Here is a 72,089-nt window from a genome sequence, read left to right on the forward strand (position 1 = left end):
GTTTGATACATTTAAGGTGAAATTTTCACAAGAGATCTAGCTATAAATTTAATTCACCTCTTATCTATTTTTTATTAAAAAATTATTATTTGCTAATGAAAAAAAATGTCTATTTTAAATCTAATTCACCTCTTATGCAAGGTTCACAATAGTCATTACTAAGAATGAGAACAAAATCTTTAGTTTGATCATATTATTCAAAACCATGCTCATGTGTTACAAAAAAATGCTTATCTAACCATGTTATTCATATCATACACTTATATGTTACTTCAACATTTGTGTTATTACAATATTAAAGTTGAGTAAAATATACATCCTAACTTATCCAAAATGCTACATGAGAAGTTGGAAATGACATAAACACATGACAATGAACAACTATAGTACAAAAACTATAACTAAAGCATCATAATGCTTTCACCATGACAACAAATCAAATCCATTGCAAAAGCACAAAATCAAGAAAGTAATATTTGAATGATAAAATACTACAATAAGTTCTAAAAAATCCCTCATAGTAAAGCTTTTTGCCTTGACTTAGATTAAATCCTCTTTTGATTGGAACCAATTTTATCAGTTCAATCAATTTACCAAAAAAAAAAACATTTATCATTATACTTCATAGATATCATCAAGACCTGCAAATGCATTGAGTTAATAATAAGAATAATTTTCAAACTAAAGATACACAATTGATTGAAATTCATTTCATATTTTCCTTACCATCTCCACTTTGCATTGTGTTCATTTATGTTATTGTTTGATTAAGATCAATCAAAGATGCTTCCACATGTTTTTTTAATGGTTTGTTGACCAGCTAGATCTGCAAAAGAAATAACATTTAACATTCTTAGCTGTGTTTTCTGGGTAGATTGTGTTACAATTTTTGCATCAACGTTTCGGATCACACTCTGTGATCCATCATCAGGATGAGAGAGCTGAAGGAAAAAAGTAGAAAGATTGCAGACCCAATAAGGATAAAAAGGTTGGGACAGGAAGGGGGGGGTAGGTGCACCACAATCAAGACAAGTTTGAGGTTCAACAATAGGGACAAGGAGGGAAGGGGACCCCAAAAAAAAAGACATCCAACCACAAGAGAGAAAACAACCACCAGAAATAATGACAGATCTACTATTAAAAACCAAAGTGAGAGAAAAAATAAAACAAAAGAGGGTGACCCAAAGGGTGAATATGAAGGCTGGCAACAAAATAAAAACGCAACGATAGATGAAAATGTACAAATATGCATGATATTTATTAATACATAAAACAATTATAAATATGAACAACCTAAAGAAATGCCAACGAAATTCTAAATGAATAATGACCAAGTAATATAACAGAAATTATTATTATATAATAATGGTCATTATTATATAATAATAATCACTATTATATACTCGTAATCATTACTATGTTATAATAAAGGAAATAATGGTAATAGACCAGAACGACTCTCGAAAGGGGACTATGATACAAAAATGGCAAGGATACAACACCAGAACGCTTGAGAGTGCTTTTATGTGCGTGTGTTTGACACGGACACATGCGAAAACACCAAGGAACAAAATTGACCCACACACACACACGAAAATAAAAAGAAATAAAAAGAAACGATAATGAAAATAATTAATAAATGAAAAAATAACTAAAGAAAGTTTATACAATAATAATAATAAATAAATTATAACAATAATAATAATAATAACCAAATAGTAAAATAAATAAATAGATAATATCAATTAAGATATATATATATTGAATAAAATTAAGATGCATTAGTAAATTAAATACTAAAAAGTATATTCATTTCATAATTTCATTACCATATCACACTTCCATTGCATCATTTTTTGTTGGTGTCTAATTGGATTCAATGGAAAAAGGTGACATGTGTTCTTGATTTTTTTGTTGATCATCTAATCCTGCAATAACATGAATACTTAATATGTCAATTTTGATAAAATAAATTTACAAAGTAAAGACTATTAATTGATTTATTTATGATTTTATAATATCATTACCATATTTAGGTTATATTACATCTATTGTTGTTAATGGTTGGTTAAGATCAATAGAAAAGGGCAACACAAGTTGTTGAGCTGCTTGCTGATCATCCAAAGCTGCAACAAAATTCATATTTAACATGTTATCTTAGATAAAGTGTTCAAGTGTAAAATTAATTTATGTAATTAATCTAAAAACTATTAAAATTACCAGCTACATGCAATAGTTTGTTGAAAGGTATAGGTGGGGATAATACCAAGCATTGATTTTTGATCTCTACCAATTATATTTGATTTGATTTGTTTAAAAATATACAAAAGTGGTTAGAAATAAGAATAAAGGTTTTTTTTATAAAAGTAATAAAGGTATTTAACAGTTTAAAACTTACCATTTTAAAACTGTACTTCATCTATTATTGTATGGTTTAGATCAATGGAGGAAGGTAACTAACGTCGTACAGTGCTTTCTTGATCAACCAAACCTATAATAACATATATTTAATCAATGAAATAATAGTAAGGCATAATTTTATGTAACTTACTAAAACAATTTTTTAAAAATGCACTCAACTTGTTGCCTAATAATATATCTTTCTTTTTCGATAGCTACACCTGAGCGATTTGTGACCTTTTTTTGCTTTTTCTTTTTGTGTCCTATTGAGGGGAACTGGAAATTTCCACACTCCTCAACTCTACTATTTAAGTTTCTAGATAGGGATTTGCGCTTTTGGTGAGTGGAATGTTTTTTTTTTCATTTTGCTTGGACTAAACCATGGTGGAACTCGTTTCATAGACATGTTATCTGAGCCAAGGATTGGTTCGAATTTGGATGATGAAGCAAGAGATGCATGAATATCTCTAAATCTATCAACAGATTGACTAAAAATGTCTTTGTCATGATCACTGGTTGGTAAATTTTGGAGCAATGACTCTATATAATCAACTAATTTTTGAAACTTATCATTGATAATGCTAGATGAATTTTGACCATCTGTAATATTAATAACAATGTAAAAGTCAATAATATTGGGAAAAATCAAAATTTTGTTAAGAATAATGGTTTTGAAATTTAGTAGTTGTCTCACCTTCACCAACATTAACAACCTCAAGAACATCTTGATTGTCTAAAAGTATACAACCATCTACAATTGAAATATCAAGTAATTAATGTTGAGAATCATAAAATCATTTAATATTTAATTAAACAAACATATCATCATTACCAATGACATTAATTTCGAGATTGGAACTTCCTCTCACTTTCTCATCATCTACAACCAATGGATTACAAACTTTTATCATTTAAGATGACTAATATAGTTAATTACAAAAGACATTATTAAAATATAGATAAGTTAATCTTAAATCTTAAAAGATACTTACCAACAACTTCATTATGTGTGTCCCTCTTTAGAATATATAAGACCTTCAACACATGTTTGCACGTGTTTCCTCTTTTTGCCCACTCACAATCACACACATGCAAATTTGGTCCAAAATTCCTAACATAATACCATTTTGTTGGAATAGTTTGACTTCCAACTTTATATGTGTTTGGTAGATGACCATCTAGATAGCAATCTGCATCTGGTATTATTTTTGATCTCTCTAAAGCAGTTCTATAATATCTTTCCTTTTTGAAGTTGTTTAAAAATCCAGATAGCTGCAAATATCTTTTATTTTTATAGAATGGCTCTACCTTATGGAGAAGTGTATAAATGAGCCAATCCATTCTTCTTGTGCATTTCCTAGAATGATCACTTAAATGTTGACTCTTGATGTGAGAGTGATATGATTCAATTGAGGCATTATTTTCTTGATTTGCATGAGGGAAGCTTCGTAAGTTTTTTGCCCACATTTCTATACAAATAAACATTATATCTTAGCATATGGAATGAGCAATTTAAATTCTAAAAATACATAAAAACTATAAAAAATAAATTTGTAACCTTACCAATACGACTTTGATCATGACACCAATACTTTTGAAAGTAATTAATGAATTCCTTCTCTTCTTTGAATTCCTCCATGAACTTTATTATCAAATGAGTAATAACATCTTCATTCTCACTCATTAAATACATTATCTCACCCAATCTATCAAATATTCTTGTTCCAACATCTTTATTTTTAACAAACCTAAATTATATCACACAATATGGAGTTATTATGTGATGTATGTGATTTTTCATATATTCTAATGACATATTAACTTACTTGTACACATTTTTCAACCACGCCCTACGTACATGCCAAATGCATAACAACACTCGACAATTAAAGGATAATCTACAAGAAAATACATTATCAAAGTTCATAATTAAAATTCTACTAAAATGATTCTTAAATTAAAACTAGTTAATTCCAAAATTGGGGAAAAATATATTTGCAAACTAAAAATAAATAAATTACACTCTTATTACTATAGAGCAAATTTGATAAAAACCTGATTGCTTCAATTTCAGCACTAGCATCATCCGTCATGAATGCATTGACACTCCAATCTTCTCTACATTGTTTCCCTCTTTTGTAAATTTCAGTTAGCCATTCATTTATATCCTCAACTTTGTTTCTAGAGGCTATAGCCCATGCAACGGGTACACCAGCTTCTTGCTCATCAAATACAAGCAAGGTATATAGTTCATACTGCGTTTAACAAATTATTAATAAATTAGTTTTTTATTCAAATAATGTTGATGATTAAATTAAAATTCACAAATAAAATTAGCATTGTTCTACTTACACAATATTTATTTGTTGAAAATGTGGAGTCCATTGCAATAAGCGACTCATGTGAATACTTCACCATGATCTCTCGCATCCATGGTGTTTGGATGCCTATAATAAATGAAATATTTTTCACATTTTTTGGTGTTTTATAGAAGAAGTTATCTTTCTCCTCTAAATGCCACAAGCATACACTTTTTGCATCATCTTCATGTTTTTGAGAACATAGGGAACATACTCGTTTCCATGCATTTAACACATCCTTTCTTAACAAGCATGTGTCCCTCCTATTCATCAAATTTTTGAGACCAGGATCTAAGTATTGTTTTTCACATATTGTGTCAATCCCGACACCCATCAATAGTAAGGATTCAATGTATGATTTGCATTCTCTTGACAACCTTGGTGCAAAACTACTCCTTGGATCACTAGAAGGGTCATCCTTTCCATGACAATATTCACCATTAACATCCTGATGGCTAAATTCATTATATGTAATTATTGAAATATCTGGTCTACCATACATAACCCTAACATGAAAGTGTGTTTGACAACTCCTTTTTTGAATAAAATTGTGTTTTCTTTCCTTGCTTGTTGGTGAATTTCTTTTATCTAGCGGTCCAAAAGCACAATGATAACTGTTTATACACATTAAAAATTTATTAATTAATATAATAAACAAAATAGTTAAATAAGTGACATGCTTAATCAATTTATTAAATCTAGACAAACCTTGAATACATCTGTGTGGCGTGTTTAGTAGGCTTTACCAAATTAGTCTCTAAAATTTTTTTACGTATAAATGTTGTTTTAGTACTTTCCAATAAACCTTCTCCTTTGACAAAGTGAGGGAGTCTCTCAAGAGGGATAGTAGCACACCAGTCTATTTGTTGTTTACTGTCATCTCCAATAGGTGTCCATTCAAGTTCATAACTTGAGAAATGACTTCCACCATTTGGGATGTCTTGCATGTCTAACTTAATAAGTGATTCCCATTTATTCTTTCTACCCATCCTGAAAAATATGAATATTCTTAATGACCCTTTATATTACTTAAATAAAGTTTCTATAAAAGAATAATTTTCTTACTATAAGTATGGACTAAAAAGAGAGACAAAAATAAAAAATCTTGAAGCCCCTATTTGGCTTCAAGTAAGGTAGTTGCAATCTAACATGACAAACCAAAAAAACAACTCTATAATTATTCAAGTGGTAGTAACTCCTAGTATGGCTCTACCAGACAAGCTACTACATTTTTTAGGTATACTAAAATAAATAACTAATTATCATATTGTTCACAAAACTTTAAACTTCTTTTAAGTTAAAACATGAAATTTTTGAAATATGAAGTAAATGTAGTTGAAGATTCAAGAATAGAATACTAACACTTCATGCAAATATTGGTGCTCAAATACAATTTTTTTGCTACTTTATGGATGTAAAATATTATGAAAGTAGAATAAATTTAAAAATTACATATTACCATGTGTCAAAACCTAGATAATTGAAATAAAAAATTTAATTGCACTTTGTATATTTTTCATTTCATATTTTTTATTATTAAGCTCTAATTATTTAAACAACTATAAAATAGATTTTAAAAACTTATATAATGAAAAAATGATCTTATAATAAATAATTAAAAATTAATATAAATACAAGTGTATTTGATTGATTTCTCTACATTATTTGGAGTAGTTTGATTTTATATATGTGGATAACATTAATCAAAAAATTTAATTAGATATTTTTTCAAACATTAGTCAATTCAAGCTTAGTGGTCCTAGAATATAGTATAAGAGATGTAAAAAATGATGCAATTTTAGAAAAATTTTAAATATTACGAACATGCATAAATTTATCAAAGTGAAAAAAAATAAGGGGATGATTAGAAAGAAATTTCAAATTAAATTAAATGTATATTTTTCAATGAACATTTTAGATCATATTCTAATTATTTAAAATAAATAAAAGTTAATTTAATTAAGTTATATACTACATATAAAGTCTTCCATAATAGAAAATAGAAATCAAAACAAATAGAAGTGTTTGACAAGTTTTGTTTATAATTTAGAATAGTTTAATTTTGTATGTATGTTGGTAACATAATGACATTGCTTATGTTATGTAGTTTTTTAATTTTGTCAAGTCTAATTTGAAGAAAATAATGAGAATCTCTATTTCAATTAGAAGATAGATATCATTTAACTTATAACCTGTTGTAGAGAATTCATTGAAGAACGTGAGATGTAAAATTACAAATTATATATTTAATAATTTTGTTTATTTTTTAAATTATTTTGATTTTGAATTGGTACACATTTTTCCATTCATATAGAAACTAAATTTTAAAAGATAATTTGAAACATGATTACTAATATTTTAATAATATTTATTTGCAAAATATAAATATTATTATTAGTTTTAACAATATTTACCAAATTGAGTATTACTTTGATTTTTTTCTCTAATTTATAAAATATAATATTAAAGCGAACAAAAATATAACCATCTATTTGTTTTTTGTATGAGAATTTGTTAATATATAATTAAATATTGATTGCAAAATGTCAAATCTAACATCCAACTCATTCTATAACAATAATTTTAAAAATTTATCTCAAATAAAATACTATAATATTAAATAATAGAATTCAAACTTTAATAAACATAAAAAGAAATACAAGAGTTATAGCAATATGTAGGGTATGATACACACGAACAACAATATGTAGGGTTGATACACAATGATATTTATTAAAACAATTTAAAGATAATATTAAAATTCACTAAAATGAAAAAACTATTAATATTAAAAATCTACACTTTAAGAAAATATAGAAATTTAACTAAAATGGAAAAAAACTATTAATATTAAAAATCTACTATTTAAAAATATATAAGAATGTGAAATAAATCAAAATACTAATTTAAATAGCTTAAATTAATTATAATAAATTTACCTGTGAGATGGGATATTTGTGAGCTACCAAAATGTCGTTTATTATTTCAAAAGTCTGTGTTAAATTTGGAGAAGTGTCTTGCCCGCTTGCAAGTCGTCCAACGCAATGAAATTGTCACAGCCTGTGCAATATATGTTGCCAGCCAATGTAACAGCAACCCAACAAACAGACAGACAAAATGAAACAAATATATTACATTTCAGACTTGCTCAGAATTAAAACTCCTCTTAAACTATAAAATTAAAAAATAACTATTTTAAAACTCTAGATTCTAACTTCGCCATTCTAATCTCTTTGCTGTCATGGCGATGATATCAACACAAGACATAATGAGCACACACACTCCACAGCTTTCTTCACCTCAACAATGGCATCAAAGGCGTTCTGAGCTATGTTGTTCTTAGGAAGGTGTCGTTCTACTTTCATACTTCTCGTAAACATTTCTTGAGTGAAATTCTCGATTTATAGAATGGGCTGAAAGAAAATTGGCGCCATTGACATTAATGATGGTAGGTAGAGGATAAGGCGAGAGAATATGGTGGGAGAATATGGCGTCGTTCCTTGCATTCCTTCTGGACAGACCTGACATGTCGTGCCTCACGTAATGCAAATTTTCAATTAACTGAAGCGGTACATTGGCAGCGTTGGGGCAGTGACAGAGTTGGGCAGCCGGACAGTGCAAATAAGTTGCACTGTAGCCGGTGCCATTTTTGCAGGCCCCTTGCATAACAAACGTACAAAAGCACATTCAACATGAAATGGAAGGGCTCGTCGTGGCTAGATGTCGTCAATGCCTTCTATTTCCCATGCCATCATGCATCGTATTTTGTACCGGTGATAGTGACAAGGTAGTGTAAGAAATAAATTACTGTGGAGAGCTTTGAACATTGGTGGAGATTTCATTATCGTGCCCTCGTGATCATTGCATTTTGTTGGCATGCCCTTATAATCTCTACATTTTGTTGCCATGCCCTTGGTGGAGATCAGTGGAGATCTAGAATTTCATTGTCATGCCCTTGTGATCACTACATTTCATTGTCATTCTCTTGTCTGCAAATTTCTTCAAGGGGAGAAGAGGTACCTATGTAAATGTTCTTTTATTTTCCTTCTAAAAGTGTATCTCTTTATATTTCCCTGAGTAGGTGATTAGAGAAGCTTCGCTTTATGTATATGTATGTGTATTTGTGCGTGTGCGTGTGTGTGTGTGTGTGTGTGTGTGTGTATAGAGATCTCTCTATTTATATACATACATACATACATAGGCACACACATATGTGTGTATGTATGTGTATATACATATATATACATATACATATGTATATACATACATACATACATACATACATACATACATACATATACAGATATCACAAGGGCATGAGAATGAGATGCATAGATCACAAGGGCATGGCAACGAAATCCTAGATCTCCACTAATCTCCACATTCCATTTCAGAGCTCTCTGTATATATACATACATACATAGGCACACACACATATGTGTGTATGTATGTATACACACACACATATGCATACATACATACATCTGCATATGCAATTTTATCACCTTGGAAAACTATATTTGATCTCACTAGCTAGGAACAATTGATTGTTCATTTTATTTTACCTAATATAATGATAGTTCTATAAGAATTTGTAATCAACCCAGCTAATCAGCAACTACACCCATTTAACTGGGTTATGACTTGTTCCTTTCTAAAAATATCTACTATTATATGTTTTGTAAAATTTCTTTCTAACTCTGAACATTTTTCTTGGTTTGCATTATTTGTGTGTAGGATTTTGAGGTAAGTCACTTAGCTTGGGTTGAGTGATTTTTATTGTTTTATTACTTGGATTATGGAATATGTATGCAACTGGATCAATTTTTATGTTGTGCTAAGATGTAGTGAGCACCTTAAAAAAGATCTCTTTGCATATATACATAAATACATACATAGACACACACACACACACACACACACACACACACACACACACACACACACACACATGTGTGTGTGTGTGTGTGTGTGTGTGTGTGTATACACAAACATATACATAAAGAGAAGCTTCTCTATATATACATACATACATACATAGACACACACATATGTGTTTGTATGTATGTATATACACACATACATATACATAAAGAGAAGCTTCTCTATTCACCTATTGAGGGAAATATAAAGAGATGTTCAAGGTGATTAGCTTTCTTAAAGATTTGACTATGAATTTCTTTTCAATTTTCATAACATAATTATTATTAATCTCTGCTCTTTATATTTGAAGTTACTGAACACCAAAGGGAAAGGCATTTATTGATTTTGATACCTCTCTTGGTTGTTCGATTGGGTATAAGTATTGTTTCAAAAGACACAAAGCCAAAAAACATGTCACAAGAGGACATGTCTCATGCCCACTCATGACATGACTGCTGATATAAACAATTATTAACCTTATACTAATTAGTTTAGTTAATGCTTAACCAAACATGATCTGTATTAAGTAGTTGATCTATATAAACATAAATGGATCATCTGCTCGATCCTAATATGACTTAATGCGAATGCATCTGGTCCTTATTTGGATGATATTATGCATGAGATCTTTACTCAATCACCAAGAGATAATATAATCTGTAAGTACAGATTTCTGCATACTTAGTTTGGTATGAATAGTTTTGATCGAATGCAAGGATAATTGCTTATGTGAATTCAAGACATGAATGATTAATTTAATTTAGCACAAGTACTATGCAAGTGTGTATCTATGCATGTAAAGTAGTTCACATAGTGAACTAATATACATACATACATGCACATATATATGCATACAATCATCATAATCATATATCCTTGAATCTGATCAAAGCTATTATACATCAACAAGAGATACATGTTTCAAAGGGAAAAAAAGAGCATTTACATAGGTACCTCTTCTCCCCTTGAAAAAAATTGCAGGCCAAGGGCACGACCCGACAATGATATGCAATGATCACAAGGGAATGGCTAAAAAATCCTATATCTCCACTAACCTCCACCAATGTTCAAAGATCTCTACCCTTGTTCTGAGCTCTCACCTTCTTTTGCATGCAACTCTCCACAATCGATCAAAACAAATGGGCAATTATTAATGTTTTGTTTTGTTTTTTTGTTTATAATCCATAATCCACAATCCACAAGATCTCTCTATATATATACATACATACATACATAGACACATAGATACGTGTGTGTGTGTGTGTGTGTGTATATATATACATATATATACATATACATATGTATATATGTATGTACATACATACATACATACATATACACATACATATATACGTACATGCATACATATATATAAATACATACATATATACATACATACATGAAAACAACAATGCACTTTCTAAGAGTTTACAATTGTTCAACAAAATGCACCGGAAGATTTGTTAGCTCAGAAGTAAGAACATGGTGTTGAAACAATACAAAAAGTGCTTGACATGAGAGGCCCACAAGTGAGGGTGTTGATCAATCTTGAAAACTTGAATGCTGAAATGAAAGCTATCAATGATCAAACATCTATGCCAGAGTTACAACATAATGTGAAGTTGATTTTAGATATGGTAGAGGTAGATATTCAAAAGTTTGATAATCAAAATTAAAGGAACGAGAGAGAAAGAGAAGGAGTGGCTTTAGAAAGAGAAGGAGAAGGAGCAACTTTAGAAAGAGATTGCACAACAGAAACAACAACTAGACAGCACAGAGGATATTATGGGAGCCACTGGATAGAACCCAGGAAAGTGTTGTGGTAGGTACTATGACATTGGAATCACTTGCAAGTGTATTTAAGTTAATTTATAGTCCAAATATCAGGAGGACTACAAGTTGTGCAATTTTTCATGTATTGCATCTACATTTTCTTATAAGAGTGTTTCAAGTATTGGCACAGTCTTCCTGCAATGATCCCAAGTATCAATTTCTTATAAGAGTGTTCCAAGGTTGGGAACCACTTCAACATCCTTTGCATGGTTTAGAGGTAATGTCATTGTGGCAAAGGCTTCTGCAAGGGAATGAGCCTAATGATTATGGCATTTACACAGAAGAAAAACTTACTTCTTCAACTCCTTAAACTCAACTCTTCACTTAAATTATTCTTCCAATAGTGAGAATAGCTGCTACAAATTCCTAGGAGCCAAGGGATCTTGAACCTATGCTACATTTTCTAGAGACGTGGGATAAGTTACTACCGACTTTAGTACTTCATAACATTATGGATCATAGTGATGCCCAAATTAACAATAGCAGTAGATACTTGGGATCCTCACATGGAGAGTGTGCCAATTCATGCATGGTTACATCCTTGGCTTCCATTGTTGGGCCAGTGTATGGAGCCTTTATATCCAACCATTCATTATAAATTAGGGAATGTGCTTCATGCCCAGCATGCAATTGATGCATCTGCACATGCAATTTTATCACCTTGGAAAACTTCATTTGATCTTGCTAGCTGGGAACAACTAATTGTTCATTTTATTATACCTAATATGATGACAGTTCTATAGGACTTTGTAATCAACCCAAATAATCAGCAACTAGACCCATTTAAATAGGTTTTGGCTAGTTTCTTTCTAAAAACATCTACTATGATATGTGTTTGTAAAATTTCTTGTGAACTTTGCCCATTTTTCTTGGTCTGCATTAATGTTGTATAGGATCTTGAGGTAAGCCACTTAGCATAGGTTGAGTGATTTTTATTGTTTTATTATTTGGATTATGGAATATGTGAGCAACTAGATCAATTTTTATGTTGTGCTAAGGTTTAATAAGCACCTTATAAAATATCTCTTAGATATACATGTTTAGAAGGAAATATAAAGACATACATGTTTAGAAGGAAAAGAAAAGAGCATTTACATATACCTTGAAGAAAATCATAGAGCAAGGGCATGAAGATCACAAGGGCATGACATGATAATGAAATCATAGAGTAAGGGCATGGAAACAAAATCATAGAGCAAGGGCACAACAATGAAATGCATAGATCACAAGGGCACAACAACAAAATATAGAAATCACAAAGGCATGACAATGAAATGTAGAGCAAGGGCATGACAACGTTCAGAGCTCTCCACCCTCATTTAGAGCTCTCCACCCTCTTTTGCACATAGCTCTCCACAATCAAAATAAATGGGGAATGATTTATGTCGTGTTTTTTTATTAAGAAAACTCACACGAATGTCGCAATTACAACGCAAACATCGATATTGCAACGATATTGGAGACAATTGTATTAAAAAAATGAAAATGACCACAAATTATACCATTGTCATAAAGTGTTGTAACAATTTGACCCCAAATAATGTAGTGAATATGAGTTGAGTAAGCGTACCCAATTCAATAGGAATATTACATTATATCCATTGTTCCCTAAATCCAAATTAGTTAAAGAGGACACATTTCCTAAGAAAGGTGGGATTGTGCTTGTTAATAGGTTTTCTCCTATGTAAATGATTTCTAAATGTGAAAGGAGACCTAGCTTAGAGGGAATGTTGCCACTTAGTTTATTATAAGATAGAGTGAGATGACATAAAGAATGATAGTCAACCAAAGTGGAGGGAACAAAGCCTTTTAATTCATTATGCAACAATCCAAGTGTTCCAAGGAAAAAAAGCCTTCCCAACTGAGTGGGAATTTGGCCATAAAAGTTGATATTTCTAAGAGCAAGTACTCTAAGAAAAGAAAGATTGCCAAGAAAGGAGGAAATAGTGCCCACTAGTGACATACCTATGAGATGGAAGGAAACTACACATTGATGATGAGAAGACCAAGAAATATTAGTCCAATTACAAAAAAAGAGTTATTGGAAGACCAATCATGAAAAACATTGTGAGGGTCAAGGGAAATAGAAACCTTGAAAGCCAAGAGAGCTTCTTCATCAAAATAAGAAGAAGGAGAAGAATGAGAGATAGGAAATATAAACAGAAAGAAGAGTAGAAAAAAATTCATCTTCATTTTCATCTCCAAGTGGGTGTTTAGCATATCAAGTGATGTTTAATGTTATTGGTAGGATTGGCATTCTTATATTGATCTTTGTTGCTGACCAATTTGAATTGGAATTACGTAGTAGCTACACAGATTAAGATTACTTTGGAAAAGAATGGAAGAGTTGGGAATCTCTATGGTGCTAAGGACAACAGTACACAAACTATTTGACTAGGTTAAGGCCAAAATCAGAACTATAAATGGGCTATCAAAATGCTTTGGCAATGACATAGGGGTCAAACAAGGGTGCCCACTATCTCTAACCTTGTTTGGGCTCTACATTGCAAACTTAGAAGCATGGTTAAGTAGAGCTAGTGGCGAGGGGGTTCAGCTAGCTAGTTATGTGATAAAACTATTGTTATCTGTGGATGATCTCATTATTATCGCCAAGACAACCAATGGTTTGAGAGAGCACTTGAAGGCATTGGAAACCTTTTGTCAGGAGGTGGCTATGGAAGTTAACACTAGCAAAACCAAAGTTATGACCTTCTCGTTGAAGAGAAATAAGAGACCCATAGACACTTCTATCTTTGAAAGTAACCCTCTAGAGATTGTGAGCGAATACAAGTACTTAAGAATAGACTTCTAGAATAAACTCAGTTGGGAAATGTGCTAGTCTAAAAGAATTCAAGGGGGTTGGAAGGTACTATATTCTTTATCAAATTCTTTACAGAATAAGTGTAGGAATGCGAAACTCTAGGATTGGAAGACAAAGAAAATATTATTTGGGTTACTTGTCACACTTATGGTTTTGTATGGGTGTGAAATTTAGGGTAGCAACTTGTCAAATCAGAAATGGAGAAAAGTAGAAAGAATACAAAAAAACCTAATCATTAGCAGCCTCAAAATCAAAACCATGATGCCTTATGAGATCTTATTGGCAAAAGTAGGTGTCTTTCCCTTAGAAGTTGTTGCGATAGTTTGACTAATATGTTACTTAAAGACAACCTAAGGCATGGGAAGTTATCGTTGGCCTAAGCTAGTCACTAAAGAAAATCTAGAAAGGAGAAAAAACACATGGATGAAGCAAAACAACAAGTGGATGCAAAAGTGGGATGTTAACATCCATAGATGCCCAGATAGTACTAAAGAAATTCAGAAGTTTGTTCATGAAAGATTTCATAGCATCATGTGGACAAGGCATATGGCGAGGAAAAAATCTTACTGTGTTAAGGAATTTAACCCCAACACATGCCACAAGGAAAAAACATATTTAGGCGCGGCTATTAAGTGGAAGGCCAAAGTGCTTATAGCCTAGCTTAGAACTAGCTCTCACCAATTGAGATGCGAGACAGGTAGATGGAGAGTGCCAAAAGAGGAATGGGAAAATATGACCTACCTATTTTGTGACAGAGGAGCCATTGAAAAAAAATATCACTTTATCATAAGATACCTGACGTATAGCGACATCAAATCTAGGTACTTAGAGATATTAGAAAACAACAGTATGAGTCACCTTTTTAAAGAAAAACAATTTTACAAGACCACAAATTTGATCATCAAAATGCACAGAAGAAGAGAAGAATTAGTCAAAAGATTACCGCTGGATTAGACTAGTTATTAACAGGCAGGTCCCATAGACTACTTTAGCCTAGTAGACGTTGGCACCAGCTATGCTGCAACATATTTGCATTGCCAAAATCCTTGCTCGACTACACTGCTCAAAGAATGGTGATTGGTGATGGGACGTTGATGATAGGACTGATGTCAAATCCATGTAGCAGCCTATGCTTCTCTATTACATTAGAGTTGGGCAATATAAATAAAGTTTATTGTGGAAATAAATGAAGCATTTTATTACATAATTTATTGTAGTATATTTTTATTTTTATTAATAAATAATTTATAGTAGACTTTATTATTGAATTTTACATTTGTACCTTAATAATTATACAGCCAATATTAATAAATTTGGTAAAAAATAAAATTTATTAGTATTTACTCCTAATTTTTTTACTTGTTATTACTATATTTTTATAAAGTAGAAAGAGAAATTCTCAAATTTTATATATTTTCATAATTATTAAAATAAATTTTCAAAAATCTAAATCATAATCTTTCTTAAAAATAGTAATAATCAATATTAACTTATATTTTACAAATAAATATTATAAAATAATATAAAAATGGCAATATCATTTATACTTTACTATATCAATTTCTATATAGTGTAATATTATATAAGTAACAAAGAATTGAAAATGTTTTACATTAAGAAAAGTTTATTTCTACATTAAATAAAAAATTTCAGATTAAATAATACCACGTCTAAATTCAAATTTACATACACTTGAATTCTAACTTAACTTATTTCTATATTGTAAAATTAATTTACCCTAAATCAATTAAAATTACATGAAAGACATAAGAAACATACTACTTGTTAAATATAATAATGTAAGATTTATTTATGAATTAAAATTAACAAACATCTTTAGATGGTGTAATTTCCTCATACACTTCTTTTTCATGCACTGTTCGATCAAACAATCCTCCATGCATCATTCATCTTTCCTGCAAAGAACATTTATATGGCCACTGGCCCAAGGGCCACGCAGTTTGCAGTTATTTTGGTGCCCCTCAATTCCCTCACCAATATTTTGGTCATTGTCTCCACGGTGGCCTTGTTGGCCACGTACAACCTGTATCCAACCCTAAGTGACCCCTGCCACATTTATTATGCTAGTCATAAATTAGCTAGCAATAATTTTCCACTATCCAAGATACAAAGCTAGTTTAAACTACAGACTAATTCTCTAACTACCTGAATTAAAAAACCAATATCAATTACAAGTAATTGGTTGGTTATCCATCGCCATCCGAATGGTGAAGATGTTATTTTCGTTAGCACCTTTATTCTATAATGGTACTTAATATGGTAGTCATGTTCTAATTTCTCTATGTTGTCAATGTTAAAGCTACCCTGGTAGAGGATTTTAGATCCTATAAACTAGATATTAAATCTCTTCTGCATAAACTCTTAAAAGATGTCAATGCCTCATATTAGGTAAGAATGTAGTGAATGAAAACTCTCCTCCGAGCAATGGTATGACAGAGATCCTCAGCATTAAGCTCAAGGAGATTAATTTTTCACCTGATTGAAGCAATAATACAATAGCTTTTAGTTTGAAACATTCCCTTTAATAGGCTCTCATCTGAATAATCTTAACATGTTTATTTCCATTGGTACCAAGGATGGTAGGTTATACCTACAATCTATACATCAAACTAGTCTTGGTTTGTAAATATATGATATATATTATGCGACCCCTGCCATTTTTTACCAGTCTTTTGGTGGCATCTCTCGAGTAGAGGAAGGCTCCTTTGCAATTAACAAAGAGTATATGTATATCAACATTACATCTTGCTTACAGCTCAAAACAATTAGACTATTGGGGATTGAAACTCTTAAAAAACATAAAAGAAGCTATAGGGCTTGCCATAGTCCTGAATGCACATAACGCATGGAGAGACATGTGTCTCTCAATAAATGCCACCACATTGGAAGAGCACAAGCCACTTCTCATAAAATACATCTTCCACCTATTAAATGAGTCCTAGTATGTGTACTTTTAAACATATGTCCAAATGTTGCTAGATAAATTTTCTTAATTTTTCGATCAGAAAAACAAAAAGACCACTTGGAAAATCAACACTGTCCAATCGTAAAATAAGAATTGAATATCAAATTGAATAGGTAAGAACGATATGAAAACTTTAGTCTTCGCCTATTTATAGGCGGGACTAACAAGTAAAATAATTATGAATGCATACTAATCATTTTTTTTACCAAAATTATTAATATTGGTTGTATAATTATTAAGATACAAATGAACAATTCAATATTAAACTCTATGAATTGAAATAAAAATATACTACAATAAATTTTCAAATAAATTTAAATAATTTTCACTTAAAATATTACAATATTATATGTTAGAAAATATTAAGATCATATTTTTTAATTTTAAAACACTTGTAATTTTTAAACTTTATATTGTGATATTTGTTTTAATCACAAATCTCACATTCTTTTCTAAATAAAAGAATTGAAAAAAAAACTTATGTGATAAAATGCACAATAAACTTTATTAATATTGCGTAATAGAGAAGCATCGGCTGCTGCACAGATTTGAAAGGAGTCGTGTCACCAACGTCCCATCACCAATCACGATTTTTTGAACAGTGTAGTCGGGCATGCCCAGGTCTGAACACAGCTTTCAGTGGTGCAAATATGTTGCACCGTAGCCGGTGCTGTAGACGTTCAATGCCATGTTGTGGAACGAATACGAACTTCTGGTCATGTCCACTCACTTTGTGTGGTGTGCAGCCCTTTTTGCAACGTACAATGGCGACTCTCGTTTTGTTTTTAATGCCCGCAACTTGCAATAGAAACATAAAGTGTCTATTCCAATTAGCAAGATCTAATATTATTGAGAAAAATGGGTCCTGATACGGACATTTCGTCTGTTGATTTCTATACTCCGTACCGCACGTTCCTTGACTATTTAGGGCCGGCAACGTCCAGATCGGGAACAGTGATGGGGCCGGCTGGCATTAAGTGGGTGGAAATGGGATTCAAACCTGTGTTCCTCGTCCTAGCGTGTTGCAGACGATTGGCGAGTTGAATGTGAGATGGGACGAGAGAGATGTGATAAAAGGATTGGGCTGGATCACGCAAGCAAACAAAACTCCGACAAAGGCTCTTTGATCAGATATGTCGTGTTAGAGAAAAAATTTATACCTTAATATTTTACAAAGAGAGTTGTTCTAGGTGAGCTTTTGTTGTTATTCTTATATGGATTGTTTTGCATTTTGGAGTATTTGTTGATGGCAAATATGAGGTGAATGACTTGACTCTAGATATCATTGTGAATGTTAGTCCCTACTTTTCCATCTTATCAACATTGATCATTTTTTAATGCAACATTATATCGATTTGTGAAACGGTTATAAGCTCATGTCATTGTTGGAGTCAAGGGCAACCACCAAATGAGAAATCAAGACATAATCAAGAAGGGAGACACATGAGACTTATCTTTGGTCCTCGAGGGAGTCCCAATAAAATAGGAGGAAAACAACACAAAGAGTGAGTGCTTATAATCACTCAATATAATGTGGAGAACCATATTTTATGTGTTTTAAACAAATGAATTGAATAACATCTCAAAATCTTCAATGTAATAATAAAGACATAATATTTTAATTTCACACAATATTTATATTTTATATTTTAGACAAAATAAATAGATAGAATATAAAAAATTCAATTATTCAATGAAATGATAAAGACAATATTTAATTCTAACAACATAATACTTTAATATTTATAAATTTAATTATAGTAACTTATATTTGTTTTAAATTTTGATTTAGGTTAGTAACTTTTCTAATATTAATGATACATGTAAAATTCAACTAAAATAATCAATGAAATAATAACAAATGATATTTTATTATAATTTTCTTTGATATGTTTATGTAATAATAATAATTTATCATTCTTTAAATAATAACAAGGTAAAGCATAATGTTAGTTTGTGATAGAAGTGCATTTAGTGCTCAAATATAAGAAAAACTTATTCATAGAATAAGGCACAATCAATGATTAAACATAATTTAGATTGGTAGGGAAAAAATTCTATTACACCTATGAACAATTATTTTAAAATACTTGAGCTAAATTCTCAAAATTGTGAACTCAATAGCCTCTAAGTACTTTGAGTAGTAGCCAAAATTTTTAAAAATAGTGAAAGTTATAGATAAATCCATAATATTGAAATGACCACTTCAATGACTTTCTTTTTAAACAATAGTAGATAAAATACAATTGGCACCAAAAGAAAATAGAGCAAGAAGAATGGTTATCTAATAAAGGCTATTGGTTAAAAAGATTCAAATAGTTAATAAAAAACTATTGAATCATTTGCCAAAATGTAAATTTATATAAGTATAAAAGACATAGGTTGTACTTGTTAAGGATATACATGTACTATCAAAAACTTTATATTCATTTATTCTAGAATGATTAGCATGGCATTTTTATTTGCACTTTTCTAGACTAGAAATGAATGTAAGTTGAGAGTCCACTCCCCCTTTTCATTATTCATGATTAACAAAACATTTTAAAAGGAAAAGAAGAAAATGAAATTTCTGTAAATAAAAGTAATTAACACAATCAAATCATAAACTTAAATTCAATCTTATTTAGATCTATAAATATAACATAATTGTTCATTATTGACTAGAATAGTGTCTCGAAGCTCAAAGATATTTATGTCAATTAATGTAACAAAAGACTGTGATAAACAACTCATCAATTTGAGAGGAACAATAACAACATAAGAAGATAAAAATGACAGTGAAAAAAATTGATATATTTTTATGGTCCAATAGACTACATACTCATAACCATACACATCTTTTAGTGATATAGCCATAATCTTTACTCATTTATTTGTTTTCACCTAGAATTGCTAATGGGATTAAAATAAAAATTTCCTTTGCCAATCAAAACTCAATTGCTTCTTCTTCTTGATATAGCTATAATATCTAATGAACTTTCATCTATCACTCTTCGATGGATGTCCAAAGGTCCATTTTTGTTATAGCTAGGAAGCATGTAGGCAAAAGTAGTGGAATTTGGCCTTACCCTACCAATTGTATTTCCTTGGAATTCTCTGATGCTTTCCAACAACTCCATATTGTGCATATCTTGTGATCAGTGCATTCCATGAGATTACATTTCTTTGAGATATTATGTCAAACAAGTCGTGTGCATTATCCACGCTTTCATATTTTCCATAAATATCTTCCACAATTGTTACAACTATGACATTTAACAATATTTATCATTTTTTAATTCAAAAAATATAGATGTCCTCTCTATGGATCAACGAATATTGTAGTTCAAAGAAATGCATGTTCAGAGTTCATTTAAGTTTTTTTTCTCCAAAAAGCAAAATCCTACTCCTTCAGGGCTAGAATTGACTCATCAACTGCCTATCTCTAAAAAATATTTATGTTAGATGACAATAAATTGTTCATTTAAGCTATGGGGATGTCATTCCTATAGCTTTATATAGTCAACCCTGCACTCTATGTTACTAATAGGGTAGTTTTTAATTATGTTCATCTGATAAGAAATGTGTTTTGGTTTCCTTAACTCCCATGGCAAGTCATGGCAAGTCAAAAGAACTATTCCCAAATTTCTAGAGGAATTATTTTCCTATAGAATGTTCACTTTAAGTCAGAAGAACTGTTCCTAAATTTCTATGGAAATTTTTCGACTACAAATCAATGTTTGCCAAAGTGGAAGGGTCATTTCATTTTTTTCCAAATTTCTCATTTTTTGTTGGACATTGAGTGAGAAAAGTACTTTTTATTCTATACTTCTATGAATGTGTGTATCCTTTCTTAAATCTCTCATTATTCCATAGGATTGGAGTATGTTGGAAAATGAAAATGATTAGGTTAGAGATCTATTGTTATATTTTTTTTTAATGTGATCAAATACTTTATGAACATCTGCTAAACTAATCTCACACTTGAGATGCATATAAATTATAAACTTAATATAAAAATATATAAGTCACTTTGCCACACGAAATGGTGTTGTTGAGAATACATATATCTACAATAATTGAAGATATATAGAGCATTTACAATATCATAGGTTTGAAGCTCGAGTAGAGCCATGCCATTCATTGTTGAACATGTGCACTTGTAGTCATGAATCTAGCTTAAGAAATTTGCTAGAAATTTATCACCTTCACCACAGACTCCACGGACTTGGTATTTTGAGCTGTAGGAGATAATGACCCTAAAAAGACTAGCATGCCTCATGCCAACTAACAAGAGTAATGTAATCACTGACACAAAAGCTACCTTGTCGGGCTAATGATGATGGAGACTTGAACTATGGATGTCTAACATCCTCCTATGTAGAGTACTAGGATGGGTGACCTCCTGAAAAGTCCCTATGTTGAACCCTTTTAAGGTTTCGCCAAAAAAAAAATCCTCCTATGTGGGGATTGAACCTATGCAAGTGCATAACATAAGAAAAATAGTTTTTGAAACCCTTTCAAAGCATGACAATTAAGGGAAACAGAGCAGAGAATCAATAGAATTTGGTGAGGTGTTGGGTGAATTGTGTAGTAAAACAAATGCCTATGGAGATGAAATTATAATGAGACAACATAAAAACCAATAAATTTTTGTATGCTACTACAACAGAAATAACAAAGTAAAATCTCTAATTTTTTAATTGAATCTTCTTGTCAAAAATATTATTAATATGGCTCTTTTTATTTTGGATATCAACATGTTATTCTAAAGCTATACTTATGTTCACCCTATTTCCTACCATGTGACCATCTACATAGAACTGCATAATGCAAAGTTATAACTATTGTGAACTAACATATATACTAATAACTAATGGTGGAGACCATTTTGATAATTATAACAAAACGACATGAAATATATGGGGAGTGTTACCTAATCATTTCTCCTTATTTTTAAGGCAAACTAAACTGCATTAAAAAGCTCCTAGTTTCTAACTAAAACATGTCCAAGCATGTGATGACAGCGGATGAAGAATTGATAGTGAAAGTGGTGCATCAAGATCCAAACTATAAGAAAATTGTGGTGCATAAATGGTGCATGGAGGATTGTTTGATTGAACAGTGCATGCAAAAGTGGTGTATGAAGAAATTACACCATTTATCATTCCTCCTTAACTTCTTCAATTCCAATTACTCCCAAATTTTCTCTTAGATATTCAAAACTTTCTTTTGGTAATGTCTTAGTGAAGATATCAACTAACTATTCTTCAGATCTAAGTAATCAAGATGAACTTCTACATTGTTCACCAACTCTCTAATGAAATAAAATCTCACATCAATTTGCTTGCTCCTTTTGTGAAAAAATATGATTCTTCAAAAGTGTGATTGTTGATTTATTATCACAAAAAATTTATGTTGACTCCTCTTGTTCTTGTAGTAGATCCTTCAAAACTCTTCTCATCCAAGTTACATGGCATGTTGTTGATGTGACTGCTACATATTTCACTTCAACTGATGAAATCATTACTATTGGTTGCTTCTTTGATGCCCGTGAAATCACACCTATGCCACAGTGAAAGATATATCCAAAAGTGTTCCTTCTATCATCAATATTACCTACAAAATTACTATCAGAATAACCAATCAAAGAAAAATCGTTAGTTTTGGAATGCAAAATTCCATATTCTTTTGTCCATGCAACATATCTGAGCATCCTTTTTCCAACTTGCCAATGTGAGTCTTTTGGTGACTCCATGAATCTTGAGATCAAGCTAACACCATACACAATGTCAAGCCTTCTAGCTATGATATGTACATCAAACTCCCAACAAGTTTCTTGAATAGGGTTGAATTAACATATGAACCAAAATCAATTTTGCTAAGCTTTTTTCCTATTAAAATCGGTGTTGGTGTTGGATTACATTTTAGCATATTGAATCTTCTCAACACATATTTGACATACTTTATTTGACAAATGAAAATCCCTTTATCAGATTGAATAACTTCAATACCCAAAAAATATCTCGTCAAACCCGAATCAATCATTTCAAATTCATCCATCATTTATTTCTTAAACATATCTATAGACAAATTTCTAGTGAAAATTAAATCATCAACATACAAGAATACAATCAAAATTTGACCTTCTTTGTTGATCTTTGTGTATAAAGTGGGCTCATCAAGACTACTACAAAAACCATTGCTTGTCATGTATGAATAAATTATACTATACCAAGCCCTAAAGGCTTGCTTCAAACCATAGAGAGTCTTTTTCAATTTTCATATTGTAGCTTCATGTCCATGTACTTCATAACCTGGTAGTTGTTAAATATAAACTTCTTCCTCAAGAAAACCATTCAAAAAAGTTGATTTCATATCCTTTTGAAAAAATTTCCAACCATTTTGTGGAGCTATAGATAAAACCATTATAATTATATCAAGTCTAGCAACTGGAGAAAATGTTTCATTATAATCTACACCACATTGTTGTGAAAAACCCAATGCTACCAATCTAGCTTTATACCTTTCAACTTCACCTTGTGCATTAAATTTGGTTTTAAAAACCCATTTAACTCCAATATAATCCTTACCTTTAGGTAGATCTACAAGCTTCCATGTATCATTCCTTTCAGTGGATTCAATTTTTTCATCCATGGCTTTGATCCAATGTTCCTCCTTAACTGCTTCTTCAAAACACAATGGATCACAAGAGAAAAATGCAAAATTTGAGCCAAAATCCAAACTCTCTTCTTCTTGATCATAAATGTCTATCAAACTTCTCATATTTTTACCTTTTTTCGCAAAAGGTGTATTATTACACTTGGATTGTGCTAATTTTCATGATTTGATTATTGGCCCTATCCATGATTTCTTTGTGGATTGCTTGGTGTTGCTTGATTTGGTTGATCCACTTTCTCTTCATGCTTTTTTTCATTAGGTATTGGTTCTCCAATTGTGATTACCTTATCAATATTTCCATCCCATGCTTCTTCCTCCTTAAATATGATATCCCAGCTTGTAATCATCTTCTTTGAAATAAGGTTATACAATCTGTAAGCTTTTGAATCCTCATTATAACCAATGAAAATACATTTTTCACTCTTATCATCCAATTTTCATCTAAATGTATTTGGAAACAAAACATATGCAACACAACCAAAAGTTCCAAACTAAGATTCAAAATGTTTCATACCACTCCATGCTTCTTGTGGGACTCTATCTTTCACACTCTTTATAGAACTTCTATTCAAGATACATACTGCACATGCAACAACTTCAACCCAAAATTCATTAGATAAATTCTTTGCCTTTAACATAATCCTCATCATTTTCATTATGGTTATATTTTTCCCTTTTGCTACACCATTATGTTGTGGTGTGTATTTGGTTGTAAAATGTTTCTTGATCCCATGATATCTATAAAAATCCAAGAATTCATTAGAACTATATTCACCACCTCTATTGGATATGAGTACCTTGATGAATAATCTGCTTTGCTTTTCCACCAGTGATTTGAACTCCTTAAACTTATTAAAAGCCTCATATTTCTCCTTTAGGAATTATATCCAAGTTTGTTTGCTCAAATCATCAATAAATGTCAAAAAAATAAACTTCCTCCCAAAGATGGGGTTTGCATTGGACCACATATATATTAGTATGAATCAACTCTGAAAGATCTCTTGCTCTAATCAATTCCTACAAGAAAAATTTCTCTATGTTGCATTGCCATTATACAACTTTCACAAGAATTAGAAGGCACTATAATAGGAGGCGAACCTTTTACTACATTCTTCTTCTGCAATAAACTCAAGCCATCAAAATGAAGGTGTCCATACCTCAAATGCCACAACCATGTCTAGTGTAGGCCTTTTGTCATTCCTTGAATACAATGGATCTGAAGAGGATATATCATGTTCTTTATCATCTCACCTTTAGCAATCAACCTATCTCTCAAATTTCCATCCAAGATTTTGCATGTATTATCCTTATAAATAACTCTATGCTCCTTTTCAACTAATTGACCAATACTCATAAGATTATGCATTAGTGCATGCACATAGTAAACATCTAGAAAAAACATCTTTTCTCCATTTTTAGCGAATACATTAATAATACATTTTCCCATTATAGGCACTATGCTATCAATTCCCAATTTTATTTCAGAATTGTCTTAATCATTTAAATTAGAAAATAATTCTCTATTTCTTGTCGTGTGGTTACTACAGCCACTATCTAAAAACCATACATCCTTAGAAATTTCTTGTGCCACATTGCATGTTATAAATAAAATGTCTGAATTACTCTCAGGTGCATCTAAATAATTTACACTATGACTATCTAGATCCACTTATTTCCTCCTACATTCATTAGCCAAATGACCATACCTCTTACAATAATAATGCTTTATATTAGATTTATCAAACCTTGATGGTTGTTGGTTTCTACCACATCCTCTATTATTGAAGCTTTGATTAGGTTGATTTGTCCTTCCTCCTTGATATGTATTTCACTTGTCCATCTCTACCTCTTCCTCTTCCTCTTGATGAAGTCTGAGCTCTGAAAGCATTCTTTGAAGATGAATATTTGTTTCTATTAACTCTAAATTCATGAGATAACAAGGAACCCATTAGTTCATCCACAAATAATTGTGATAGATCTTTTGATTCTTCAATAGTAGCTACAATTGAATCAAACTTACTAGGTAAACTTCTAAGAACCTTTTCAACCACCATTTGATAAGTAACATCTTCCCCTTGGATTCTCAATTGGTTAACAATATTCATTACTTTAGTAAAGAAATTATCTACATTATCTGATACATTCATATTAAGATTTTCAAACTTTCTCCTTAATATTTGTAATCTTGCTACCTTCACCTTTGTTGTACCTTGATAAGCAATTTTTAAGGTGTGACATGCTTGTTTTGATTTGGTTTCTTGAGAAACTCTTGAAAATAATGATTCATCCATCAATTGTTGAATGAAAAATAATGCCTTTAAATCCTTCTTCTCCTTATCCTTCAATGAATATTTTTCTTGTTGTGACAATGCCTGGTATGTTGCATGATCCTTCAAGGTTCTACAAAACCCTTCTCAACTAAATCTCAAAGATCTTGAGAACTAAATAAAGTTTTCATCTTTACGGACCAAACATCATATTTCTTACCATTAAATATCAGAATTTGAGGTTGTGATGAATTTTAGATCATTGCCATGTCTTCAAACGCAATTCTCCAATTTCAGCTTCAACTTCTTCCTTCAATTAATCTGATTCAACTCCATAGTAAACATTGGCTCTGATACCAATTTGATAGCAAGAGGACATAAAAACCAATAACTTTTTGTACACTACTACAAAAAAAATAATAGAATAAAATATCTATTTTTTTTATTGGTTATTCTTGGCCAAAATATTATTAATATGGCTCTTTTTATTTTGGAGATCATCATGTTATTCTAAAACTATACTTTTGTTCACCCTATTTTCTACCATGCAAACATCTACATAGAACTGCATAATGCAAAGTTATAACTATTGTAAACTAACATAAATATTGATAACTGACGATGGAGGCTATTTTGATAATTATAACAACACTACATGAAATATATGCAGAGTGTTACCTAATCATTCCTCGTTATTTTTAAGGCAAACTAAACTACATTATAAAGTTCCCAATTTCTAACTAAAACATGTCCAAGCATGTGATGATGGTGGATGGAGAATTGATAGTGAAAGCAATGCATAAAGATCCAAACTAAAGAAAATTGTGGTGCATGAAAGATGCATGGAGGATTGTTTGATTGAATAGTGCGTGAAAAAGAAGTGTATGAAGAAATTACACCGTCTATCAGAAATGGCTAGCAGCAAATGGAGTTGTTTGACATATGAAAAAAGAAACAAACCTTACTCTTGAAAATTTGACCATCTTTACATGACTGAGCCTAACAAAAAGGTCCTTTTTTTTTCTTTCAGACATCGACTTTGTCCAACGAGTATGTATAGTTCTCTAAAATTCATTGGCTCCTACCAAAATATGATTTGGGTGTTGGAGGAAAGATTACATAATTTCTTGATTATCGTAAAGTTGTAATTATTTTGTTCTCATTGTACGCTACTTCAAGTTGTTATAAATAGAGTATGGCTTGTGTGCAAAGCGAGAATACAATGACTTTCAATCAACAATAATGTTTCCCCTAATAAATTTGGTCACACAACTACCAAAGTTTGCTTGACAACCACTCCTCCATATTGTGCATATACAATATGGCCTATACAATATTGGGGTAGCATATACGTCAAATATTTAATGTGATAAGCTATTGCATCCAATTATGCGTCTAACAATCACGTAGAACTACACAATAAAAATGTCAATAATTTAATGAGCTAAGGGCCCATTTGTTTGTCGACATAGGAATAGAAAGTTAGAATGGAAAATTAGAATAGGATTGGAAATGTGGAATGGGAATGGAAAAGAGCAATCCCATTCTTGTTTGGTTAATCTGATATTTGATTGGGAATATGTTACTCCCTTGTTTGGTTGTACAAAAATGGAATAGGAATAAGGTGAATTTTTTTATTCTTAAAAATAGATATAATAATAATAAATGTTTTAAAAAAAACAATCGATTTTTTTTTTTATTAAAAAAAAAAATTGACCAAAAAAAAAAATCAGATTGGGAATAGGAATGGCCCATTCCAATAACAACTATTTTTTGGAATGGACATATGCTCATTTTAGGGGAAAAATTGGAATATGTTTGCCTATTCCTTATTCTGATTTGGGGTACCAAATAGAGAAAACATTTCCTATTCCTATTCCAGCAAACAAATGGGCCCTAAATGACTACATTCAATTTTTGGATGCACAAGAGAAATGTAGTGAAATATCAGCCCTGAGGGAGGGAACACCCAAATACTACGGGCGTGAATTTTGAAAATAAAATACAACCATTTATTTTTATGAACTAACTATATTGTTTATCCAATGACCTATATAATGTTTTCTCTAATCAATACAAATTCCTACAAATAAAAAATCCCCACCCTCTATAATAATAATTTTCTTTACTCATTAGGAATGCATCACATATTTTTCTAGGCAGCAATATTTTTCTGAAACAACTGACATCTCTCTCCTTGCATAATAGCAAGAATTATGAGATTTGAATATGTAAATTACTAGTTAAATGACCTGTATATCATTTCCTCTAATCTACCAATTTTCTAGACAACACCATTATTCTGAATCGTTTATTATAACTATGATTGGCAAAGATGAGACAACATTTTTTCTAGCAATGGGTTTTCTTCTCAAGTATATGACATTGACGATCTCCATGGTATTCAACCTAATATAGCCTATTGACTAATTAATTAATCTTTTTTTTTTTTTTTTTTTTAAATGTCGATAAAAAATAGGCCAATACTTGAACACATGAAACTTATAAATGTTATATGTTGGTCTTATTTTTTGCATAACTTTTCTTAAACTCATGGTATAAAAAAATCAGATGTGAGTCCATTTATTAGATCCTAGGGTTTTAGGTTTTGGTCTTGTATTTTTTTATACCTTTTAAAATCTGTGTGAAACCCTAGGTCTTGCCCTTTGAAATTTATCCTAGTATGAAATCTTTTAAAAAGGATCAAATATTCTTTTCCCCCCCGCTTTGAAGTCATTGTTGAGTCCTTTTTGAAAAAGTCTTGTCCCACCATTAGATCTTGTTTGGATCAATGGATGTCGTGTGCTCGTTATAAAAAGTTGTGAGGTTGTTTACTATAGCGATGTAGTGACCATCAGAAAACTTTGTTATGGTACTGAAAAATGAGGTCTGGCATTAGAGAAGTGTATCAATTTGGAAACATTATGGTCACGTGCTCTATCCTAGGGTTGTTAGTATCAGAAAGGACGCACGTGGAGCAATTTGCAAGTGGTGTCACTGGGACTCAATTTTTTTTGACGAGTCACTATGTCATGACCAAAAAATCTATGCACCCTGCCAGTAGTGACATAGCGAATGCTTGGAATATAAAGAAAGTGGAAACCTTTTTAAGTTGATGGTGACCGCGAAATTCCCATGCAATTTCATAAATGTGCACAAATATTTTTCTGACAGTAGTATTAATTGGTGAAATTTCAATTAATGTGTTATATTTTCTTTGTCACCAGAATTTGATTCTCACTGGAGGTCGCTATGTCGTGACTAGGAAAATCATCAATTTTCTGGTAGTGACATAGTGAGTGCCTGGATATTGCAAAAGAACGTGCTCTTTTAAAATGGCTGGTGATTTTGAGGATCCTAAGAAAGATATCTTGCAAGCTATGCCTTTATTTCTGTGACAGTCATGTCATTTATGGTTATTCTATTTTAATTTTTCCTAGCATTGATTTTTGATGGATCACCGAAAATCACTATGATGGTATTGAAAAGTTAATGACTTAGAGATGTAGCGACTAGCTGGAATGTTATGATGTAATGATAGTTTCAAAAGGTGGGCCCTAAATGAGTGATTTTTCATAAATGAGTTGTGAAGATCCAACGACACGGTCACTATGTCGCTACCAAAAAGTTAATGACTTTCATCGATAGCAGTGTAGCAAACCACTTGAAAAATAACAAACACGACAAAGTCAATAAGTTGTGATGTCACTAGGGATTAAAATAATATATATGTTCCAGCATGTTAAGCCAGTTTAGCATCACCAAGAGATGTGGACCCACTTCCAAGTCAGAAGTTAGGTAAAGAATTGTGATCGTTCGATTAAATTGAGATCAATGATGATCGCTAACTCGCTATGGTGAGTTGCTCGAAAGTTATGTATAGGGAGATAGTGAGTAAGGAAGATAAAGATGGGGCTCACCATGTTCGTATTGTATGATGCATTGAATGTCTTCCACTTGATCAAAGGGAAATCAATGATCATCGCTTTGTCGCTATTGAAAGTTGCTCACCTTTTATGCATAGCGACATAGTGAACAAGGAAAGTACACGAGGGACCCACCATTATAATAATAAGAATTTAGTAAAATGCCTACCATCAAATTAATATCAGATCAAGGGTTAACGTTTCCTCGCTATAGCAATCTGCTCACCCTTTATGTATAGTGAGGTAGCGATTCAATGACACGTGTCCTTGAGGAAAAGTGAGTCTAGTTCAAAGCACCAACAGTAAAGGAAACGTACAAGTGGAAGTATTTCATTGGTTTGACTACCAACGTGTTGAGAATAAGGATGAGTCAGCCTTGTTTTCATCCCTGGATCATAGGATTTTTCAAGGATCAACAGTCCAAATTTAAAAGGAAAGGTGATGCCACTCTTTTTTTCTATTCTATGCATTTATGAGGAATGAAAGCTTCACGTGTGAGAAAAATAGAGTATAATATAGAGGATTTCATCAGTGCCAGTCTCACGCAAACAAAGATTTCATTTTTTTAGCACAAGAGCCTACTGAGAATATTGTGTTAAGCCTAGCAAGAACGTGAAGCAATCTCCCATCCATTCATGAGCTATTGCAAAGGTTCAGAGAAGAACACATTTGGAAAATCAAGTAAGTACTCATATTATAACCATTGTAGCATTCCAGTTCCTGTGAATTATAGTCAAGATGCCTCCTAAGAAAGCATTTTATAGGCAAGTAAATTATATGGATAGGAATGTTCACAAAAATTTTCTAGAATTACTCCCAGAGTCCACTACCAAAACTGTACAGGTTAAGAAGTTAACTTCCTTAAACCCTAGGCTTAAGATTGTTGATGGCCTGTATGACAAAGGGAACTGGATTAGGGATGCAACAACTTTGCAAACTGGTCTTATTTTGTTCAAAAAATGGGTTTCAAAGAGAAATTTGTTTGCCCCACATGCTAATATATGGAATTTTGATTTGGGAAAACTAGTAGTTCCAAGTGTTTTCATGGATTATGAGTTACTTGAAGCCATTGCCAAGAATTACGACCAAGTTATTGGGGTGGTGAAGAGAATTGATGGTATGCCTCTGATCTCAATTAGTCCTAAGGAAATTAGAGAGGTTTTTTTCCTAGAGCTAGTGATAGACTATCATGTACCAATTAATCTGCTAGAACTAGAAAATGAATACAAGGCAAAAAAGGATGTGATTAGGGGAGGTGCACTGAGGGCACACATTGGCACAATCAGAACTTTGCCAGTAATCACCGCAGCCTTTAGGGAATCTTTTAAAAAGAGTCTTTTCACTTCTCAGGCTATAGAAATATACAAGACCCTATGTCATGTTTTTGGTGAAGATGAATAGGATTTCATGCCCATTAGCCTTACGTATATGATGGTTCAAATTGCTTAGTTTGGTGTAGATGTCATTTTCAACTTTGCTTCCTTTTTGGCTAAAGAAATTCATACTGGTTTGGTTGGAATTGTAAAAGGGAAAGTAGAGAAAACTTTTGGCCATTATTCTTTGTTGATGCATATGTTCTTATTTAAGGGAGTAACATATTTTCATAAAGAGATGGAGTTGAACAAAGAGGAGAATAGAGAAGCACTGGCAGTCTAGTTGTGGAGTGCAGATATGACCTAGGATGCTAAAAATGCTACTTTTGTCAAATTTGATAGGTATTTTGCCTCCAAGTTGAGATGCCTCATATTGAGTGACAATCCCAGAATCCCCAAGGCACTAATGAATCTCATTAGGCCTATGGATAACCCCTATGATTTGAAAGTTTTAGACAATTGGGGAGATATTATTCCTTACTCTATTTCTATTGTTTTCAAAGTTTATGGTTTTAAGGGGAGCCCTCATGTGTTGCCCTACCAAGTCCCTTTAAAGGTAGGAATGGTTGAAGTTTTGTGGTAGTTAGGAGGAGTGGAAGAGATGTTTCTATTGAAAAGGCCACTGGGGTCAAATTTTCCTACTTGCACTGTGGAGCACTAGTTTGTGATTACCAAAGGGGGTTGGTTCTTTTTGCATAAAATTTTGGATTAGTACAAAATGGTTGTTTTCCATCCCTATTTTTGTGATATTGAGGGGTTTTATAATTGGACCTTGAGACATAGGATTAAATTAGGAAAGGTCCAATATGACTCATACTACCCAGAGGACATTATATGAATGAGTTCTCATTGCAGAAATGAGAAACCAAAAAAGAAAAGTGGAGAGTATATTCCTAGGTTTTATAATTCATTCATTGTTTTGATCAGAAATATAGTCCTCTAGATAATGCTAATACAAAGGTTGATAAAATAAATAAGCTCATGAATAGCTTCCTTGAAATAATGGAAGCTATGAATGAGAAGAAACAATTTTTTATTGATTCATATCCAGATAGGGCCAAAGAGGTCATGAGGAGGTTGGCTTTCACTCCTAATGTAGGATCTGGTCAAATAATTGTTCAAAAGAGACCATGCTATATTGTGATTCAAAATAAAAAGGCCATTGTGGATAAGAGCAAGCAAATCATGGGATCCACCAGTGTAGTCCAAGAGGAGAGACATGATGAACCTTCCCCCAAGAGGTAGAAGGTAATGAAAGAAAAGAGTCCTCAAGTTGAGGAATATTCACCCACTCAATCCCCTTTGAGGATTGGAGAAGAATAGTTCACTAGTGAGAAAACTGAACAAATAGGATTACAAGGAGGTGTATTTATCACACAAGCAAAACTAGATGAGGGAAACCTTCAAGAGCCTCCTATACTAAGTTTGGATTTGATAGTTGCAGACTATAGAGGCAAGGAATTGGACCCTGTACTAGAATAGGCTAGCTATCAATTTTTGTCTAATGACAATTTTGTTAGATCTAGGGCTTTTCTTCAATTTGCATGGAGGGCCAATATGGGCAGATTTGAAGAAAAATGCAATAAGCTGAATAGAGCACCTAGAAATGGATGAAACTTCCTTGCAAAATTAGGTAAAAGATGAAATGATGAGGGAGCTTCAAAATATAAGCCCTAAGAAAGGTAGGCAAATGGTCAAAGCATCAAACATTTTGTTGTTGCCCAATTGGGACATTGTTGATGCTCTTGTGTTTAATTCTATTTCAAATAAGATTGATTTACAAGACCAAAATAAGAAGGATTTCCAGAGCACTTCTTTCAATGAAGACTAGGCTACCTTGATTATTTAGTCACTAAGGAGAGGATCAAGAGCCACCTCATCACAACCAGATGATTCCAGTTTGATGGGAAGTATTTTTGTTAGAAGAGTGGCTGATACCTCTCATGTTTAGGCAGCACATTGGAATGTAGATTCATCCCAATTTGTTTTGGCTATTGCTAAGAAGGAAGAAAAGGCCATGTTTGAGTTACAAAGTAAGTACGAAATAATTTTGGAAGCTTATAATAAGAAGTTTTAGAAGAGGATTGAGTTGGAAAATAAAATTATGGGAAGGTCTACCAGGCCAAAAATAACATATCCTCACCCTCCAGTTGAGCCTTTTAAATCCACTCCTCTCATTGAAATACCAGACACCCCACAGAGGCCTCAATATTATACAGTAGAGGATTTTGAGGAAGAAAAAAGTAAACTCTGGGCATTACATGTAGAGATGGAAGCACAATATGATGATAAGCTTAGAAAAGCTCTAATGTACTTAGTAGATAAAATTGAATGGCCCCTATTCTATGATCAATTGGCAAGAGTAATAAGTATATGGGAAGAACTAAACGCACATGATGAAGCCCTCAAGCCTATTGTTAATGAGTGGGGAAAGAGGAAGAAATAAATTACTTTTTAATGTTATTCAGTTATAAGGTCTTCCCATGACCATATTGAAAAAACATATGATGTTGCTAATGATTTGTCAAATTTTGATAATAGGAGAGTTGCTTTGCAACTAAAAGTTGTTTCTTTTTTAAGCAAGTAGAAGAATCAAAAATTTGATTTCTTTCCTTGTGCCTTGGATAGAAGGAATAAATTGAAAAATAAGGATGAATGGGATAAAGAATTGGATGACCTATTCTACCTAAGGATGAATAAAGTTGTAAATGAAAAAGAGCATGCTTGGTGGGCCACTACAACAGAGGAATTGGTTAAAGTCCAGTTATTTTTTCATTCCTTGAGACAAGAATTTGTTGGTATTGATAATGAGGCTAACTATATACTAAAGAAGCAAAATGATATTCTGCAATTCAACTGGCCAAATGATGCACAATTTGACACTTGGATGGCAGATATCACTTCTAGTGAGTAGTTAGAAGAGGTTGGCACAGACGATGATGAGGAACAGGAAGATGAGGTGCAAATTATTGACAGAACAACACCAAATCCAAAAGATGAGGAAGATCAAGGTCACCAAATGGTTCTAGCTACAGGCTCAGAGACCCAAGACGTGGACATGATAGAAGACCAACTAAAAGTAAAAGTGGTTTTGACAGTTCAAGATGAAAATAGTGAGAACCCACGAGTAGGAGTTGACTTGCAAACATTACCACAGGATTCATCATTGGCCAGCTTGGTGGCTGCATATTCAAAAGAGTCAGAATAGTGGTGGCGAATCAAAAAGAGCCAATAAATGGTTGTGATGTAACAGAAATGGGACCTACCAAAGTATATATTAATGTGTTAACTTTCTGTTACATAAATTTTTTCTTTTTTTGGGCACTTGTCATTTTCTCCAAGCCTGAAGCTTGTTGCATCTCACATTATATAAGTGAGACCCCAAGGCTGGAGAAAGGGTCTAAAAGTTGTATAATTTTGTTTTTGTTCAAAAAAGGTATAGTCGATCTAGTTACATGTAGATATGTTGAATTTACTGTCAAATTTGTACTCTTTGATAATACATACAAATGATAGCATCAGTAAGATATTCAAAGCTTCTGATTGAATTTATATTGGTCATTGTATTAGTCATCTAAAAGGATAATACAAAGGGGTATTTGCATGAGATTTGTGTCATCAATTTCCGTCTCCATTTTATGAGTTTGTTTACTTTGATGTCTTTTGAATAAGGTTCAATTGATTGAATACAATTTGGATGAGTTGTATGCTAATACTAATGTTGCTTTTAATTCAAAGAGTTATATAAATGCTTTAGTAGATCAGTGAGGTTTATGGGTTTATAAACTGGATAAGTCATAAGAATGGAAATAGGTGATTACAATTGATGAATTCATTTATAAGTTAATTGAATTAGATCTCTGGCCAATAGATAGTCTTTTGCCCAATGGATAAGACACTGGTCTCATAAATCAAGAGTGAGTTGTGGTAAATTCTGCTTCTACATATCATATCAATCACAAATTCAAAATCATTCTTGTTCCATTTAATTTAGAGTTATAATATTGGTCAATACTCATTTATATTTTATTTCTAGATCTTAGGTAGCTGCTATTCCCAAAAATAAGTGTAAGCTTAAGGAGAATTAGGACCAAATCTACTTATAAGGGATGTATATTAGTCTGAAAGTATCATAAATTGGATAAACTGTGTATGCGTTAGGAATCACAGATGAGAATCAGAATGAAACTAATATAATTCTTGTATATTAGTTATTATCTAAAGCATCCCCTAGGTACACTTGCCTTGGTCTTGCAGAGCCCAAAGAGTAGGAAACCATTTTGGTTTTGTTGAAGTTGGTCCAAATGGTTTGCACATAGAGTTGTTGATAGGAATTAACTATTCCTTAGATTGTGTGAGTATTATCAATTTGGTGTTGAGAATATTGCAGTTCAGTAGTTTCAAACACCAACAAAATAGTGACTCTACTGGGGACAAGTGTCAGTATTATAATTGTTAGATCCTTTGCGGGTTACTTGTGGTTTTAGTGGACTTTTCTAGTGACAAACCTTGAGAATTTAAAAAGAAGAAGAACATAACCCCACACTATAGGTGTACACTGACATGTACGGTCCTTGCAAAGGTGTCTTATCCACCAAGATAGTGCATTCTATTTGCCAGCTTCCATCTTGACAATCCTTTGATATTTTCCTTGGTCAACAAGATTATTGCATTACTTTTCTCCTAGGTGGCTGGTGACTCAAAAAGGGTTTAACCAGTGTCAAGTTTAAGAACATTTTACATCATCGGAAGTGTGAAAAATATGCGAGAAAATGTGAAGAAAAACCTAGCTATTAAGTTACAAACTGATCTTCCTCCTAGAGGGAAGAAAAATTGGGCTATGAAAGGAGCCCAGATGTAGAAGGGAAATTATTCCCATGAGAAAATGGCAAGGGAAACTAACACCTACCCTTCTGCAGCTAACAAGGAACCTCTTTGCAAGGGTCCTAATCTCATCCTGGTTTATTTGATGATGATTTCTATAACACTTCTAAAATTATATGTCAAGAAAAAGCTGTGCAACCACATGCACTTAGTCTAGAGAATAAGACTAGTAACAATCTTTTCCAGCATAGCACAAACCCTTTCATGTCAGATTACTCTCCTGAAAGGGAAAGACCAAAACATTTAGAGCCTGAAAATTTTAATGATGAGAAGAACTCTAGTTCTAAGTTTACTATTCCTAACCCTGATGAGAATGAAATGTTGAGAATGCAACTTGCTGAGCAAGAAGCCATTGATAGGAAATTTCAGAAAGAAAGGGAGGAGAAGATCATGAAGGCTTATGAGAAAAAGCAAGATTTACTTAGGAGAATTGCTACTTTGAAAAAGAAGAATGAGATAGTAGCTAGTGCTTGGCAGCCTGAAATTGTGGATCAAGTTGAACAACTTAAAATACAAGAGAAAAAGCTACTAAAGGATCAAGATCTAAAGAAAGAGGGTCCTGTGATACAACAAATCAAAAGTTATAAGACCCTAGATGTTAAACAAGATGTAGAACATGTTGTTGGTGTCCAAGATAAGGGAAAACAAAAGGAAGCTAGTATTAGGATAAATGAACCAACAAAGCCCATCTAGATCCATGATTCTTTGTCACCTTTTGATGTTGATTTAGAAAAAAGGAGGAAAGAGAAGGATGCTTTGGCTAAGCAATTGGAAATTGTAGAGAATGAGGCAGCCATAGCTGAGATGAATAACAAGATTAAGTTTCTAGAAAATGCTAAGAAGCAATCTATATTTTCTCCTAAAGATAATGATAGAATAAATATTGCAAATTAGAATACTACTAAATTGTCTACTTCTTTCTTGTCTTCTTCATCACAAAAAATGGATCCCAATAAATCTACTACAGATCTTAGTACTAGTAATGCTTTTAACAATAATGAAAGAAATGTTGTCAATGCTTTTAAGGTTAATTTACAAAGAAAACCTATTTAGTTAGAAGGCTATAGGTAGATACGCTTTGAAGGTATTCCCGATTTTCCTAACCCTATCCCACAGGAAATGAGGAAAAGATTGCCTAGGTTTGCTAGAAATAATGCTATTACTTGTGAGGATCACTTGAGGAATTTTCTTGACATGATGAGTGATTATGAGGTTGAAGCTAAAGATGTTATCATGAAGTTATTTGTTCAGTCATTAACTGAAGATGCTAGAGAATGGTTCAAGAGGCTCCTTGAGTCATCTATTGCAAATTGGAAAGATATTGAGTATTTTTTTAAGGAACAATATGGTGACAAACAAAACTCAACTTATATTCTAAGTGAGTTAAATAATATTAAAAGGTTGCATAATGAATCTGTTACTAACTTCAAACACCAAGTTCCAGAAGAGGATGTATAAGCTAATGCGAGCCATGCAAGTTGATGACAAGGTATGTATGATCACTTATTTCAATGCCTTTGATGGTAAAATACCATATTAGCTTAGGGATAAAGAGCCTAGGACTTTAAGAGATGCTTTCAAAATTGCTATCAATATAGAAAATAATTTGGGGATTTCAAGGAGATTAGAGAACAAAAGAGATGATCCTAAGTTATTTGGGAGTAAGGGAAATAGAAAAGAAGAGCACAAATCTACAAGAGGAAAAAAGTAGGAGCCTAGTGAGATGAGTCACGTTTTGAATGCTATAAAAGGTTTGAATCTTCCTCAAGGAAAAAATGATAGGAATCCCATTGAAAACAAGGCCCCTTATTAGTCTAACTTTGGTAGATAGAATAGATTGCAAAATTTCCCTTATAACACTACTTGGAAGGATGGTCAACCTAATGTTCCTCCTCCTAAGAACACTAGTAACAAGGTTACCCCTGATCCTTTATCCAAAAATTCCATAAATTTGGTAGATGACTCTAAACCCATTATTGAACCCACATGATGTTTTATTTGTCAGTCACCTCATGCTCTTGAATATTGTGTATTTAGCTTTGTCATTTTCTAGAAATCAAAATAAGGTAGAAGAAAATCAAGAGCATGAAGAAAGTAGTGATGATGTAGGATGTAATATGTTTGAGTCACATTATGACCATTATGACAGTGATGATTACAACAGAGATGTAGTTGAGCAAAGACAGTTTCAAAATCATATGCAACAACAAGTATTTTTTGATTAGAAGAGTGATGTAGAGGAAAATGTATGTAACATGGCATCTACTAGAGAGGAGGTGATACTAAGGAAGCCTTCCAAAGAAGAAGTTGATCAGATCACTACTAGCATGATAGCTCAAGTACAAACCAGACATATGGCTCAAAATGCTGATAGTGGTAAGGTGGCTAGTATATTTATCAAGAACGATGACCCTAAGAAAAAGGAAGTTGTAAAGCCTAAAGAAATCCATATTGTGAAGGTTAAGATTTCTAGTAAAAAATGGGAATTAAAGAAAGAAGGAAACCCTAAGGAGTTAAAATTCTCAAATAATTTTCCCAAGAAATTAGATGAGAAGGTATCAAAAGTGATCACTATAAATGACAAGAATTATCAAGGTACTTTTGATGAACATCATGAGAAGAAGGATATGACTATTGATAATTCCTTAGGTTCTTCTATAGATATGCTTAATGTTCTATCATAGATCATTGTTAAATTCCCTTTGTCTAAATTATTAAGGATTCCTGAACTCTAAAATAAAGCCATAGGATGGTTGGGAAATACTAATGTAAGGACAAAGCAAGATTACAATGAAACTCATGATCCCAAGAAAGGAAGCAAAGAAAAGGTAAAAGACAAGGAAGCTGAAGTAGTTGTGTCTCAGATCCTTTAGATGTTTTTGAATAGCTTTGTTAATGAATGCTTGCGAAGTGTTGAGCCATTTTTCTTGAGTATTTTAGTGAATGGTAAAACATTAAAAAATTGCAGGATTGATTCTGGTGCCTCCAATACTATTATGCCTTTTGAAATAATGAAGGAACTAGGTTTGAAAGTTGATACTAGTTAGGGAAGATGTTGTGCCATGGATAAAAGAGAAGTAATAGTCCTAGGTATTATTAATGCTTTACCATATAGACTAATAGCTTGCCCAAACAAAGAACTTACTATGAGTGTGCTGGTTGTTGATATTCCACCTCAGTATGGTATGTTACTATCTAGAAAGTAGAGTGTTTCCATGGGAGGAAGTTTGCAATGTGATCTATCATTTGCTACTTTTAACATTGATGAGAATTTGGTAAAGATAAATAGAGAACCAAAGAGCATATATATGATAGAAGAAGATATAGAGGATGATATGACAAAATTTGTGGATATAGATGTCAATGCATTCAGGGTAGAGGTTCTAACTCTGAAGAAGGGCAAGCATAAAACTTAGATCGAAGTAGAAGCTGTTACAAAAATAGATAAAGGAGAATTAGGACCAAATATGCTTATAAGGGATGCATATTAGTTTGAAAGTATCATAAATTGGATAAACTGTGTATGTGTTAGGAATTGGAGATGAGAATCAGAATGAAACTAATATAATTCTTGTATATTAGTGATTATCTAAAGCATCCCCTAGGTAAACCCGCCTTGGTCTTGTAGAGCCTAAAGTGTAGGAAACCATTTTGGTTTTGTTGAAGTTTGTCCAAATGGTTTGCACATAGAGTTGTTGATATGAAGTAACTATTCCTTAGATTGTGTGAGTATTATCAATTTGGTGTTGAGCATTTTGTGGTTCAATAGTTTCAAACACCAACATTATAGAAAACATAAATTGATTTATTTATCAATAAGTGAAATAAATAACTTTTTATCTTAAATAAAATATCATAGAGCTCTAATATATGTGTGTCACTTAAAATATAATATGCTCACTTAATAAAATAATATGCTCACTTAAATAAACTTTGATATCTTAGTGTACAAATACTAATATGTACAACAATTGGGGTAGAAATGTATATGCATAGATTAAAGCATATTATATGTCTCATCACAAATATAAAAGGTGAATACTAATAAATGACTTGTATTTTCTCATGAAATCTTTGAGATTGTCAAAAAAATTTACTGTTCAACTACTCCTTCATTTGTGTTGGATATAGGTTGTATTTTATATCATAATGTGTTGTTTTTATAACAATTTTTTATTTTTTTGTTGTTGAAGTATTTGTCCTTTTGTGTTTAATAAAAAAGTTATATATAAAAAATATTTATGATTACTAATAACTATTTGGTCCATTTAAGTTGTATGTATGTTCAATTGAAAACAAAAGATATTTTTAAATTCAATTATTAGAGAATTTTAGATTAAGCTTATGTTGAATGTTTATAAAGTCATTTTTTAGACATATTTCAATAGGTGCACTATTTTAACAAGTTTTGTAATAAGTCACACCTTCAAACCTTAGTTGTAAGTAGTTCAATGTCCATTTTACATTTCTATAAGAAAATGAAGGTCTTATGAATCCCATGTAGTGGTTACATGTTGATGAAGCTAGCCCTTGTGACTATTGGTCTCTCTCCCATAATCATTAGAATGTCTAGTGCAACATTCATAATGTTGTACAATAAAATTGTGGATAAGTGATGTTGCTAGATTTTTTTTGGAGAATATTTTAAGTTAGTTTTTTGGTTTTTATGAAAATAAATAATATGACGAAATATGCATATTTATATTTAGGATTTGGTTTTATTTCTTAGCAAATAAAACTTGTCTAGGTACATGTGTATCTAGTTTTTTTCTTGTTTTTCCTGTGGGTATGAATTCTATAAATATTCAACCCTTTGTAATTATTTTCAATACTGTTGCAGTAAAATATATATTGTCATAATTTTATTCATGTAAAATACACATTTGGTATTGATCAGAGCTTCAAGATTGTGAAATCTACAACATGGCAAACAATACTTTACAAATTTCAGAATTTAATGGAGTTGATTATCAATATTGATGAATCAAGATGAAGAATTCTATGATAGGAAAATATTTTTGGGACATTGTTGAATCGGGATATGAGGAGTTTGAGAATTGAGATGATCTTCAAGGTAATGAAAGGAGAGTTAAGAAGGAAGCTGAGAAGATAAATGAAATGGCTTTATTTCACATTCAGATGGCTCTTGATAAGAGCTTGTTTCCTAGAAGTGAAGATGCACAAACAATGAAGGATGTGTGGAAGACTCTAAAAGATGCTTACCATGAAAATGATTAGATTAAGCTTGTCAAGCTATGAACCTTGAAAAGAGAATACAAAAATTTGAAAGAAATGGAAATTGAGAGTGTGGGACATTTTTGTGTAAGAGTTAAGGATGTGGTTAATAAAATGGTCACTTTAGGTGAACCTATGACCCAAGAACATGTGATACAGAAGGTGTTGAGATCATTAACCCCAAGATGGAACAATTTAGTCATCATTATGGAAGAGAGGAAAGATTTTTCCACCTTGGACTATGATTAGCTGGTTGGATCTCTCATGTCACATGAGGATAGGTTAAAGGATACTTCTACAAACATTAATGAGAAAAAAATTTCTTCTCAATTACAAATTTTAAAGAGTGACAGTTCCAATAAAAACTCTAACAAAAATAGAGGCCAAGGAAGAGGTCAAAGATTGAATTATTGAAGAGGACGTAGAGGAAGATGAGGTTGTAAGGCCCCTTGCCTAGTGCCTAATTTTAAATTCAGATGACACAAATAATATTAGGAGCTAGTAAGAGTATGGAGATATGATGATATGTTTCAATGTCTTACGAATAGGATGCAAACTTCATGTTTTTATGCATACACATTATGATGTGTTATCTCATAATGATAACAAAATATTGTTAGTAATTATACTGCATACAATTAAATTATAAAGGATACTAATTTTGTGATGTTTATATTTTGGTGAATTTCGCCTATAGTATGTACTAGGACCTAATCTGCATGTTTGTTGATTTAACATTTGTGAACTCAACATTTCATCATTATGTAGAAAATGGATTATGATGTGATTTGGAATGTTAATTTGATCTTTTTATTTAAGAGTAATGTTGAAATGTAGAATTGTGACAATTTTATGTTTTGAATGTTTAAAATGGGAATGATTAGAAAAGAAAGTTAATGATGATAATTGAATATGTTAATGTGAATTAGGCAATATTAAAGTTGTTATGCACCTATATACGTGTATTTTTATATGATTTTTTATTAAACTACTGATGCCTGAGTTTAGTGTGCAGGAAATTGAACCATGAAAATTAATCGCGAAAATAAGGTCCAAACTTAAGTGGGCACAACTTAGCCAAGGCGAATCTTTGGAAGATTCAAAGCCTTGTTGTGATGTGTTTATTTCATAAATGTAAGTTTGCATGTGTGTGATAAATTTAATTTCATAAATACATGAGGGACATGTCATGGTGATGTGTAATGTATTTTAATGTGTCACTTGAAACTTGTAATTGTTTATGTGTTGATGACATGTCGCCTAGGGTTTTGGTCATAGTTGCACTTAACCTTAAACTAATTGCATTTCAAAAACTTTAAGAACATCCAGTTGGAGAAAGAATAGGATGGGCCATCATCATGTGAATTTTGAATTCAAACTTTACAAGGATTTTAGAGGTCAATATGTGGTCCCAAAGTGCCATTTTCTTGAAAATAAGCCACCCATATGTTAGCATAACATTTTAGGGTCCTAAATTTAACCATTTTAGTGTTAGAAGCATGAATTCTGATGATACTTATATGGGGGAGTATTGTAGAAATATGTTTAGATCATTATCATGATGATACGTTACATTCATGACTGTGTTTTTCATTGATGTCAACATAGTAGTTTTCTGTGGTATCTGACAGAAGAACAATGGTAATGATCAAGTTGGTACGAATAGATCATTCAACATTTTTACCAAGCAAGGTTAAGGGGAGATACTACTAATTGTCTATTATATGCAACTAAGCTCGAAATCATAAGACATTAATTCTGGAAGAAGTTATGCAAGTTTTGGTGAAGACTATTATGAGATAGAGTTTACATAAGCATGTTATGGTAAACTTGTTATATCTTTTAGCAAACTTGCTATTTTGAGAAGCAAGCTTAAAGCCGTATAGAATACATGTTGGAGATGACATGGTTAATCTCACTCGTTATAATATTACACATATGAAAAGTTATTCAAGTTACAAGGTGACAAATTAATATTATCGCTAAGTATAACATGTTCTTAATGAGGTCCTATAATAATTAATTGAGAAGGTGTAATAGCCAAATTAGGGAATTGTTTTATGGATTCACTATAAAGGAAGGGCATTTTCATTTTTTACGTATGAATATATGAACGATTGCAAGAAGAACAAAGAGTGGAGCATAAGATAAACAAGTTGATATGCAAGGATAAGTAGAACAAAGTGAAGTTGGAGAGAACTTTGTTGCTAAGATTTTATTGTGAGATCCGAGGTTTGATATTTGGATCCAAGGTTCATGACTTGGTCTACAAGGTCTAACACTGATTGGCCTATTTGACAAGATAATTGAAAGAGGTTAAAGAATAGTACAAACAATTATTTTATAAGGAATAGTTAAAAGATCAGTTGGACAGTGAAGTTCAGTAGTCCTACCCTAGAAGCTATTTGGACAGTGGGTCCTTCTACCTTCTACAACTCCTAACAAGGTTAGCACAACCCCTAATAGGTATGGAATCTCTTAACAGGGACTCTTATGTACTGAATGGTTTATAGACTCCTAATAGGGTCCATCTTCTAACAAGGAATATATATATATATATATCTTTGTGGGAATCATTCCCATTGGAATTTTCCCTCTAATCAAAGGTTTCCCTAGTTAACAAATCTGGTGTAATTGTGTATGTGCATCTTGTTATGGTTGTTGTTTACTTTGATTAGATTGTTAAGATTAATTAAGGTTGGTAAATGTTAACAAAATATTGTTAGTAATTACACTGCATACAATTAAATTATAAAGGATACTAATTTTGTGATGTTTATATTTTGGTGAATTTCACCTATAGTATGTACTAGGACCTAATCTGCATGTTTGTTGATTTAACATTTGTGAACTCAACATTTCATCATTATGTAGAAAATGGATTATGATATGATTTGGAATGTTAATTTGATCTTGTTATTTAAGAGTAATGTTGAAATGCAAAATTATGACAATTTTATGTTTTGAATGTTTAATATGAGAATGATTAGAAAGGAAAGTTAATGATGATAATTGAATATGTTAATGTGAATTAGGCAATATTAAAGTTGTTATGCACCTATATACGTGTATTTTTATATGATTTTTTATTGGACTACTGATGCCTAAGTTTAGTGTGCAGGAAATTGAACCATGGAAATTAATCACGGAAATAAGGTCCAAACTTAAGTGGGCACAACTTAGCCAAGGCAAATCTTTGGAAGATTCAAGGTGAATGTTGTGATGTGTTTATTTCATAAATGTAAGTTTGCATGTGTGTGATAAATTTAATTTCATAAATACACTAGGGACATGTCATGGTGATGTGTAATGTATTTTAATGTGTCACTTGAAACTTGTAATTGTTTATGTGCTGATGACATGTCACCTAGGGTTTTGGTCATAGTTGCACTTAACCTTAAACTAATTGCATTTCAAAAACTTTAAGAAAATCCAGTTGGAGAAAGAATAGGATGGGTCATCATCATGTGAATTTTGAATTCAAACTTTACAAGGATTTTAGAGGGTCAATATGTGGTCCCAAAGTGCCATTTTCTTGAAAATAAGCCACCGATATGTTAGCATAACATTTTAGGGGCCTAAATTTAACCATGTTAGTGCTAGAAGCATGAATGCTAATGATACTTATATGGGGGAGTATTGTAGACATATGTTTAAATCATTATCATGATGATATGTTACATTCATGACTGTGTTTTTCATTGATGTCAACATAGTAGTTTTCTGTGGTATCTGACAGAAGAACAATGGTAATGATCAAGTTGGTACGAATAGATCATTCAACATTTTCACTAAACAAGGTTAAGGGGAGATACTACTAATTGTCTATTATATGTAACTAACCTCGAAAGCATAAGACATTAATTCTGGAAGAAGTTATGCAAGTTTTGGTGAAGACTATTATGAGATAGAGTTTACATAAGCATGTTCTAGTAAACTTGTTATATCTTTTAATAGACTTGCTATTTTGAGAAGCAAGCTTAAAGGCATATAGAGTACATGTTGGAGATGACATGGTTAATCTCACTCGTTATAATATTACACATATGAAAAGTTATTCAAGTTACAAGGTGACAAATTAATATTATCGCTAAGTATAACATGTTCTTAATGAGGTCCTATAATAATTAATTGAGAAGGTGTAATAGCCAAATAAGGGAATTTTTTTATGGATTCACTATAAAGGAAGGGGATTTTCATTTGTTATGTATGAATATATGAACGATTGCAAGAAGAAAAAAGAGTGGAACATAAGATAAACAAGTTGATATGCAAGGATAAGAAGAACAAAGAGAAGTTGGAGAGAACTTTGTTGCTAAAGTTTTATTGTGAGATATGAGTTTGATATTTGGATCCAAGGTTCATGACTTGGTCTACAAGGTCTAACACTGATTGGCCTAGTTGATAGGATAAATGAAAGAGGTTAAAGAATAGTACCAACAATTATTTTATAAGGAATAGTTAAGAGATCAGTTGGACAGTGAAGTTTAGTAGTCCTGCCCTAGAAGCTATTTGGACAGTGGGTCCTTCTACCCTCTACAACTCCTAACAAGGTTAGCACAACCCCTAATAGGTATGAAATCTCTTAACAGGGACTCTTATGTACTAAATGGCTTATAGACTCCTAATAGGGTCCATCCTCTAACAAGGAATATATATATATATATATCTTTTTGGGAATCATTCCCATTGGGGTTTTCCCTCTAATCAAAGATTTCCCTAGTTAATGAATCTGGTGTAATTGTGTATGTGCATCTTTTTATGGTTGCTGTTTACTTTGATTAGATTGTTAAGATTAATTAAGGTTGATAAATGTTTTAATTGGATTATGATTCACCCCCTGCCCCCCCACACCCCCCCACCTCTTAGTTATCTTGGTGGACTATTATTTCTAACATTTAGTGCCTAGCTAGCCTAGGGTACCCCTTAATCAATGCATTCTCCCACCAAATCAAAATTTGAGTTGTTCCATGAGTTGATCCCCATCTTTCCACTTAGTCAAAAGTAGCAAATTTTATAGGGACAAAGTTGTAAGAGATAGTGACTTGATATTTTTGCCAAGAAGAGATAGTGGGAGAGTCTTTTTAGTGGACTTAGGCAAACTAGTGGGGTGTTCACCTACTCTAGCTCTAAGTTTAGAGACAGCTAGGATTTTAAAAGGAGAAAGACTAAGGAGAAGGGAGCTCTTCATCATCTATCCTTTTCCTTTAGCTTGGATCAAGGTTGGTACCCTTGCCATGGCCTTCATAGAACTTTCTTAATGGTGTTGATTTCTTGTTCATATAGTGGTGAAAACATGTAATGTGTGTGGTGTTGAGTGGATTGTTATGTGTTATTGTTGTGATGGATTTATCTTGAAAAAAAATCTTTATTTTGTGTGTGTCAATGTTAATGGGTGTGAAGGCTTCACTCACCCTTGGGTGAAGGGGTTAGTTGGGCTCAACAATGAAGTTGAGAAATTCTCCTCTTGGAGAGGGTTTAGTTGTTCATGGAGTATGGACTCCATTGAAGCCATATGCCTTATTTTGTGATATGGGAGGTATAAGTGTATTTAGGAGGATGAATTTGATAGCCTTGAAAGGGCATGATTCAATTGTAAATATTTATACTTGTATGGATATGGCATTCTCCTCTTTGGAGATCCCACCTTCACCCCTGCCTCACGATTCCAATGGATAATCAATTGTGGGAGGGATTATTATGTGTTGTAATGTTATGTTGTAAGCATTTTTGGTGCTTGAGTGTAACCCATTTGAGCCTTGTTGTAATGACCCCATCTTTTAGCCTTCACATTCTCCAAAGTCTAAGTGGAGCATAAGAGGAAATTAAATTAATTTCTTATAAAGTCATTAAATAAATTAAAAATTAAAAGGTGACTTTATATTTAATTAATTTAATTAATTATTGTATTACAAGGGAGAAGCTTCTAGAGTACGTATTAATTATTGGAAAGGTGGAAGGCTCTAGTAATTTAATTTTTTAGAAGCACAATTAATTATTGTATTGCAAGGGAGGAGTTTCTAGAGAGTGCATTAATTATTGGAAGGGGGAAGCTTCTAGCTCTTGCAATTAATTAAGGTTTTAATTCCTTCTAGAAGGGTGAAGGAAAAGGATAAATAGGGTTGGAAGTCTCATTGTTGAGCATCGAATTTTTGTGAATGACATTTGATAAGATCTTGGATGTGTGAATCACATATCTTTATTGGCAATAGAGGATGTTCATCCTCTCTTGTAACATTTTAGACATCATTCCCTTGGGGTTTGGCCTTTGGAATACATTGCTTGTACTTGATTTCACCATTTTGAGGATTAATATAATTTCAACATTGGTTCCATCTTTAGTTTGCAGTAAAAAATCTATTTCAGCAATTGGTTTAGTTTTTGGCATTCCAGGGTGCCCATTACAGTTGTTTCCCCTAGCTCGGTGGGTGGCTTCTTGGAAGCCTAGGATGGGAGGTAAGCCTCCATGGTTCTTGGTTTTCGTAAACAATTTTGCAGGTTTTGTGCTCATTGGATCCAAAGAAGAAGTTTGGTGTCACTTGTGTATTAATGAAACAAGGAAGGGATATGTCATTTATAATGTATTTGAAAGGGATGAAATCCTTCTCAATGTTATTGTATATTGTATTGTAAAAGTTGAGCCCTTCGCTTGTGTCTTTTGTGTATTTCATTAAAAATATGAAATCTCCATCTATGTTGTTGTGTATTACATTTGAAAAGATGAAGTCTTCATCTTATGTACATTATTGTGAAGTGTGATTTCATGAAAGATATGAAAAAAAAATTAGGAGATGACCATATGTATTTGCATTGTACTTTCAATGACATTCATTTAGATGTATTGAAAAGGGAAGATTATTGGTATCATAATAGTCATAGTTAGATATAAAAAGGGATTCATCTCCAAGAATAATCCGTTGATTTAACACTCAAGAAATAACCCTGCATATGTGGAATTATGCTCATTTGAATTATGAATGAATACAAGTGATTGCATTTCAAAAGATTGTTCATTAAAGGAAGTTTCATTGTGCATTAGTTCAATAAGAAATGTCAATTAAAGTTCCATTATTGATAGAAAAGATTAATCTATTAGTTTCATGTTTGATCATGTTTCAAATGCATTTCATGTGATAAGTATTTATTCAAGTGATTTTTAAATAGATCCATTAATCTAGATATTACATTGCAATATTAAAGTAACATCATATTAGTACCAAACAAATATACATAACTTCATAGTTAAGTAGAGAAGATAAGCTCCATAGATCATGGCATAAACTCCATGAGAAAACAACCTTGTACATGCACATTTTTGCGCTCTAGATTTTGTTTGGGGATGGAGGAAATAATCCTTAGACCAATAAAATATTCAAATAGAATATTCCCTAAATCTCTTACAAAGAAAAGTGAGAAAATAATATAAAAAAGAAATATCCTAAGTAAAAAGAGGGCATGAAGGGACAAGAAAATTCATGCGACTTGAATGTCACAATCTCATAATTAAAAGTAAAATAAAATATATGTATAATAGTAATGTCAATATTTTGAGTACATAAAGTGCTCCTACTAGACCTAGCCAATGGGACCCCCTACCCTAATTAAAAACATAAGAAAACACAAACAAAAAAACATGGAGGTGATAAACAGATAATCAGGTCTTTTTCATTGGATGAGGGAGTAGGGAAGTGGTTTCATGTTCTGATGGGGACACAAACCATGAATAGAATGGACACAACAGAAAAGGGAAATTGTATTAACTGAGAAAATAAGCAAGTACAAATAGTACAGAGAAAATAAACTTCAAGACATGCCCTAAGGGCTTACAATAGCATAAATCTGGAGATAATTTCTCCTTTCAGTACCTCCTCTCAAACTCCACTCCGAACTGCCTTTTACAATGCCAAAAATCTCCTTAAATAGACCCGGGAGGTTTAAGGACTAGGAGTACATTCTAGAAAGTGCTAGTAGGCATCCAACGACCAAATAGAAGGTTCTAGAAGCTGCATTAAAAGTCGGTGCAAATCTAGAAGAATCCAAAAACGGTAATTGAACTTTCAGGAGGCATAACTTTTGAACCGTAGCTCCAATTGACGAATCGTTTACATTTTCGGAAAGCTCTCGAAGCGCTCTATAGCCCTATGGAAAAGCTTCACTCGTTCCTCATTTTTTGGCCCTTTTTGAGGTCATTTAATGCCCCTAACCTGACTTTGAAGCATTCTTAAGAGGTCTCTAAAACTTGAAAAACTGCAATAACTTTCAAACTGTGGGGTCTATTGACCTGATTCTTTTTTTGGAATGCTCTAAATCATGATTACATTCATCTAGCCAATTCAAACCTTCTAGTTTACCAAAATGATGGCCCAATTACATGTTTCTATTTTTTCAAGATTTTCAAACACACTGATAGTGGAACTGTGAGAGTTGGAACCTTTATTTGACCCAAATGGGTATCCAAAAATGAAAACACATGAAACAGAAACTAAGTCTAAGTATATTTTTTTGGGTGACACAAGATTGCCCTTATACCTCTGGATGCTCCTGCATCAGACACCCAGGGTAGATTGAAAAATGACCTTGTCACTTTATGAATGGTAGAGGAAATCCCAAATGGAAAACCTCAGCTTCTGAAATCCAGGTTGAGTCCTCAATTGGTCATCCTTTCCATTATGACCAAATACTCTTCATACTGCCTGTTTCTGGTACTCCTACCCACATGATGATCTAGAATGTCTTCTATCTCCTCCTTCTTAGAAGCGGAAATTGGACATGGCTCTAACACCAGCTCCTCATCTGCACCATCATCATGATACTCTGTTAAATCTGCAATGTTGAAAATGGGAGAAATGTGAATACCGTCTGGCAACTCCACTTCATATGCATTTCCTGAGTCATGTTTCTTCAAAACTTTACAGGGGCCAAATTTCTTCATTTTCAGCTTGTTGTAAGTCCCGACTGAAAATCTTTCTTTTCGTAGGTGCACCATGACTAGATCCCCTACTTGGAATTCCTTATGTTTTCTCCTTTGATCAGCCCTAGCTTTATACTCTTGATTCATCTTGGTAACGTGTGCTTGAACCTCCTCATGTAGATGCTTGATATGTTCAGCAAATTCCTCAGCTTCAACACTTGTCCTCTCCCCTTGCTCTATCTTCCTCAATTTTGGTGCAGTCCTTGGGCTATTCCCATACACAATTTGGAATGGTGATTTTCCAGTACTCCTATTTATAGAGTTATTGTAAGAAAACTCTGCTTGTGGTAAAATCAAATCCCATCCCTTGGGCTTATCCCCAACTAAACATCTTAGCAAATTGCCCAGACTTCTGTTTGCCACTTTTGTTTGGCCATCAGTTTGTGGGTGATGCGTGGAACTGAATTTCAAGTCTGTTCTCAAATTTTTCCACAATGTCCTCTAGAAATACCCCACAAATTTAGTATCTCTGTCAGAAACTATACTCCTTGGAAGACCATGTAGTCTTACCACCTCTTTGAAAAACAAGTCTGCAATATGGACAACATCATGAGTTTTGTGGCATGGAATGAAATGTGCCACTTTGGAGAACCTATCAACCACCACGAATACTGAGTCATTACCCCTTTGTGTCCTTGGGAATCCAAGAACAAAATACATACTTATGTCCTCCCATGGCCTTGATGGAACAAGAAATGGCTGATATAGGCCAGTATTGCGACTAAACCCCTTGGCAACTTGACAAACCTGGCAACTCTGTACAAACTTCTTCACATCTTGTGAAATTTGAGGCCAAAAATAATGTTCTCTAAGAATGGCAATGGTCTTATCTCGACCAAAATGTCCTGCCATCCCTCCACTATGTTTCTCCTTAATCAGATTTTCCCTCATGGAACTTCTTGGAATGCACAATTGACTACCCTTGAACAACATGCCATCCTGAAACAAATAGTCTAACCACTTGGTTCTATCTATAACAACAGGTTCTTTACAAGCTTTCCATGCTTCAGCAAAATCAGGATCCTCGGGGTACAAATTCTTGAGTTCATCAAACCCAACTACTTCAACTTGCATTATTGTAAGCAACAACTATCTCCTACTTAGTGCATCTGCAACCCTGTTAGATTTTCCACTTCTATGCTTCAACACAAATGTATAACTCTTCAAGAATTCTACCCACTTCATATGCCTCTGATTCAATTTACCTTGGCTATTTAGGTACTGTAATGCCTGATGATCGGTATACAAAACAAATTCCTTTAGCAATAAATAATGCCTCCATTTCTTTAAGGCCTAAACTATTGCATAGAACTCTTGATCATAAACAGAATACTTCTTCTTTGCATCATTCAATTTTTCACTAAAATATGCAATAGGCTTACCTTCTTGGCTTAATACAGCCCCAATAGCGCTGCCACTAGCATCACAATCTACCTGGAACACTTTTCCAAAATTTGGAAGTGCCAACACAGGCTATTCTATCACCTTCTTCTTCAACAATTCAAAACTTCTCGTAGCTACTGTAGTCCATTTGAACTCTTTTCTATCCCCTCTTATTGTATCAGTTAGGGGTGCACATATGCCACTGAAATTCCTAATAAACTTCCTGTAAAAACTAACTAGACCATGAAATGATCTTACCTCAGTAGCAGACCTTAGAGTAGGCCATTTCAAGATGGCTTTTACCTTCTCTGGATCCATTTTGAGACCTTCAGGTGATATAACAAACCCCAAATAGACTAACTCCCCTTTTGCAAAGATACATTTCTTCAGATTAATTAATAGTTTCTCTTCCCTTAGCCTTTCCAGGACACTACAAATATGCAATAAATGTTCTTCCAAAGTCTTGCTAAAAATTAAAATATCATCCAAATAGACAATAACAAATTTTTCCAAGAACTTCTTAAGTACCTCATTCATGAGCCGCATGAAGGTGCTTGGGGCGTTCGTCAATCCAAAGGGCATGACTAACCACTCATAAAGACCCTCCTTGGTCTTGAAGGTTGTTTTCCACTCATCTCCTTCTCGAATCTATATCTGGTGATAACCACTCTTCAGGTCTATCTTTGTGAAGTACTGAGCTCCACTCAAGCAGTCCATAATATCATCCATCCTTGGAAAAGGAAACTGGTACTTGATGGTGATCCTATTTATAGCTCGAGAATCTGTACACATCCTCCACTCTCCATCCTTCTTTGGTGCAAGTACTGCAGGTACTGCACATGGACTCAGGCTCTCTCGAATCAAGCCCTTCCTCAACAGCCCCTGAACCTGTCTATTTAGCTCCTCTGTTTTAGTAGTAGTCATCCTGTGAGCAGCCTTGTTAGGAAAACTAGCTCCTAGAATCAGATCTATCTAATGACTGATTTGCCTTACTAGTGGCAATCCATCTGGAACATTATCAGATATAATATCTCCAAACTCCCCTAGTAAATCTGAAACTTCAAGTGGTATTTCACTACTACCTTCTTTATCTTTCCTAGGAATCAAAGCATAGCATATATGCTGATGTTTCATGCCATCTAAAAACTTCCTTCCATCAACAAGACAAATCCTAGCACTGCTACATACCTTTTCACCTTCCTTTTTCATGGGCTTCAATTTGTGGCGAACTCCATCCTTTGTTAGAGAGTATGTGTTTGCATGTCCATCATGCACTGCATGTCTATCAAACTGCCATGGTCTACCCAACAATAGATGGAAAACATCCATTGAAATAACATCACAGAGAACTTCATCATGGTAACTCCTAATTTTGAATTTTACTAAACATGGTTCACTTACCAGGACCTAATGATCATCTTTTACCCAAGCAATCTGATAGGGCTGGGGATGTTTCTCCCTCTTGAGCTTCAGCTTAGAGACCATCTCTTCTGATACCAAGTTATCAGTGCTACCACCATCAATGATGATGTCACAACATTTATCCTCACACTTGCATGTGGTACAGAACAAACTCCTCCGTTGTCCTGGTTCAATCTCACCACTTAGTAGGACTCTTTCATTTACCAAGGTCTCTCCTCTTTCTGCATCCTCTGAATGTGATGATTGTGCATCCTCATCCACATGAGCAACCTTAGCTTGGCCCTCAGCTCTCCTATCTGTCCTTCCTTGTCGTTGAGGGCATTCAAAGGCACGATGACCTTCTTCATTGCAATGGAAACAGGTACCACGGAAGCCTCCTCTTCCTTGTCCATGTCCTCTACCTCTTCCTCTCTGATTTCCAAAGTCTTGATCATGAGAACGGTTGAAACCCTCATTCCTCTAGTTCCTGCTAGTACCCATATCTTCATTTTTCTTTTGGGTTTCATTGCGACCTCTAGATGACCTACTGCTTCCCCTTCCTCCTTGACCGCACCCTCTTTGTCTTCCTTCAAAACTTTTATTCAGCTTCTCTTCAACTCGTAGGGCAAACTGGTAGATGCTAGGTCGCAAACCACTGATATAATGAGCAACCTTCTCCTTATTTGCTTCTGCATACCCGACTCTAATCAAGAGTCGGTAAAACTCCTTTGTATATTCTTGGATTGATCTTCCTGCTTGCTTTAACCCATGCATCTTCTTAAATAAATCAAGCTCATAGTCCACAGGAATGAACTGCTTCTTCAATTTTTCCACCATGCAATCCCATCTTGTGATCTTCTCCTTTCCTCTTTTGTTTCTTTCCAATTGGACCTCTTGCCACCAGATTTTGGCATGGCCTTTCAGTTTGGCCTTTGCAAACTTAACCCTATCTGGGTCCCTAATATCCTCATACTCAAAGTATTCTTCCAATTCATTGATCCAATCGATCAACTCATCTGGTTTCAAATTTTCTGAAAATACACCCACTTCAATTGTAGGTCTTTTCCCAAACTTAGTAATGGCCCTAAAAAGCCTTTCCTTTGCATGATTTAGAACTTTCCCGTCAAATTCCCCTTTTGGTCCCATAACTTCTTCTTCATTGTCATCCTCACTGTCATCACCTACGGCAACATTTGCTCCTCTATGGAGCTCCTCTTGCAATGCTTGCACCTGCCTTTGGAGAGCTCTAACCTCCTCAAGATTAATAGCTCTGGCCCTTCCGCCACGCTCTCTTTGTGGAGGCATCTTCTAACTCGATCCCACAACCACACAGTCCTGGTGCAAACTGCCTCACAGTCGGCACTCTGTCTACACACTCAGGAAAACCGGCTCTGATACCACTTGATGGGGACACAACCCACGAACAGAATGGACACAACAGAAAAGGAAAATTGTATTAACTGAGAAAATAAGCAAGTAGAAATAGTACAGAGAAAATAAACTTCAAGACATGCCCTAAGGGCTTACAATAGCATAAATCTGGAGATAATTTCTCCTTTCAGTACCTCCTCTCAAACTCCACTCCGAACTGCCTTTTACAATGCCAAAAATCTCCTTAAATAGACCCCAGAGGGTTAAGAACTAGGACTACATTCTAGAAAGTGTTAGTAGGCATTCACCGACCAAATAGAAGGTTCTAGAAGCTACATTAGAAGTCGGTGCAAATCTAGAAGAATCCAAAAACGGTAACCAAACTTTCGAGAGGCATAACTTTTGAACCATAGCTCCGATTGACGAACCGTTTACATTTTCGGAAAGCTCTCGAAGCGCTCTATAGCCCTATGGACAAGCTTCACTCGTACCCCATTTTTTTGACCCTTTTTGAGGTCATTTAATGCCCCTAACCTGACTTTGAAGCATTCTTAGGAGGTCTCCAAAACTCAAAAAACTGCAATAACTTTCAAACCGTGGGGTCTATTGACCTGATTCTTTTTTTGGAATGCTCTAAATCATGATTACATTCATTTGGCCAATTCACACCTTCTAGTGTACCAAAATGATGGCCCAATTACATGCTCCTATTTTTTCAAGATTTTCAAACATACTGATAGTGGAACTATGAGAGTTGGAACCTTTATTTGACCCAAATGGGTATCCAAAAATGAAAACACATGAAACATAAACTAAGTCTAAGTATATTTTTTTGGGTGACAGAGGATTGCCCTTATACCTCTGGATGCTCCTGCATCATGTTTTGACTTCCCTAGATTTACAACACCCTCCGCTAACTCCTTACGCAAATGGGATGGGTCGGTTAGGATGCGGGGGCGGGGAGGTGATTGGTCACAAATGTATCATGTCTTCTCCCATATTTAATAAGGACTGCATGGGAAATGAAGTGAGCACTTTGCTAAGCACTTTGGTCATAGCGCAATGCACGAGATAGGTAAGCAATGGCTAAATGGTAAACTTTTTTGTTTACCTGCCTATGCTGATGGCTAGGCCTCCTGCCATGCCCGTACACCATCTGCCCTGCCAAGGATGTGCACACTTGTCCATGCAGTTACCTTTCAAAACAAATGTTAGACATACGGCGTTGAAGTGACATTTTAGTTTAATATGTTCCTATCCTTTATTTAAATAAATTTATAATGTTTCAACTGGATTGCTTTAAACATTTGTAATTATTGTAATTTAATTATGATAATATAAGTTTTCGCTCAACTAACTAACTTTAATTAAATTTTTAAAAAAATCATGCAAAAACATTATAAATTTTTATGTTTCAGAATTATTTGATTTACAATTTAAAAAAAAAAAACCAAACCTATATTACATTTGTGTTGAATTTAATATAAATAAAAAATTTAGAAGTTAAAAAAAATGCATAAAAAAATTATAAATTTAATCAAAAAATAAAATAAAATATTTAATTATGTGCACAAATGTTTAAAGCAATTCAGTCGAAACATTATAAATCTATTTAAATAAAAGATAGGAACATATTAAACTAATATTCCACTTCAACGCGTATGTCTGACATTTGTTTTGAAAGGTAACTGCATGACAGCCGTGCATATCCTTAGCAGGGCTGATGGTGTACGGGCATGGCAGGAGGCCTAGCCATCAGCATAGGCAGGTAAACAAAAAAATTTACCATTTAGCCATTGCCGTCTTTTAGGGTCATTATCTCCTACGGCCCAAAACACCAAGTCCGTGGTGAAGGTGATAAATTTCTTGCAAATTTCTTAAGTGCAGGTGTTTAGCAACGCCTGTCATGGCTCTGCTTGAGCTTCAAACCTACGACATTGTGAATGCTCTATATATTTTTAATAATTGCATATATATTATCAACAACACCATTTCATGCGGTAAAGCGACTTATTTTTATATTAAGCTTATTTATACGCATCTCAAGTTGAGATTAGTTTAGCAGATGTCCATAAAGTATTTGATAACATTAAAAGATATGCAACAGTAGATCTTCGACCTGATCATTTACATTTGCCAGCATACTCCAATCCTATGGAACAATGGAAGATTTACAAAAGGACACACACATCCATAGAAGTATAGAATAAAAAGTGCTTCTCTCACTCAATATCCAACCGAAAATGAGAAATTTGGAAAAATTGATAATGACCCTTCCGCTTTGGTGGACATTGATCTGTAGGCGAAAAATTTCCCTAGAAATTTGGGAAGAATCCTTCTAACTTGAAGCGGACATTCTGTAGGCCAAAAATTCCCCTCGAAATTTGGGAACAATTCTTCTGACTTGTCATGGGAGTTAGTTAAGGTTCAGAAATACATTTCTTATCAGATGAACATAATTAAAAACCAGCGTTTTGCGGGTGGAAAGAAAGCTAAGACCACCATAATCTTAAGGTACAAAGCTAAGAAACAGAAATGCATTTCTTATCAGATGAACATAATTAAAAACCAGCGTTTTGCGGGTGGAAAGAAAGCTAAGACCACCATAATCTTAAGGTACAAAGCTTTATAGGGAGCCCAACAAGAAGAATAGTACACATGTAGTAGAAAGCACTTTGGAGTATATTTAAAACTTCTTCTCAATTCAGGCAAGCACAACATTCCACAATTCATCATGTTAGACCCATTTCCAGCCATGCAGCTACAACCAGTGAGGGCCTACAACCAGTGAGGGCCTGGCAAAAACGATTGTTGATAGCAAAGGGTTTTGTGTCTTTGGATAGCAGACCTAAAGCAAGGAAAAAAGTATCCAAACACTACAAAGCATTGTCAATATTCTCCTCATCCTCAACCAAAGTGAGGAAAGAATCATCTGCAAAATACTATTAACTAGCTGAGTGGTCGACTCCGGTAAAGAAATACCACGCACCAACCCTCATGAAATGGCATTGGCTAGCACATAACTAAAGCCCTCAGCTGCCAAAACATAGAGAGAAGGTGCAAGAGGACAATCTTGATAGATATATCTGAAGAGCCCAAAACCTTCAGATTGACGACTATTAATGGTGATGCAAGTAGAGGCATCCCCAAGGGGATTGGTTTTCAAGCCCTTCTTGTGACTTCTGAACCTATTCAAATTTAGGGCACTTTTGTTGCTAAGAGCATTTGGAAATCCTAGGAAGCCATCAAACCTTGGCTTCACTGGGCTAGTAATGGATTCAGAGATAGGCTCTCAATGAACCAACAAAAACCTTTGGTGGTCGCCCTTGTTTTCCATTCAAGGTGTGCCTTTAGCCAAGATTCAAGGAGCCAGTGCTTTGCATTTATTTCGCAAGGGTATTAAAACACCCAAATATTTATTCTCCAGGGTTACTATGAGGCTTCACTCATGGGAGGACTTGCAAGTGCAGTACTGGCTTATCCATCCAAATCGACAGACAATTGATCTTCTAGTTTCTGTGGTTCCTCCCAATTTTTTACACAAGCTTGGAATTCACTCATCCCACCCTTGGTGGAAAGATTGAAAGTGGTATCCTACCACTCCAATGACCAGTTACAAGCCCAAGCTGGGTTATCGGTGGCTGGTACCCCATCTTCTGATGGTTGATACTCTCAACCAACGTTGGCATTTGCATTCTTTGCATAAGAGTTGGAGTCTTAGATTTGCCACTATCTGGCATACCATCACAAAGCCAAAGATTGCTCACTTCGCCTAGTGTCTCCTTTTCCTGGGTTTTCCTTTGGGTTCTTGGCTCCAACATTTAGGAGTTCCTAATCCTAGATGCCCTTTTTATGGTCAAACTAAAAGCTTTTTGCATATTTTTTAGTTTTATAGAAGAGGTCAAAATTACTGGCTCTGGATTTATGATGTTTTCAGGCCTTTTCATCTAGAGGCCTTCACTTGGCATATGGTGGTTTTGGGTGATGCTCCTAGACTCCCTTTTAGATATGCCCAAATTTGGTATGTTTTTAAAATGGAGATTTTGTTTACAATCTAGAAAGATCACAATGTTGTTTTATTCTCTTACAACTTTCTTGATATTCATGTTGCAATGTAATCTAAAGCACGTACATGTAATAATGTCATGATGCATATTTAATTACAAACTGAAAAAGTCATGCTGGAAGTGGCTCACCTACAAGAGCTACTTGTTGACTGGGATAATGCCCCTTGTAGGTTGTTCAAGTACCTTTGGATGCTTTATCTGGTGATCGTACTCCTCCTCATGGTCACCACCAAGGTTGGAGTAGTTCTACTCACCACTCACAAATCGCTAGGTCACAGCCTCATTGTCACTCTCCTAGTAGTGGCTTTCATGGTTGTTGCCACTCCGTCTTGCCTCCTTGGAGGATGGGCGCGGGCTAGTCCTTGGTGGCTCCCCCTATTGCTGCTAATGTGGGTTGGTTGTTTGTTCACCGTGACCCCAAGTGGGCTTTCTCCTAGCTAGATTTAGCCATTTCCCCTCCTAGGGCTAAGGAAGATAAAGACAAGGATGCTGATAAAGATGTTGTTGCTATTGATGGTTGGGCTCCTCCTGAGCCAACCAATAACCCCAAGGATTTCTCTTGTAGCCTGAAGTTTTATGTTTTTACTTATATATATATTTTGATGAATAGTTGGTCTCCAGCCTCAGGCCGTTTGAACTCGCAGGGTGATCTTATATCCCCTACCCCTTTTTTGTGAATATGTATCTTTAAATTTTAATTAATGGAAAAAGTATATTCATCAAAAACTACCCTTTTAGTCAGAGTTTAAATGAACAATTTATCTTATGATATTGCTATCAAGATTTACATGTATGATTTGTGGGTCAAACTCATTGACCCACAAATCACACAGTTAAATCCTTATAGCAATATCATAAGTTGTGACTTGTTGTGGAAAATATTTCCTACTTATCAAACAGTTTATTGTCATCTAACATAAAAAAATTTAGAGACATGCAATTGATGGGTCAATTCTAGCCCTTGAGGAGTAGGCTTTTGCTTTTGTGAAAAAAAAGTTTAATGAACTTTTGAACATGCATTCCTCTGAACTTATAGTATTCATTGATCCACAGAAAGGACATCTATATTTTTTCATTAAAAAATAAATAAAAATTCTTAAATGTCATAGTTGCAACAACTATGGTAGACATTTATGGAAAATATGGAAGCATGGATAATGCACACGATTTAATTGACATAATACCTTGAAGAAATGCAATCTCATGGAATGCACTAATCATAAGATATGCACAATACGGAGTTGTTGGAAAGTATCAGAAAATTCCAAGGAAATACAATTGGTAGGGTAAGGCCAAGTTCCACTGCTTTCACCTGCATGCTTCCTACCTGTAACAAAAAGGGACCTTTGGACATCCATTGAAGAGTAATAGATAGGAGTTCATCATATACTATAGCTATATCAAGAAGAAGCAACAACTGACTTTTGATTGGAAGAGGAAAAAATTATTTTAATCCCATCAGTGGTTCTAGGCAAACACTAATAAGTGAGTAAAGCTTATGGCTATATCACTAAAATATGTGTATGGTTATGGGTATGCAATCTATTCCATAAAAAAAAATATCAATTTTTTCCACTATCATCTTTATCTTGTTATGTTGCTATTATTCCTCTTGAATTGGTGAGTTGTTTATCTCATTCATTACATTAATTAATAGAAATGTCTTTGAGCTTTGACACATTATTCCAGTCAATAAGTAACAATTATGCTATATTTATAGATCTAAATAAGATTGAATTTAAGTTTATGATTTGATTGTGTTAATTACTTTTATTTACATTAATTTCATTTTCTTCTTTTCCTTTTAAATTTTTTTGTTAATCATGAATAATGAAAAGAAGGAATGGACTCTCAACTTACATTCATTTCTAGTCTAGAAAATACAAATAGAGATGTCATGCTAATCATTCTAGAGTAAATGAATATAAAGTTTTCGATAGTACATGTATATCCTTAACAGGTATAGCCTGTGTCTTTTATACTAATATAAATTTACATTTTGGTAAATGATTCAAATAGTTTTTTTATTAACTATTTGAATCTTTTTAAGCAATAGTCTTTATTAGATAACTATTCTTCTTGCTTTATTTTCTTTTGGTGCCAATTGTGTTTTATCTACTATTGTTTAAAAAGAAAGTCATTGAAGTAGTCATTTCAATATTATGGATTTATCTATAACTTTCACTATTTTTAAAATTTTGGCTACTACTCAAAGTACTTAAAGGCTATTGAGTTCACAATTTTGAGACTTTAGCTCTAGTATTTTTAAATCATTGTTCATAGGTGTACTAGGATTTTTTCCCTTTCGATTTGAATTATGTTTAATCATTGATTGTGCCTTATTCTATGAATAACTTTTTCTTATATTTGAGCACTAAATGCACTTCTATCATACACATAGTCAAACTAACATTAGGTTTTACCTCATTATTATTTAAAGAATGATATATTATTATTATTACAGAAACATATCAAAGAAATTTATAATAAATTATCATTTGTTATTATTTCATTGATTATTTTAGTTGAATTTTACCTATATCATTAATATTAGAAAAGTTAGTAACCCAAGTCAAAATGTACAATGAATATAAGTTACTATAATTAAATTTTATAAATATTAAAGTATTATGTTGTTAGAATTAAATATTGTCTTTATCATTTCATTGAATAATTGAATTTTTTATATTCTATCCATTTATTTTGTCTAAAATATAAAATATAAATATTTTATGAAATTAAAGTATTATGTCTTTATTATTACATTGAAAAGTCTAAGATATTATTCAATTCATTTGTTTAAAACACATAAAATATGGTTCTCCACATTATATCGAGTGATTATAAGCACTCGCTCCTTGTGTTTTTTTCCTCCTGTTTTATTGGGACTCCCTAGATGACAAAAGATGAGTCTTATGTATCTCCCTTCTCGATTATGTTCTTATTTCCCCTTTGGTGCTTGCATCCAACAATGACATGAGCTATAGCTATTTTACATATCTCAAGGTATAATGTTGAATTAAAAAATATCAATGTTAGTAGGATGGAAAGGTAGGGCCTAACATTCACAGTGATATCTAAAGTCAAGCCGTCCACTTCATATCTAACATCAACGAAGACTCAAAATGCAAAACAATCCATATACAATTATAAAAAATAATAACAAAAGCTCACCTAGAACAACACTCTTTGAAAAAACTTAAGGTATGGTGGACGTTGAATAAATTTTTTCTCTAAGATGACGCATCTAACAACATATTAAAGAGCCTCTGTTAGTCTCCACTGTTCACTATGGATTTTTGCTTGTTTGCGTGGTCTAGCTCAATCCCCTTATGGCACTGGCTAAACAGCCAAAAAATTGCACCGACTCGAATGTTGTGCAACATGCCCATTTCCCACCTTTGCATGGAATGACATGAACCATTAACCATACCATCCCCACTTGCACATCACTCACGTACTGTCAAGTACCATCTGCAGCGTTTGCAGTCATGTCAATTGTATTTTATTTATTAAAGTATTATTGTTAGTAGTCTTTGTAATAAATATAATTAAAATGTTTAATTTTTGTTCTGTGGTGATTTTGTTACTTCATTAAGAAAAAATATGAATAGTACATTTTAAATTCAAAATAACAATTTGTAGTTTTAAGTTGAGTGAATTTAGTATACGTATAAATGAAAAATAAAGAAAAATATAAATGATTAAAATTTTAAACAATTTGAGGAATTTCTAAAGTCTGATTTCCAACCATAGATATATTTTAAGCTATTAATTAATTTCATGGAGGAGTTTTTTCATGTTTATGCATTTTTTTCATATAGAATATTTTTCTAGTGTTTGTGGATAATTGCTATGAGATATTTCTTCCTCTTCTATAAAGTTCATTAACTTCTTAAAAATCTTGACTTTGACCTTTCTTTTCACATATCTCAACTTAAATTTGAATATTAATTTTTTAATTTTTTATTAATTTTGTATTATTAAGATTTAATTTAAATGTACAAGTTAAACTCCTTTCCATTAGGAACATGTATCTATCCAATACGATACTATAAAACACTAGAATGTTATTTTACTTGATAATCAAAATACTAATTATAATATTTTAGTAACTATATAAAATTAACAATCAAATATAAAGATTAATAAAAGAGTACTAATTAATTAATTAATTATTAAAATTTATTATTACTATAATATACCAATAATGATAATATAACAATTTTTTTTAAAATTTTTTTTTATTTTTTTATCGGTAAACAGGCGAGGCCTTGATTCATTTTATTAATTCAAAGTGTAAAGTTACATAGCGTTACTCTGTTCAAACGGGCACTGGTAGGAAAGAACAGAGAAGAAAACCTCCTGTCTTGTCTAGAACTTTCGTCCTATTTTATTACATGTTCAAAGGGGCATACCCCCACCCTTATAGTAGTGACAAAAATGTTCATGGGCATTCCCATGAATAATAAATCTACCTAATACTAATCACCTACCAAATAGAGTCTAAGAAGCCTATGATGATTCTTGAATTACATAAAACTACCTATTTAAAAGGAATTATCTACACTATATATAAGAGCATTAACTAGATATATTACATATTCAAAGGGGCGTATCTCCGACCTTATAATTTTTTATTTTTTAAAAATTACATGAGCACTCCCATGTATAGTAAATCTGCATCTACCTAATACAAATCTCCCACCATTTTTAGTCTAGGGAGCCTGTGTTGATTCCCGAATTGCATAGATACACCCGTCTAAAAAAAACTATCTCCAATACATCTTAGAACAATAACCAGGTTAGATAATCCTTTGCCATTTGAACGTGAAAAGAAAAACACAAGATGAAAATGATCATCTCAATGTCACATTTATGCGGAAGCAAACCTAAATTAGCAAAAAACAAAAATACAACATCCTATGAAAATCTTCCAAAAAATCCTACCACTTGGGAGATAATATAACATTATATAGTAGTGTTAATATAATATATTTAAAAAAACATATATAATTTTTTATTATTATATAATAAAATTAAATTGATTAATATAAGAAATATTAAAAATAATTAAAATGCTATACAATTTGTTAATTAATATAGATATTATTATTTAAAAGAAATAAATAAAATTTAATTGTCATAAATATATTAAATATTTGCATTAATTAATTTATTTTAATATTTTAATAATTAAATTTTCTTAAATACTCCATTTAAGTCTCCAATTTAAAATTATCTAATAATGATACAAACATAATAAAATTATTTAAACACAACCAAAATAAATAAAATTTAATTGTCAAAAATATATTAAATATATACATTAATTATTAAATTTTAATATTGTAATAATTAAATTTTCTTAAATACTCCATTTAAGTGTCCAATTTAAAATTATCTAACAATGTTACAAACATAATAAAACTATTTAAACACAACCTATAAAAAATTCTATTTAGATATATTTATTATTAATAAATTAAAATAATAATAAAATATATTTATTTATATAAAATTAATAAAGTACAAAAAAATTACTCATATTCATACTTAATCAAATAGAAATTTAGTTTAATATTCTAATGAAACAAAAAAGAAGAGAGTTTAAACATCATGTGGACCAGGCATGGTACTGTTCTCTGCGTACATTTCTTTTCGCATTAGAAAATGTATTTGATGCTATGGATGTGTATGTTCATGTGAGTGTCGATGCATCATCATGGAAAAAACAAAGTGGTGCAAATTTTTGGCTAGTTAGCCAGTGCTCACGACATTGAACCTCTATGAGGTCAAAGGAGTCTATTGGACCCGCCTATTAACAACTAGTCTAATCCGGCATCGTCTATCCAGCTCATCATTCGGGATGGATGGATGTCCGCCAACGATGCAACTACTATGGCCATACCATGCAGCCCGCTTTGGGATGCATTTTTGTCAATGCCCAAACTCATCTCAAATCATTTGATCGCCATAAATGTTTGAATTGCAAGTAAAATTCTTTTGGAGAAAGAGTTCAAATTGGAATGATAAATTTAATAGTAAGCCGTATTTTAAAATGATTTATAATAAATATTTTAAAAAATATTTTAATTTTTTTTCAAAATATTTTAATAATTTTTAGTATTTATATTATATTTAATTAAGGTTAAATTAATTGTAAATTATTATATTTACCTTATCTTATTTAAAGTTTTAAGTGAAAATTATGTGAATGTTAATGTTAATTATTTTTAATATATGTGATTAATTTAAAATTAATTGTTGAAAAAATTTAATAGTATTTTTAATAAAAATTTAAGTTTGAATTTCTATGTTAATTAAATTGTGATATAACTTTAAAATTTAACTTAATTAATTATAATTTAATAACTATCTTCAACATTTATTTTCTTAAATATATTTTTATTAAAACTTATGCTTTAATATTTTTATAAAATGAAAAAAAAATATTAACCACATTTTAAACAATAAAAAGTTTGATGTTAATAAATTATTAATTACTATCCTTATTACAATAGTATTTAGCCTACACAAATACAATAATAGAATAAAATTAATTATAAGGTTGTTTTGGTCATTTTGTGCTTTTTGAATGTGAAAAAAAATGCTCAACTATTTAACATTTATAATACTAAAAATTGTCTTAAGTAATTCAAACTGTCAAGTTGGATAAACTTCGTTTTCTAACTAATCATTTTGACATATTATATTATTTCTATATTATTTCTACATTTATTTATAAAAGAAATATTAATTTTTATTTTGATTCTATTAATAGAAAAATATTTTATTATTATATATTTTTAAAAAAATTGTTATCCAGACTTTCATTTTTTACCAAATAAATTAAAATTCTTATTATTTAATTAATATTGTCTATTATTATATAAAACTAATACTTATTCATTCCATTTAAAAATAATTAATTATACTATAACAAGACAAATCATGGATGAGTACAAGTTAAAAACATAATATTTCTTTTGAACACTTATAACAATTTACTCATTCTCCATTTAATCATTAATTAGGAAACAAATCTACACTTCACAATTATTTATTTCTAAAAATCTTATAATCAATTTTATCTACTTAGTCTATCTATTTATTAAACAATATAGTGACACATTTCGAATCAAATATATTTATAAAATGTGCCTTGACAGTTGTGCATCAGTATGAATGCATAGGGTTTATCAAAATGAATCCCAAAGCAGGCTGCCACCATGGTATGGCCATAGTAGTTGCATAATGGGCGGACATCCAGAATGATGGGGCTGGATAGATGACGTTGTATAATCTAGCTGTAATCTTTTGACTAATTCTTCTCTTCTTCTTAGCATTTTGATGATCAAGTTTTTTGTCTTGTCAAATTGCTTTTCTTTAAAGACGTGGCTCATAGTGTTGTTTTCTAACATCTCTAATGTCACTGTATGCCAGACATTCTATGACAAAGTGATGTTCTATTTCAATGGCTCTTGTGCCACAAAATAGGTAGGTCCTATTTTCCCATTCCTCTTTCGGCACTCTCCATCTACCTATCTTGCATCTCAACTGGTGATAGCTAGTTCTAAGCTAGACTATAAGCATTTTGGCCTTCCACTTAATAGTCGTGCTTATATACATTTTTTCCTTGTGGCACGTGTTGGGGTTAAATTCCTTAACACAGTGAGAATTTTTCCTCACCATATGCCTTGCCTATATGATGCTAAGAAATCTTTAGTGAACAAACTTCTTAATTTCTTCAATACTATTGGGCAGCTATGGATGTTGATGTCCCACTTTTGCATCCATTTGTTTTTTTGCTTCATCCATGTGTTTTCTCTCATTTCTAGCTTTTCTTTAGTGACTAGCTTAGGCCAACAATGACTTCCCATGCCTTGGGTTTTCTTTAACTAACATATCAATCGGACCATTGCAACAACTTCTAAAGGAAAGACACCCACTTCTGCCAATGATCTCACAAGGCATAATGGTTTTGATTTTGATCCTGCTAATGATTAGGTGTTTTTGTATTATTTCTACTTATCTCCATTTCTGATTCGACAAGCTACTACCCTAAATTTCACACCCATACAAAACCACAAGTGTGACAAACAACCCAAATAATATTCTCTTTGTCTTCCAATTCTAGAGTTTTGCATTCCTACACTTATTCTATAAAGAATACAATGTCTTCCAACACCCTTAAATTCTTTTAGACCGACACATTTCCCAATTGAGTTTGTTCTTGAAGTCTATTCCCAAGTACTTATACTCACTCACAATCTCTAGAGGATTACCCCCAAAGAGAAAAGTGTCTAGGGGTCTCTTATTTATCTTCAACAAAAAGGTCATAACTTTGGTTTTGTTGGTGTTAACTTCCATGCCCACCTCCTAACAAAATCTTTCCAATGCCTTTAAGTGCTCTCTCAAACCATTGGCTATCTTGGTGATAATGATGAGATCATCCACATATTACAATAGTTTTATCACATAACTAGCCAGCTGAGGCCCCTCGCCACTAGCTCTATTTAACCATGCTTCTAACTTGTCAATGTAGAGCCCAAACAAGGTTCGAGATAGTGGGCACCCTTGTTTGACCCCTATGTCATTGCCAAAGCATTTTGATAGCCCATCTGTAGTTCTGATTTTGTCCTTAACTTGCTCAAATAGTCTGTGTACTGTTGTCCTTAGCACCATAGAGATTCCCAACTCTTCCATTCTTTTCCAAAGTAATCTTAATTTGTGTAGTTGCTATGCAATTCCAATTCAAATTGGTCAGCAACAAAGATCTATATAAGAATTCCAATCCTACCCATAACATTAAACATAACTTGATATGCTAAATACCCACTTGGAGATGGAATTGAAGATGGCTTGTTTTCTACTCTTCTTTTTGTTCGTATTTCCTATCTCCCATTCTTCTCTTTCTTCTTATTCTAATGAAGAAGCTCTCTTGGCTTTCAAGGGTTCCATTTCCCTTGACTCTCACAATATTTTGCATGATTGGTCTCCTAATAACTCTTTTTGTAATTGGACTGGTGTTTCTTACTCTTCTTGTCATCAACGTTGTGTTTCCTTGCATCTCATAGGTATGTCACTACTAGGCACTATTTCCCCCTTTCTTGGATATCTTTCTTTTCTTAGAGTACTTTCTCTTAGAAATAATAGCTCTCATGACTAAATTCCCACTCAATTGGGAGGGATTTTTTGCCTTAGAACACTTGGATTATCACACAATGAATTAGAAGGCTTTGTTCCCTCTACTTTGGCTGACTATAATTCTTTATGTCATCTCACTCTATCTTATAACAAACTAAGTGAAAACATCCCCTCTGAGCTAGGTCTCCTTTCACCTTTAGAAATCATTTATATAGAAGCAAACTAATTAATAGCCACAATCCCACCTTTCTTACGAAATGTGTCCTCTTTAACTAATTTGGATTTAGGGAACAATAGATTTTATGGTGATATTCCTATTGAATTGGGTACACTTACTTAACTCATACTCACTACAATATTTGAGGTCAAATTGCTACAACAATTTGCAATGACTGTATGTAATTTGTGGTGATTTTCATGTTGTTTTTGCAATTGTCCCCAACATCATCACAATACTAATGTTTACATCATAATTGTGACACCTGCATGAGTTTAAACAAAAAAGAAGAAGAAAACACAACATAAATCATTCCCCATTTATTTTAATTGTGGAGAGTTGTGCGCAAAAGAGGGTGGAGAGCTCTGAATGTTGTCGTTTCTTTGCTTTGCATTTCATTGTCATGCCTTTGTGATCTCTACATTTCAATGATGTGCCCTTGTTTTATGATTTCATTGCCATTACCTTGCTCTATGATTTCATTCTCATGTGATGCCCTTGTGATCTTCATGCCCTCACTCTATGATTTTCTTCAAGGGATATATAAATGTTCTTTTCTTTACCTTCTAAACATGTATGTCTTTATATTTCCTTCTAAACATGTATATCTTAGAGATCTTTTCTAAGGTGCTTATTACATCTTAGCACAATTAAAAAATTGATCTAGCTGCATACATATTCTAGAATCCAAATAATAAAAATAGAAAACTTACTCAACATGTGATAAGTGACTTACCTCAAGATCCTACACAAAAATAATGTAGACTAGGAAAAATGTACAGAGTTTGCAAGAAATTTTACAAAAACATATCATAACAAATATTTTTTAAAAGAAACTAGCCATAACCTATTTAAATTGGTCTAGTTGATGATCAGTGAGATTGATTACAAAGTCTTGTAGAACTGTCACTAGATTATGTACAATAAAATGAACAATCAATAGTTCCTAGCTAGCAAGATCAAATGTAGTTTTCTAAGGTGATAAAATTGCATATGCAAATGCATCACTTGCATGGCAGGCATGAAGCACGTTCCCCAATTTACAATCAATGGTTGGATATAAAGGCTCCATATACTAGCCCAACAATGGAAGCCAAAGATGTAACTATGCATGTATTGGCACACTCTCCATGCGAGGATCCCAAGTATCTATCACTGCTATTAATTTGGGCATCACTATGATCAAGAATGTTATGAAGTATTGAAGCCTATAGTAACTTATCCCTTGTCTCTAGAAAATATAGCATAGGTTCAGGGTCCCTTGGCTCCTAGGAATTTTTAGCAACTATTCTCACTGCTGGAAGAATAGCTTCAGTGAAGAGTTGAGTGTAAGGAGTTGAAGAAGCAAGTTTTTCTTCTATGTAAATGTCATAATCATGAGGCTCCTTCCCTTGCAAAAGCCTCTACCACAATGAAATTACCTCTAAACCATGTGAATGATGTTGAAGTGGTTCCCAACGTTGAAACACTCTTATAAGCAATTGATACTTGGGATCATTGCAGGGAGGTTGTGCCAATACTTGAAACACTCTTATAAACATATGTAGATACAATACATGAAAAATTGCACAACTTGTAGTCCTTTTGATATTTGGACTGTAAATTAACTTAAATACACTTGCAAGTGATTCCAATTTCATAGTACCTACCATAACACTTTCGTAGATTCTATCCAGTGGCTCCCATAATATCCTCTATGTTTTCTAGTTGTTGTTTATGTCATGCAATCTCTTTCTAAAGTTGCCCCTTCTCCTTCTCTTTCTAAAGCCCCGTGCCTTAAATTTTGATTATCAAACTTTTGAGTATCTGCCTCTACCATATCTAAAATCAACTTCACATTGTGTTGTAACTCTGACATAGGTGTTTGATCATTGATAGCTTTCATTTCAGCATTCAAGTTTTCAAGATTGGTCAACACCCTCACTTATGGACCTCTCATGTCAAGCACTTTCTGTATTTTTGTTTCAACACCATGTTCTTTCTTTTGAGCTAACAAATATCTGTGTGTCTATGTATGTATGTATATATAAAGAGAGATCTTGTGGATTGTGGATTGTGGATTATGGATTATAAAAAAAACAAAAAAAACAACACAACATTAACAATTCCCCATTTGTTTTGATCTAATATGGAGAGTTGCATGAAAAAGAGGGTGGAGAGCTCCGAACAAGGGTGGAAAGCTCTGAACATTAGTGGAGATCAGTGGAGATCTAGGATTTTTTTGTTGTTCCCTTATGATCATTGTATTTTGTTGTCATGGCCTGCCCTTGGCCTGTGATTTTCTTCAAGGGGAGAAGAGGTACCTATGTAAATGTTTTTTTTTTCCCCCCTTCTAAACATGTATATCTTGTTGATATATAATAGCTTTGGTCAAATTCAAGGATACCTGATTATGATGATTGTATTCTTATGTGCATGTATGTATATTAGTTCACTATGTAAACTGCTTTACATGCATACATACACAATTGCATAGTACTTGTGCTAAATTAAATTATTCATTCATGTCTTGAATTCACACAAGTAATTATCCTTGCATTCAATCAAAACTATTTATACCAAACTAAGTATGTAGAAAACTGTACTTATAGATTATATTATCTCTTGGTGATTGAGTAAATATCTCGTGCATAATATCATCCAAGTAATGATTGGATGCATTCACATTAAGTCATATTAGGATCAAGCAGATGATCTATTTATGTTTATATAGATCAACTACTTAATATAAATCATGTTTGGTTAAGTGTTAACTAGACTTATTAGTATAAGTTTAATAATTATTTATATCAATAGTCATGTCATGAGTGGACATGAGACATGTTCTCTTATGACATGCTTTTTGGCTTTGTGTCTTTTGAGACAATACTTATACCCAACTGAAAAACCAAGAGAGGTATTGAAATCAATAAATGTCTTTCCCTTTGGTGTTCAGTAACTTCAAATATAAAGAGTAGAGTTAACTAATAATTATGTATTGAAAATAGAAGAGACATTCATAGTCAAATCTGTAAGAAATCTAATCACCTTCAACATCTCTTTATATTTCCCTCAAAAGGTGAATAGAGAATTTTCTCTTTGTATGTGTATGTGTATATATACATACATACAAATACACATGTGTGTGTCTATTTATGTATGTATAGAGAAGCTTCTCTTTATTTATATGTATGTGTGTATATACATATGTACACACACATATGTGTGTGTCTATGTATTTATTTATGTATATATATAGAGAGATCTTTTTTAAGGTGCTCACTACATCTTAGCACAACATAAAAATTGATCTAGCTACATACATATTCCAAAATCTAAATAATAAAACAATAAAACTAATTCAACTTGTGCTAAGTGACTTACCTCAAAATTCTACACAAAAATAATGCAAATTGGGAAAAATGGGCAGAGTTAGCAAGAAATTTTACAAAACATTCAATAACCACCATTGTCATATTTTTTACTTAAGCTCTTCAAAGGTTCCATATGTATCATGAAAACATCCGTCTTTGCCAATTTTATCATAATGTTCCAAAGTGTTGGAAAATGCATACCTTTTTCTTTTTCTTCAAATAAATTATGGCACAATTCTCTAAGTAGGGAAACTACAAGGTGAGCTCAAAGCATGAACATCGATTATTTGGAAATTTGAGGAAAATAAAGAAATAGAAAGGGGAGGATATTTATTGTTATTTTTTCAATAACTCAGTAATGCAATCTAATTTGTTAAAATATAAATTCCATATTTTGGAATAGATAGTGATGCATACAATTTATATCCGCATATTACTCCATTATACTCAATAGCCCATGGACCAATTATAAATTTTCCATATTCGCTTCTTTGTGATACGACCTATG

The sequence above is a fragment of the Cupressus sempervirens genome, chromosome 11 (genome assembly GCF_028749045.1).
Source record: "Cupressus sempervirens isolate cs-2001-9-10 chromosome 11, ASM2874904v1, whole genome shotgun sequence".
Taxonomy (NCBI): Eukaryota; Viridiplantae; Streptophyta; class Pinopsida; order Cupressales; family Cupressaceae; genus Cupressus; species Cupressus sempervirens.